A 56,800-nucleotide genomic window follows, 5' to 3' on the forward strand; every position below is an offset into this window, starting at 1 on the left:
AACATGTATCCTATTACACACAGAGTACATGTATCCTATTACACACAGAGAACATGTATCCTATTACACACAGAGTACATGTATCCTATTACACACAGAGTAAATGTACATCAGTACACAGAGTAGTTAGTAGTTTGGAACCTCCTCATTCAATGCTTTTTATTTATTTGTGTTATTTTCTACATTGTAGATTAATACTGAATATTAACACTTGTTTGTTTACAACATAGTTCCATATGTGTTCATTTATAGTTTGGATGTCTTCAGTGTTAATCTTCAAGGTCCAAACTGTTGACTGCTATGATGAGGAGGAGTTGGATGGTGATGATGAAGAGCAGCAGAGAGATGTTTCAGAAGATCACAGTGTTGTTCCTGAGGAGGATGAAGCAGGAGAAGCTGGCTGACTGTCTGCAGAGAAGTAAGAGGATTTGTGGAAAGACTGAAGCTGCTGATCAACAGAACATTTACTAAAGTCTCAGAATATCTTCACACAATTAGTCTTTAGGGGACAAACTGTCACCTTCACTTTATTGCTGCTTTGGTGCTTTAATATCCAGGTTACTTCTACTTCACTCTTTCTTTCTTGTGTTTTCATTCAGAACTTCCTGCTGGAGTTTGTGGACGTGAACTTAAATGTGGTCTGAAGAAGAAGTTCCAGAGAGTGTTTGAGGGCATCACTAAAGCAGGACAGCAGACCCTCCTGAATGAGATCTACACAGAGCTGTACATCACAGAGGGAGGGACTGCAGAGGTCAATGATGAACATGAGGTCAGACAGATTGAAGCAGCATCCAGGAAAGCAGACAGAGCAGAAACAACCATCAGAGCAGAAGACATCCTGAAAGGCTCACCTGGAAGAGATGGACCAATCAGAACAGTGATGACAAAGGGAGTGGCTGGCATCGGGAAAACAGTGTTAACACAGAAGTTGACTCTGGACTGGGCTGAAGACAAAAGCAACCAGGACATCCACTTCATGTTTCCATTGACTTTCAGAGAGCTGAATGTGCTGAAAGAGAGAAAGTTCAGCTTGATGGAACTTGTTCATCACTTCTTCAGTGAAACCAAAGCAGCAGGAATCTGCAGCTTTGAAGACTTCCAGGTTGTGTTGATCTTTGATGGTCTGGATGAGTGTCGCCTTCCTCTGGACTTTGACAACAATGAGCTCCTGACTGATGTTAGAGAGTCCACCAACAATCTCTGACCTGATGACTTCAGTGCACGAGTTGGTGCATGAGGAAGAATAAGGTCAGAGATGTATGAGGGAGCTTGATTATGGAGAGCTCTAAAAGTAAGGACCAAAATTGTAAAATTAATTCTAAAATGAATGGGTAACCAGTGGAGGGATGACAAGACTGGGGTGATGTGCGCTCTGTTGTGAGTGTGAGTTAAAAGCCGAGCAGCAGCATTCTGTACAGATTGAAGACACCCAAGTTCCTTTTTATTTAAACAGGTAAAAAGGCTGTTGCAAAAATCCAACCTAGAAGAAATAAAAAGAAATTCAGAAAATCATTGCAGTCAGTCTGAGAGAAAACAGGGATCCGAAGGGCAGTTGGGGACACTATGGAGCTAATGGTGTCAAACAAAATTTTGGGGTTTTTCTTATTCTGAGATACTAGCTGAGAAAAGAATTGCGTTCTGGCATTTCTCAGCATTTCGTTTAAGGATGCCCTTAATTCCTTAAGATGCAACCTGTGAACCTCAAGTTTAGTTAACTTCCATAGACGTTTTGTCTTCTGACAGATTCTCTGAAAACTCTTGATGGATTCATCAATCCAGGCACAAGGTTTTTTTTTGGAGAGATATGACTTGACTTCACAGGTGCCACTTTGTCTAGAATGTCCAAACAGTGACTACTGAAAGCACCAATTAAGACATCTGCATCACTATGACCCCCCAGCGAGCATGGGTCAAACAATGCAGAGAACCTCTCAACAGCATCCTCATTTATAAACTGCCTTTCAGCCCTCAAATTCTTAGGTAGACCATCCAGAGGAAAGGAAAGGTCAAAGAAAACACAGCTGTGATCACTAACAAGCACATCCTCAACATCAACATTTCCAATGTTTAATCCAAGGGAAAAAACAAGGTCCAAGATGTGTCGCTTTATATGAGTAGGTTCAGAGACATGCTGAGTAAAGTTAAAAGAGTCAGTGATGGACAGGAGTTCAGCAGCTATGTTACATGAGACATCATCGATGTGAAGGTTGAAATCCCCTTTTATTTAAACCTTCTCCAGCCTAATGATCGATGATAAAAAGTCTGTAAAATCAGCAAGGAAACCACCTGCTGGACCAGGAGGGTGGTAGATTAATACACAATAAAACACATCGGACACGCTGATCTTTATCATCTACCTTTAGTTTCACCAGATACAGTACAACAATGGCTACATGCACTGAGTAGTGACTGAGAAAATGTATTCTTCTTTGGGGGGAAATGAGCCTGTTTAGGTGGTTCAGGCATCTCATTGGGCTCTCCATATACAGGTCACATCCACTGGGAGAAAGACCTTGGGGCAAAGCTGGAAGGAGTACAGCGTATATATCCCATCTGGCCTGTGAATGCCTCAGGATTCATTAGGAGCAGCTGGACAAATTAGGCAGATGTACATCTGTTATGGTGGATTCAGCTTTGTTTGCTGCCACTGTGAGCACAAAAAATGGTATGGATGCACAACCTGGTAATATTTTGATTACAGACCTCTCACATGCAAGGGAGTTTGAGTAAAAGACTAACTATTTCTGTTACTACTGACATTAAGTGGGGAAATAAACAGCTGTTTGAGCAAAACAACTGTTTTCAGCCAATGAACTTGTTACAGGGGGAGTTGCAGAACTCAGGCGCAGACACAGGGAGACTGGCAGACAGGTGAATTAAGGGAAGAATTTTATTCAACCAGAAAACTAAAACAATACATAAATGGAGAACTGCACTGGGAGGAAACAAAACTAAACCGAACTACTACTAACAAACACTATGAATTCAAAAACGGAAGATCACAAAACTAAACTGAAATAACAAAACTAAGCTAAGGAGGGGCACTTACAAAATGGGGGGAACTGACAAAAGAAGGGGCAAGGAAGCAGGAAGTCTGGGGCAAACGGAGACGAGACCAGAGCTACTGGCTGGAGACAAAAGCAGGGCTAGTGAGAATCCAGAAGAAGAACTGAGTCCAAGTGAGGAAATCCAGTGGAAGGGAAAACAGAGTCCATGAAGGCATGTGGGTAAATGATCCAGCAGGGAGTGAATGACAGCACAGAGCTTAAATAGCTGGAGGTGAGGTGGAGAACAGGTGAGCTGATTGTTACAGCTGACTTTCATCCCAGCAATCAGCAGTTCAGGCAGTGAGAGAAAGACAGAGAGAGAGAGACAGATACAGAGGAAGAGAGACAGGTCAAAATAGACGCAGAAAAACAAGGAGGAAGAAAGAAAGAGGGAGAAAGAGGGAGAAGGAACAGGAGCAGAATCATAACAGAACTTTGGACAACCTAACATGTAATTCCATATTAAATAATAACCCTAAGTTGTTTCTTCCCATGCAACCGTCAGAGCAGATAGTTCTGTAATTGAGTGGTACACAAACAAACTTCCATCATGATTGCTGCTGGAGAGAACACCAGGCTCCCCTCTCCACCACCACCACCACCAGGAAACCTACAGGGAAATGATCAGCCTCCTTCATGAGGTGTACCCCATTAAGTGGGGCTTTCCTTCAATAACAAGTGCCCAGAAACAGCATGGAGCCTGAAGGACCCCACACTGAAAACTGGTATTCCACCAGGACACATGCAGAGAGGAAGACCCACACAAACATACACACTGAAGCAATGAAAAGCACATGGTGGGAAATCTGCAACAGAGATCTGATTCCAGTGTTTTTTGATTTGTTTTGTTTTGTGGGGAAGATGCCACAGATGCAGGCAATATCAGAGATGTCTTTGGGCTAAAACAAATCCTGTCTTAATTATTTCTTATTTCTAATTGCTGAGATCTTGGAACATCACGACATTGCACTCTCAGATGTTCAGACAGATTGTAAACAAACCACCCAGTTATTTAAATTACTTCATTTCAAGGTACAACTTATGTTTTCTTATTTCAGGGCTCTCAATCACAGAAACTTTGTTGCCTTTTTGGAAGAGGTGAATGCCACCTATGGAGATTTACAGATGCACACTGACATCGGATGGATGAGCCGCGGAAAGTGTTTGGAGAGATTTTTTGTGCTGCGCATTGAACACCCTGTGTTTTTAGAGGAGCGTCTTCGCTGTGATATGAGTGCATACTGCCGCAAACTCCGGGATATGGCTTTTCGGTGCGACATGGCCTTTCTTACCAATATCACTTCACATTTAAAGCACCTTAACGTACAGCTGCTGGGGAGATGCCAAACTATGTCTGATCTGTACGCACACATGAACACCTTTCGGCGCAAACTGGAACTTTTTCGAGACAGTTTCTCATCTGTGTCTCCAAATTTGGCACACTTTCTCTCCTGAGAAGAGATGCACCGAGATGTCCCTGCATGTGAAAAAATATTCCCAAAGCCGACATAGAAACTCTGCTACAGCGGTTCAATGATCACTTCCAAGACTTCCACGCCATGCAGCCACGAGTTGCGCTGTTCATGGCACCGCTCTCTGCTGCGGTCAGTGATCAACCCGCGGAGCTGCAGCTGGAACTGTACGAACTAAACTCCGACCCCTTCTTTCAGTCTCAGACAAGTGAGAAGAGGATTTCATATGTGTAACTGTGTTCATATTATTTGATTTATTTCGGAATACAAAGCCATGTTTCCTGATGAAACCTTTGGGAGTACTGCGGGGAAACAGGGTACCAATTATTGCTAAGACCCCATCTTGTACTTGTACATCCAAAATAAGAACTGTATTCTAATTCAAAATCAAACATGTTCCAGTCGTTTAGTTTGGAACCCTCAAAGTTGCACCACTGGTTTTTGCAGATTTCATGGTTCTTTTGGCTTTATCAGACTGCAACCTTCAGCATGAACAGCAGAGTATCAAGTGGCAGGAAGAGAGTAAGCACTTCCAAATTTCAGGTCAAGCTCTCTGATGGAAACTGGGGGATTGCTGCCTTTGTGGCTGAGGTGAGTTAGTGCCCCAAGCAAAAGAGTTCAATTATCTTGGGACCATCTTCATGAGTGATGGGTAAGTGGAGCGTGAGATGGATTAGTGCAGCATCAACAGTAATGTTGATGTGAGTGAATGTGAGTGTTGTATCGGATCGTCATGGTTTAGCCAGAAGGCAAAACTCTCAATTTACCAGTCCAACGACCCTCACTTATCATCATCAAAGTTTCCTCCGTAGGACAGCTGGGCTCAGCCTCAGAGACATCCAGAGGAAGGTCGCATCAAAAGAAACCAGCTGAGGTGGTTTGGGCATCTGATCAAGATGCCCACTGGCTACCATCTTTTGGAGGTTTTAAGGGAATAACCAACTTGAAGGAGATTTTGAGGTACATCCAGAGAGGGATTTCATATCTTTTCTGGCTGGAACATCTTGGAACATTTGGAACTTCCTGCTTGACCTGATGCTGTCATTCCTACCCAACATTAAATGGAAGCAAATAGATGGATGGAGGAATATGTAGATGCTGAGCTCTCCTTGTTTTTACTTTTAGGCAAGTTTCTCCATGTCTCATTACTGAATAAGAGCTGTATTCACGTCCTTTATTCACTGTAATACAGAGCTGGGATCACTGTTAAGTTAAAATTTCCCTTCAACCTGCTTCATATTATCTTTGCTACTAACAATCCCCTCTAGCATCCAAAACTTGTAGGAGAAAACACAAGGAGAACTTCCAGCCTTTTTCTGAAAAATGTTTACATTGTCCTACTTGTTTTGTCTGTCTCTGCTGTCATTGCCTTCTAGGTCATTATGCAGCTCTGCGCTCCCACATTCATCACTGCCACCAATGTCAAGGTCCTGTGAATGGGTCCCAAATTAACATTTCAGTTCAGAAGGCCTTATCCCCATAGATCTGCCAAGGCAACAGCATCACAAGCGAAACCTTCATCATATAAAGTTTCTGCATTCATGCTAAATCTTGTTGTCTTTCCTAAATGAACTGTACTTGACATTTTGCAATTTGGCCCCAGCAAACTGGCATGCACAGCAGCGCACACAATGAGTCCATTACACCGTCATAGTGCATTATTTTTATTTGTGAAACAGTAAGTCAAACTCTCAGCAGGAATCTCAGAGGGATTTTCTCCTTCCTGTTGTGGGTGGACCACCAGAGCATCAGTTCCCTGCCAATCTGGAGACACACACTTCATTAACACCCAGTTTCAGGAGTATCCCTCACAAGATGCAGTGCAAAACAGAAAACACCTCAGAGATTTGCTTGTGGGTTTCATGACAATTTCTCTAGTGGGCATGCTGAGAAGAATTCAGTCAGTTGGTTGTAACACGTGAAATTCTGCTGGCTACCTGGAACATCTCATTGCCTTAAGGACGTATTAGATGCCCATGTAGAGGTGTAACGAACCTGCTCTGTATCTGAATCAGAGAGGTAAAAATTCTCAGCTGCAAAGGCTCATTAGGCCAAAGACAGTTCTATAAAACCGAAGAGAGAGCACTGAAGTATGTGTGTGTGTTTGGAAATGTAATGTGGCTGGGAAAAATAGGCTCCTCATTAACACTGCAGGATGCTCCAGCAGTGCAAGTGGGGCCCCTTATGCCAGGCATTAGAGAACCGACAACCCGAGGAGGATCTCTTCAGAGTTTCCGAAACGTCATGCTTTCTCCTTTCCTTGGGCAAGGAAACCAGCAGTGCCCTGCCTGCTTATGAGAGATATACTTGTGGTTACTTTATTAGCGCCGTCTATAAAAATGCTGTTGTTTTGCAGCTACCACTGCATGTTACAGCTGGGATTCCCTATAAAATACATGGTCTGCAACCCCCTGAAATTGGCTACATCATGGTGAAAGCACTCTCGCACTCTTGGAAAGAAGTTCCACCTGTGTGTAAAATCAGAGATTCACCGACATAAATGCTTCCTCTGCTTGAACAGAACAGCCAGAGGTGTGAGAAGGTTTTCCCCTGTGCTACTACATCTGGTCTTTGTGCAGAATACACTCCTGGAAAGATGCCATGCAGTGAATTGTAACAACACAAGGATTTTACTTTTGGATTTGTGATTGTGAACACATATCCTGTTTTAGGCACAGTGTCACTTGATATTTTAGTTTGAATGTAGTGTTACAATGTCAGAGAAACACAGAAATACAGTCAGAAGGTGTCATTAACATTATGAAGTTTACACACTGGTTTCAGGCATGTATAAGCAAATTATACTGAAACATTTAATTACTCATGACGATCGGTGTACGTTTGTCCGTCTGTTTTTCTGTCTATCTGCAACATTACTCAAAAACATATTTGGATGAAATTTTCAGGGAAGGTCAAAAATGAAACAAAGACCAAGTGATTAGATTTTGGCAGTGATGCAACTTATAGTCTGGATCCACAGATGTGTTCAAGATTTCTGAATCACTGCGAGATAGCGGCACGGCGTCACTGTAACCATGACAACAAGTGAACACTGCGTCAGCTGCCTGCTGATGATCACATGATTGCAGTCCTACTACAAATTGACCATTGCAGACTTATCGGGACTTATCCGTCAGAAATCACAATTGATTCAATTTGTGTTTCCGAGTCCCATCAATTTGCGCCGCCCCTGCTACATATTTAGGTCACGCAATCCGGTATCCGTACATAATGTACACATGCATAACTCATGCCTGTGCTCAGTGCAAGGTCATTTTTTATTATTTCATCCGTCGGAAATGATACAATGACTGAGCAGTACCGCGCTCTGAGTGCTTTTCTTGTTATATATGAGATACTTTATGTTGCAGCTGCACAGGTTGATTTCTTGTGGTTTTTTTTTAAATGAATAATGCCATAGATAAAGAAGCCATGATGTTAAATATTTCACTGAAATGAAAAGGAGCTTCTTTTGTTTAAAAATAACTTGTTACTTGCACAGCTGCAAATTTGTCTTCTCATTTATTTTGCTGTGAGCGTTGGGTTCTGGAGACGAGGCCTTGTGTTTGTGTTGCAAATAATTCAACGACAAGTGAATGACAGTATAACAGAGCTCAAAAGACAAAACTACGGTCAGTAGAGCATTTTGTGGCCCCCAGTGAAGTCTCCTTAGTTTTTTTGTCTTTCAGTCTCAAACCAAGTCAAATTCATGGATTCAAGTGTCAAGTAAGTTGAGTCCAAGTGAAGTTGCAAGTCTGATTCCTTCAGCTCTGATGCTAAATGGTTGCCACATAGCTTGGCAATGCTTAACTCAAGGACACTTGAGCTCCTGAAATGATCCTGAAGTGATCCAACTCCAGTTAGGTTCAGAAAACTCATTGAAAATTGGTGTTTCGGTCACTATGCTGAGCTCTTGAAAATAGGTGTATAGTTGTCAAATGTGCACTGTTGAACACAATTTCAACCCTATTTTGAATTACACTACTTTGAATACTAAACTGCATTCTCAATTAAAAGTTAATGTGTTTTCTTCTGGATTACATTTGTTTGGATCCTATCACAAATACATTTTATGGAAAAAAATATTGTCATTTTAAAAAATTGCTTTACTGTTGCTGCTTTCAGATGCCAACCAATCATTTGGTAAGTCGGACTTTTAATCATGGTGAACCAAAACATGGAGAAGAAGCTTTAGATGTACAGAAAAGGTTATATTTGAACCCAAGCCGTGACTTTTTTCCTCACCTAATCAAGTGATTTCTGTGCCTAAACTTATCCAAGCTTACAGCATGTAGTTATCTTGTTGAAAATGTCATCCAAACTGTGATATTTTCCTAAACCTAGCCAAACAACGACAATAAGTGAAAGTAAGCCTTGTTCAAGTTGTAAAGGTTCTCCTTGTCTATTACAGGATTAGAATGCTAGTCACCTGGGTGAAGTTGCCGGTTAATGCCTCCATCCTCCCCTCTATACAACATTAGACCGACTTCGGTGCTGTTCCAGATTGGACGCTTTTCCTACATTTTTTCCTCCAGGAAATAATGTTTTTGCCGATGTCTTTCCTACAGTTCTAAATGTAGACATCACTTTTGTCACTGCTTGTATTGAAACACTCGCCAGGTGAGATTTTCAGATTTTTGTGCCCAGATGCAAAGAGAAAAGGGACTTTAAAAGAAAGGTCAGTATTGGGGAACGAACGGCAGGTGCTTCAGTCACAAAGACCACCTACTAGGCCTGCTCACTACTTTTATACATTTTATGGAGTACAATGTAGTGTGTCCGTGTGGAAGCATCTGTATTCTGTATGTCCCGCCGCTCATTTTTCCTCGAATTTGCCACCCCATGTGTAGAAGAATCTGCTACAAAGGTGAATTTAGAGCTATTCAGGAAGTGCTTATTAACCACGTCATTGTTGCTTCCTACAACCTAGTATTTTTGTGTTCCATATTGTGAAGTGTTAGTTTTATTATGCCTGCACTTGAAAGATTGTGAAACTGAGCCTATGTCATTGTAAATCACAGCTCTACTTTCTCAGATTTTAATTTCAATACACTGGAACTGTCAATAAATCACATTTAACTCAGGCTGTGCTCAGACAGCTCAGCCGACAGGGACTAAAGCTCTCAGCATCCTGACCCTTAACTGTGCACTAGATCTTATAGCTCCTCCCTTGGCTATATATTTTCTAGTTTAGCCAGGCTTCCATCAGATTACTCCCCACAGCATCCTCTTGCTTCACAGCCCCTCTCCTGGACGCGGGGAAGAGAAAGATGCTACCCACAAGCTGCGATGCCAAGACGAGTCTGTCTCTGTGGATTATTTTCCTCCGCGTGTCCGCCATGTGCGCCAGGAAGCAGCACGCTGATGCGAATGATGCTGACGAGTCGTGGCCTGAGAGTATTTCGAGGGCGAGATGTGCGTCGCGGTGTCTTAGTTTGCACAGCGTCGCTGCGCTCTCCACACCTCTGCAGGTAAGCGCATCGATGGCACCGGAGCGCGCAGGCTTCCAACTCCCGCGCTTTTAATAAAGCCACCACTTGCAATAAAGTCACATAGTCATAGTGAAGTTTTAGACGTGCTTTTCACCTTTCTGACAGGAAAAGGTGACCTGAAGCTTGCTTGAGTTTGGAAATCACTGTCACAAAGATTGGAATATGCGCCATTGCTGTTGAGTTTAGTTACATTACAGTTAAATTTCATGATTTAAAGCGATGTTATCAACCCTGTTACCAAGTCTTTCCATACTGTAATGAAATAGGTGGATGAAAATGATTGGCATTAATGCAAAGTCCACTCTAAACGTGAAAAAAATAAAACACTGGAAGAATTATTAGATTTGTTTTTATTGCAGACTGCAATTTCGTGTAAAAATGAACAAGTGTGTAACTCCCGTAATTCACTGCTGTAGAGCCACTGACTCAAACAGATGTGAATATCAGAGTGAAAACAATGTCATTGGTGTTAAATATTGCTAATAATAACTTCAGTCACAAAACTCTTCCTAAAACTTTCTGACAGACTGGTGCCACAGCAGACAATACGACTTGTTACACTGATTATATTGTTCATACAGATCCCTCATGTGTCAGTATCTATCTCTGCACTCACACACATAACCAGCCCCTCTTTGCCTCTTTGCTCCAGGCTTTAGAGCAGTTGGGGAAGCATTCTTGTACACTTACTTATACCAATGAGAACTGCACAGAATGACGATCCAGTCCACAAAAGAAGAGGAAATCAGACTCAATCATCCATGCTGTGCTGCTGTCGTTGCCATTGCTTGCTTTTATCTAGACTAAACTAACAACTAGACAACTGTAAGTAGCTCCAAGTGTTCAGAACTGCAGCTCAGACGTTCAGCATCTGATGTATAAGTCAGTATCCAGCATCCTGGAGGACTGAGCCAGTGACAGTTTGTGCAGCGCTGTCAGCTAATTGACTACTGAAGTGTGAAACACACTCACATTGACTTTATGGATGTGGGATGGATTGGGGGGGAACGTCCAAGTCAGACTGTGACTGGAATTCTGCCTCCAACTCTGCATGTGACTGATGAGACACAGTGTCAATGTCCAGTTGTTCCTGCTACAAAATAAGTCATCAGGACAGTTTATCTATGAAGGTAACATTTTGTCTACATATATGTATGTTGGACTTTCAGATGCTGCTAGAAGAAAATGATGACTGCACTGTGTTTAGGTATTTCATTATATTTTTACTATTCCCGTTTGGATTTTCAGGGCTGATTCCTATCACAAATTGTCATTGGATGTTTACTGATTTCTTCCTTTTCTCAAACTCTCGAGTTTTTGTGAAGAGACCCAGTTAAAGCCACTGTTTCCATCACTGACTGGAGTAGTTTACACTTTATCAGGTGCAATACAACAGGTCTGCCATGCATTCTATTTTTCCAAAGCTTTTCAATGTTTTCCACTCAGAAAGGACAACAATTCTGCTGCCCGTTTTTTTTGTTTAACTTCTACTGCAGTATTTGTCCTTGCAACAAATTCTAACAAGAGTTGTATGATAATGCAGACAATTTTCATAATTCCATAAATTGTTAAATGCTCTACAAAAAAAAATTTGATTCTTTGGTTGTCAGGTTTGAACTGTTCAGCTATTTCAAAAATGTTGAAGCTGTTTTTCTAGCATTTTTACGAATTTTGACTTTTCAGCGTTAGTGTCATTTCTCTTTTTTGGAACACTTTCCATGATGTAATGAAGCTACTTAATAATTATGCACACTTAATATAAGGTGTTAATCACTTGAAGTCACACCTTGTCTCATCACACAAATACATGTCACAGGGCAACGATTTGTTGAAGTGTGGCTCAGTTAGTCTTATGAAAGTTCAGCGAGAAGAACAACCTTCACTTCAATAATCCGCAACCCCGGAGGAGACAATTTAACTCAGCTCTCCATCAATCACGCTCTATTTACTTATTGGCAGAGCAAATGTCAGTGTTTGAAAGGCCACACGCTCTGGACTCTGTCAGAAAACCACTGACACAAATAACAGCGTGTAATCCCATGATCCTGCACTTCCATGTTGATTTGTAATATTGCTTCTTTCATTATTTCCACTCGATGTAAAATAAAAAATGTACGCAAAACACTGAAGCAATGCTCAGTCCTGTACATCACAAACACAAGAGTAAACAAAGAACCAAACATGAAGTGATTGACACAGCTTTTATGTTCCACATTCAATCTTTTTAGGACAAACTTTAAAAAGCGAACTAAGAAAACTGTAGATTTAATCAGCACAGTGACCCTCTGATGTTAATATTACATGAATAGTTGCATATTTTTCTCTTTAAGGATAGGGATCACAGTATTGCATTTTGTCCTTATGTTCAACAAATCGAACACAGCTAAATTACAGGATTAAAGTCTGATGTGCGACAGAATACGATGGACAATGTGAACACAATTAGATGACCTCGACTTCCCAGACAACCTGGTTTGACTGTGGTTCTCTGCAGTTCCCTTGTCAGTGGCCTCTACACCAAGGAAGGGTGTTAGGGCATAAGAAGAAAGGCTGATGTAGAGTCTGACTTCATAATTTATGTATAGTGCGTCACAGATGTGCAATTAATGTTTTAACTATGGTCGTTCTCTGACCTGTTAGTGAAACTATAATCTGTGGTTTTTACAGTCAAAATGATGCAAATGATGGGGGGTGTGGGTTTTAGCTCACTTAAGGCAAAGGCAGGGGACAAACTGGACAGGTCACCAGTCTATTACAGGGCTACACATAAAGACAAACAATCACACTCACATTCACACCTATGGGCAGTTTAGAGTTACCAATTAACCTCAGCATGTTTTTCAACTGTGGGAAGAAGCTGGACAACCTGTAAAAAACCCACAAATGCACAGGGATAACATGCAAACTCCATACAGAAAGGTCCCGGGAAGGCCGGGACGCGAACCATCGATCTTCTAGCTGCAAGGTGAAAGTGCTAACCACCAATCCACTGTGCAGCCATGTGTGTTGATGTAAAACTGACAAATCTGGAGAAGTGATGGAATGCACTCATGTCAGTGAGGTCACAGATCAAAATGTAAACAGGGCTACAAGCATATAAAGGTGCAAGAGTGCTTGCATAAATACCATAAAGTAATATGTTGCTTTAATATACACACTGTAGGTGGTATATGTGCAATATATGCATGTGTACATGTCAGGGTTTCCTCTACATTCCCAGCCTCCGTTCCTTCAAATTTCTTTTTTTTTTTTTTTAATTTTTTTTTAGTCGGCGCAAGATAACTCATAATATATTTTACAAGTTAAACAGACATTTGCAAAATGTTGATGGCCAGCTAACGTTACGTAGCCTAACATATCGGTAGCTTCAGGTAATTGGCCCCGGTGCCAACTCAGTGTCGCTAATGTGAGTAAACTATTGCTAGCATTAAGCTAATATCTACACACCATGTATGAATAACTGCTCACTGCATTTTCAGATGATCTTGTTCAAATTTTTTTTTTTTTTTTAAATTTTAACATTCAGCCTTTAAAAAGCCATTTTCAACTGGCCATTCAATAAATAGGTTGCACAAGGAAAATCTGCAGTCAAGTGTCATTTGTTTACGTTGCCACGGCTCCCGGACAGTCTGCTGCTGACAAAAATCCTAGAGGAAACACTGTCATGTTTATGCACGGTATATTCAGCCAAGCTAGAACTATATTTGAAGATAATATAGTCACACATGTTGCAGGGTTACTACACAGGAACAAGAGACAACTGATAAGTAAGGAGTGTACTCTGTTAATCTGTTTGGTATCTGAGGCTAACCAGGCAGTGCTGAACGTACTAAGAACCAATGTTATGCCAAACTGGATCAGCAGCTCCTGATTCTCTTTGAAATATCCGACTCCTTGTCCCACTAAGTGAACTGCAAAGGGTCCATCTTTAGGGCCTAAGTTGTCCTTCGGTTGGGTCAGCACCAGCCAAAGACATCATGGCAACAAGCCTGCTGTTAGCACATTTCCTCAGCTTGTTGGATAGAGAGCAAAAGGTCTTTGCAAAGTTTTCTAGGGGTGTGAATGTTGGTATACAGGTTGTGCAGCCAAGTGTTGGATACCCAACAAACAAAAGTGGTGAAACGTAACTGGAAAAGGTAATCGAAAACCAACCATAGAGACAAAAACAGAGGAACTGAAGAGTGAGAGCTGCACAAGACTTAAAAAAACAAGAACTCCAGTTGCTTTTTACTGAAACTTTTAGGAACAAACAGGAAAGCAGTTGTCTGGTCTCCTCAATACAAATGGTTTCTCCAGCTGAGGTGTCATTTCTTATAAGCTTTAGTAGTCCTAAAAACATACTGTTGAAAGAATTTCCCAACATTATTGTCAAGTGAAGAAGAGTCGCCTCTGTCGTTGATCTAATTGATTTTGGGCCTTTTCATTGGATTCATTTCATATTCTGGAGTAATACCAGTCTTTTCATTCAGAATGAGTGACCATATATGTGGGTGAAGAAAGAAAACCTGTTCAAAGTATATAAGCCTGGAATAAACCCGTAGATCAAACTGAGTCTGATGTATCCATTGAGCTAATTTAGAGGACTGCATGTTTTTTAAGACACGCAACAGAAAGGCTGTTCAGCCTGGAAATATGCTGCTGTGTGTTTACTTGACACTTTAACAACCTAGAAGATGAAACATCAGCTTGTTTCACAAGTCACACTGAAAAATGAATCTACTGTACCACTGTCTCACGGCTTGACCAGTGATCTTGGATCTGCACTCATTATTTTGTAGCAAATGGCTTTGGGCTCTCTGCAGGGAGCTGCAAGGACAGTCCCGCAGACTGGAGAGAGAAAAACTGTAATTTCTCTTCATACAGAAAAATATCAATTGAGCTATACAAAGTGTGAACTCTGCAGCTGTGTAATGTTCTTCTGACACTGTAATTATGTTGTTTGCCTCTGAGCTGTGACAGCACTAGCCTATAATTAGGACATTAATATGTGTTGCTCTGCACTTAATTGAATTAGACCAGCTTTTTCATTTGTGCTTGTCTCTTTATCTCCCTCTTCTTTATTCCCCTTCACAGAATAATGGATCGCTGGGCTGGTGCCATAATCATAAACAGTGCGCAAAGGTAGGTCACCTGTGGTTCTCAGTTTTGTTTAAAAGGCTGCAGCTCTTTGTGCCAATTTTACTTTCAACAGTCTGTAGTTCATTTACCTTTCTTTGGTTTGCGGAAGTATTCACAGACTTTTCCAAGAACAGTGACAGCATCAATAAATGCCATTCAAAGCATTTGTTCAAGTTCTAGCCCAATCTAGCAGCCATTGACGTTATCACAAGTCTTTAAGCCCCCTATGGTCTCTAAGGGCCAATTCATCGATGATTGATGTGGACTTTGAAAGCAGACACACACACAGACACACACAGTTGTATTCATACATCTGTTGTATTCAAACATCTGCTCCATATTTGATGTACTTCTCTCTAAACTCCAACTGCAATGTCAAAAGTGCCAAATTTAACAGAATTTGTGTTGCAGAATGGTTTGAGAATGGTTGTTTGTGGCTCTGCAGGAGAATAAACAATTTACTCATGCAGGAATGTTTGTTTAAGGGAGAGAATTTATGTAGCTTTAGGGTAAATCCTTTGTCAGAGTTGGTTTGGGTCTAGCTATAGATCTTCTCCACTTGCACTACTGTTCAAAAATTTGGGGTCACCCAAGATGAAAACTTACACTTTTATTCATGTGCTAACATAATTACACAAGGATTTTGTAATGATCAGTTAGCCTTTCCACACAATTAGCTAACACAATGTAGCATTAGAACACAGGAGTGATTGTTGCTGGAAATGTTCCTCTGTACCTCTATGGAGATATTCCATTAAAAATCAGCTGTTTACAGCCAGAATAGTCATTTACCACATTAACAAGGTCTAGATGTTACAGTTCAAGAGGCTCAGGAGCAGGAAATGAGACGTCAGACAGGAATAAAGTGAATAAAGAATTTATTTTACAGAGTTTAACAATCAGGACTACAAAAATAAACCGGACGACTACAACTGGAAACACAAAATGTAAACAGGAACTACAACTCAGATTGACTCAGGAAGACTCCTAGCGGGAGGGTGGACTAATCAAACTAAAGACTAACTCATGTAGGGTAAAACCCAGGTAAGAAAGATGCAGAGAAATATTCTAGGAATAAACAAGTGAAGTACGAATTCAATAAAGAAGCTGGCGTAAGCTTACAACAACTACCCAAAACGGCGGAGTTATTAAAACTCTCGAACAACAGGATATTAATACTAACCTGACAGGAGAACAATTAATTCGAAAACTAGATACGGAATACTAACCTGACAAAGAACTCAAGACCAAAATACTAATACTACCTGACAGAGAAAACAATAACTCTAAAACTAGAAAGGGTTTTCACACTAATGCTACGAGATGCTTAAACTGGGACTTAGCTGGGCTACTGAGAACAATAGGACTCCTTGGTAATGGTACAGGGAATGGGTTTGGACATGGCGTGTGGCCGAGGGTTGGAATTCCAAGGTATGGGTAGTTGCGGCGGCAGGCTGGGGGTGGAAGGACGCTAGTGGTGGAGAACGGCACAGGTGAGTGGATCTAACTCGGTTGTCAGCACAGGAGGAGGGGGGAAAACGACGACTGGACTGTGGGGGCCAGGGAACCGAAGGAACCAGGGTGAACGGAGCAGGAGCAGATGGGTCCGGACTAGCAGAAAACAAAGACAACAGGATTACCAAGGGTCCAAGAGAGCTTTCAGAGGCTAGAGTGAAACGTGCAGAGAACTGACTACTATTGAATCACAGTCTGGCGCTGTATGGTGAGTGGCGTCTGGTTTTATTGCGGCAGAGATGGCTCTTGATTGGATGAAGTCCACCTGCTTCTGCCTTGGCTGATGTTGATTGCGGATTGCAGACACCTGCCGCCACAGCCTCTCCACCAAGCACACCTAAAAGAAACAGAAGGGTCGGGGGAAGGATAGAGCACTATCTGGGCCCAGAAGCAGCAGGCCTGACACTAGACTGGATTTCTGATTCATTTAATGCTATCTTCATTGAAAAAATAAAAGCTTTTCTTTCAAAAACAAGGACACGTCTAAATGTCCCCAAACTTTTGAACAGTAGTGTATGTAATATTGTTGAATAGAGATGGGTTAAATTAATACCAGGAGAGGAACTTCTAACCATGAAGCCTTTATATTTTCTGTTTTGTACTGGAAGTGGATGTTGGTTTTCATTAGCCATGACTAACATTCTGCCAAATCTTTCTATCATTTGTTTTGTCATTCCTGATCTCTGATTGCTGAAAAGAAATGTTGCAAATAATGCCACTAAGACAAAGAACAAAATAATCATCAGGCTTGGCTGCTGCAATTTTTAACAGTGTTCTTAGCAATTTTGATGTTCATTTACAAAAATGCATTTCATCCAGAAACAATAACTTAAAGAAAAGGAAATTAATGTCGCTGCGACGTTGACAACAGAATTATCACCACACACTCCACTTCATATATATTGAAGTATAGATTGCATATGTGCTGGACAGTTTGCATATTGATATCAAGCACAGAAGCCAAGTAAACTACTTATTTTAGCTGGTCAGTCTAAAGATAGGGTGTCATGAGGGACCGCTGGTGTTTTCCAGAGTAATAAATCACTCTACCAATGCATAATGCGTATGTGTGTGTGTGTATATGAGAGTTCATGCCTGCCTGGATGCATGTTTGCAGGAATATAGATAGCTTTGTGTGTGTATTTGTGCTTCTCGAGGCAATAAATCAGCCCACATGTAAACCAGTGACAGTGTGCTGTGTGTGTGTGTGTACAACTGTATGTGTTGCTGCATGCTGGCGTACTATACTAGTTATTGCTTATTTCTCAGCTCTGCCATCCATCACTGAACTCGCCTCTTTATTCTCTGACACTCTATACATCATAGCGGTTTCCCAGCTGATACATCAACATTCATGATAGAGGCAGACTGTAATGATGGACTGCATCCTTGGCAAGCTCTCCCTATATTTGTATATTGAGTCCACATCAAAAATTCCCCATGATAATTTTCATCAACTGATGAAAGATGAGTTTATTTCTAATTCAACGACTCAATCCTGGTGTTTTTGAATCTTTAGCAGCGTCCACGAGGGATATTGTCTTGTTGTTGATTAATGGAGATATTAACACACTTTAGCAGCCTCTCACTGTGGTAACCATGCCATCCCAGAGAATGGTAATTGTGATGACATGCTGGGACCTCAGACATCTCCCCAGCTGCATTATTAAGAGCTGCTGAAGTGAGATTTCCAGGCCCTTTAATGAACGATCACAGGGAGGAAAGTTTTTAATGCCGGCATGAATTAGTTGATGGTAGCAAGAGCTGTCTCATCTAGTTGTGTGTTAAACACAGCGGTGCTTTTTATTAGCGCATGTTTTTTGATTGACAGAGAATCATACATTAAATGTTATTGATGTTGCAACCTGCAGTCTTAACCATCCTTCTCTGACGTTCTACCATCTGCACTGCTTTTTGTGATAAATTTCAATATTGGACTGCTTATCTGCTTTATTGAACCAGTGTGTTGTCATTGTTTCTCAGCGTATTATATTTGTTGTAATTCGTCTTTAAATGTTGTACAAAGGTTCATGGATTTGATCACTATAACTGGTCAAAACATGTTTTTTGGCTATATCTCATGAATTCATACAGTAATTCTGACAAAATCAGATGAAGATGTCAAATGGGATACAACTATGATGTTCTACATAAAAAAGGCCAGAGGACAACCTTGCTGTGACACCATATAATGTGTAAAAATACTTTTCTGGCATTTAAGTGTGACCGTATTTCACAGACAGAATTGGTGACAGGGTGTTCACTTGAAAATGTGGTGATTATCTGGATCTTCTGTGCTGCCAGGTTGAAGATGTGTTATGAAGCATCCACATTTTACACTTTGCAGTTTATTAGCAGGCACATTCATAGTCTCGAAGTAAGCTCAGCATGGATCTCACTGGCAATTATTCACTGGAATCATATCTCAATACACTGATCAGTCACCACAGTAAAACTATTGATAGCTGAAGTGTACATTGCAACGTTTTGCTAGGAAACCTTGGGCCCTGGCATTCATATCGATGTCATTTTGACATGTACCACCTACCTAAACATTGCTCCAGACCAAAAACAGTCCCCTGGCAGATCAATGTGCCCCAGTACATCTCAAAATCAGCTCGAGGAACACAACCAAGAGCTCAAGGCACTAATCCAGACTCCAAACTCTCTAAATTCCAATCCAGTGGGTCATTAATGGGACACTTTGGAACAAGTCCAATCCCAAAGTTCCATTTAGTGAACTGGTGCAGCATTGGGTTTGTCATGTTTTTACAATTAAGGTGTGAATGTGTGATATCAGAAAGTGTTAAAATACTTTTGTTGACTCATCTTGCACAAATTTCTGTTTCTTAAATAGAGTATAATTTGGAGTGACCTCATCTCAGAAAAATGTCACTACCTTTACAACCAAGCAGCATTCTCATTGTCGTTTTGAAAAGTATTTTCTCACTGAAAGGCAAGACGTTATGTAGCAAAAAAAGGTTTTTGTTTCAAAGAGACAGAAAATCTGCTGTAAGCAAGCTGTTTTCAAGTTTGCTGGAATTGAAATTACAGGTATCAGCTGGGTCATTGTGACTAGTCAGACTCTGGTGGTGAATGAAATTGTTAGAAATAGCAGTGAAACAGGACGAACCTGTCAGCAAGGAATTTAGGTTGGGTTTTGGAAAATACCCAGCACATTTAATGCATGAGTGAACTGGTTGACTGAAAAGAAATGACAGCAAAGCAATAAAATAAATGGCAGAGATATAAACTGATAGAATTTAGAACATTTTTGTGATACGTCACTTCGCTCAAAACATGAAAATGTAGTTGAGTTGTATAGGAACGTAATTCTTGGGAGACAGGGCTATTTGGAGAGATCCACAAACTTTTCATCCATCATATAAAAATGTATTACAGCACAGTAAGTTGTCTGCCAATTTTCCCAGGAGCCAACAATGGTAAGAAATCTTCTGGGACCAAAACCATTTTCTTTAAAAAAGGACGTCTGTAAGGACGCCTCTAGCTGTAAACAAAATTACAGTTTCTTGATCCATGGTGTTTTTTAAAAACTCGATGGCAGCCTAGACATGCTATTCTATGTGATTGTAAGTGGGTCATATACAAGTGGGGCCAAGGGTGAAACTCTACTGAGCATGTGCAATAGGTTCCACAACATGAAAGCAAATTGGACAAGAGGAAACCTTTTGAGCTTATGCACCTAATGAGCATTTTCCCATCAAATGAATGGACATCATCTTTGCGATTGGAATGCTACAGTCCCCTAATACACCCACGACTAGAGTAGCTAGCTGAACAATATTATGAGTCAAACCTTTGTAATTAAATATCAGTTCAGATAATGTTGTTTACAGTTACATTAGAGACAGACTGAAGTGTAATTATTCAAGTTTTTTCTTGCCCTGTGGCTCCTGATAACAACGTGGGTGAGGCGAGTTTGGGTGAACAGTCAGTACAGCTGTGTCTTGGGTGGCTCACTCCAAATCTCTGTGGCTTTTATTAAGGAGGGTAAAAACATCACATAACACGGCAAGGTCACCAAGAAGCATAGACACCGCTCTGCTGCCTGTGGACAAATCAAACGTGCTGCCAATCCAAATGCAGTTTACTGCTGTTGTAGCTCTTTAGGTTTGTATCCTTGAAGTCACTGAGTCAACAGTTAAAATCTCTGAATGATTCGATTTGACGCTTGTCTTCATATTCTGTTTTACTCGAAAATTTCATGTGTGTGTCAAGGAGTGTGGGTAGATAACAACTTCTAGTGAAATAGTATAGATGGAGTAAAGTCTAAGTATTTGCTGTAGGCATAAACAACAAGTAGAATTGATCTTGTTCAGAATTAATAGAAAAAGGAGTGGAGAGTGCAATGGACAGATGGATTGATAAAACATAACCACTAATGCTGGAGTTGTACCAGCTCAGCTCTCAATTTACCACTCTCCCTATGTTCCAACCCTCACCTATGGTTATGAGTTCTGGGTAATGACCAAAAGAAATTGGGGGCGAGGAGTTTCTACATCTGGAGGGAGTTTGGAGCTCGAAGGGAGTCAGTTGTTCTGGCATCTGCTTGGAAAAGGGTTTTGGACGACTTTCTTTGGAGGTTTTGCGGGTTCACCAAACTGAAGGAAACCCTGGGGTAGACCTAGAACTTGCTGGAAGGATTACATATCTCATCTGGCCTTGGAGCCCCCAGAAGGAGCTGAAGATAACATTGCTGGGAAGCATGATGTCTGGAGGGCCTGCTACCACTGTAACCTGACCTTGGATAAGCAGAAGAAAATAGATGAATTGAGAGTTATTCTTTCTTGTAAAAGTATGTAATATCGTAAGACTCACTCATGCACTACCATTCAAAAGTTTGGGGACACTCAGAAATGTCCTTATTTTTGAAAGAAAAGCATTTTCAATGAAGATAACATTAAATTAATCAGAAATACAGCTGAGACATTGTTAATGTGGTAAATGACTATTCTAGCTGGAAACGGCAGATTTTTAATGGAATATCTACATAGAGGTACAGAGGAACATTTCCAGCAACCATCACTCCTGTGTTCTAATGCTACATTGTGTTAGCTAATGGTGTTGAAAGGCTAATTGATGATTAGAAAACCCTTGTGCCATTATGTTAGCACATGAATAAAACTGTCAGTTTCATGGAAAACATGAAATTTTCTGGGTGACCCCAAACCTTTGAATGGTAGTGTATATATTAATTATTAATAATTACTACATTTCTGGAGTTCGAAACAAACACTTAATATTTTAGCCATTACCAAGAGATTAACATCATCCAAATGGTAAAATAAAACTAAATTTAGGACACTAACACAGTTTGTTTTTGGAAATTTTCCACGTCTTGCTCAGCGTTTGAAGGATTTGCTCATTTCCAAGTATTGATGCATCCCTGTTCAGCTTTTAAGCTCAGAGAGGCCTGATGAGGAGCTTGTTGATGCTTGTTGCTGTGAGAAAGCCCATCACTTTGGTTTGTGATCATTTGGCCCCATGTCGTCCTTGTGGACCTTGGTGGTAATGAGTGCTTGTTAATCCTTCTGTCACTATTTCCTCCAGGCAGATAGCCATTTGCAAATGCCAGAGTTGATTAGGAAGACACTTCCACACTGTCCGAGTTGATTCAGCTCTGAAGAAAAGGGCTTAAGATGGCACTGTAGCATTGGACCCGTGGAGGGACATCATGTGTATTCACTGACGCTGACGTCCTAGCTCACAACTTAGACAACTGGCATCGAGTGTGGTGTACCGACATTCTCTCAGTAGCACTTGGCAGTCATTAGTGGACATCAGTACTCCCTACAGCCTTGTTGTGATGTTTGACTGAGCGCCAGACATCCTTTTCTTTCACCCTTCCTCACCTCAAACCCACATTTTCACGTGGATAAAAGTACTTGTGGGATAATTTGCTTGCAGTTTGTTTCTCAGGAAAAAGCCGAGGTTTGTCTGTGGATGTTTAAAGGTCTGGAACGCTTTCAAAGACAATGCAAATTGTTGAAACAGGAATCCAGAGAAAAACACGGGGCCTGTTTCCTCTCCGAGGGGTTTGTCTGGGCAGTGAATCAAACAGCATCGAGCACCAAAAGAACAGCGTTTTGCACGGTCAGCAGAGAAGTTGTCTCCTCTATTATCTCTTTTCTCTGGTTGGTCATGGAGGAGTGAGGCGCATCCACCACCAAAACACACACACACACGCATGCATGCACGCACGCATGCACGCCTTCCACCAGCATCACTTCAGAGGACGTTACATTGATTCATTTCCTGGAGACTTAGCCCAAACCGAACTTCAGCGACTACTTGCTTAACCACAACCCTGACCTTTGAGTTTCACCTTAAACTGTAGTAATTCACTTTCTGGGAAGGAATGCAGGTCCCCACAACTTCAGCAGTACAAATACACGCTCACACTGTAGCAAAACACATAGAAGTCACAATGTGCAACCTGAACAGCTTTGAATCTGAATGACTTCCAATTAAGCATGAAATTCTGCAGCCCAGACATATGTATGTATATATATGTGTGTGTATATATATATATATATATATATATATATATATATATATATATACACACACACCCACACACACACCCACACACTATATTGCCAAAAGTATTCGCTCACCCATCCAAATAATGAGAATCAGGTGTTCCAATCACTTCCATGGCCACAGGTGTATAAAATCAAGCATCTAGGCTGCAGACTGCTTTTACAAACATTTGTGAAAGAATGAGTCGCTCTCAGGAGCTCAGTGAATTCCAGCATGGAACTGTGATAGGTGTAAAGCAGCCACCACTGGACTCTAGAGCAGTGGAGACGCCTTCTCTGGAGTGACCAATCACACTTCTCCATCTGGCAATCTGATGGACCAGTCTGGGTTTGGTGGTTGCCAGGAGAACCATACTTGTGGGACTGCATTGTGCCAAGTGTAAAGTTTGGTGGAGGGGGGATTATGGTGTGGGCTTGTTTTTCAGGAGCTGGGCTTGGACCCTTAGTTCCAGTGAAAGGAACTCTGAATGCTTCAGCAGACCAAGACATTTTGGACAATTCCATGCTCCCAACTTAGTGGGAACAGTTTGGAGCTGGTCCTTCCTCTTCCAACATGACTGTGCACCAGTGCACAAAGCAAGGTCCATAAAGACATGGATGACAGAGTCTGGTGTGGATGAACTTGACTGGCCTGCACAGAGTCCTGACCTCAACCCCATAGAACACCTTTGGGATGAATTAGAGTGGAGACTGAGAGCCAGACCTTCTGGTCCAACATCAGTGTGTGACCTCACAAATGTGCTTCTGGAAGAATGGTCAAAAATTCCCATAAACACACTCCTAAACCTTGTGGACAGCCTTCCCAGAAGAGTTGAAGCTGTTCTAGCTGCAAAGGGTGGACCCACGTCATATTGAACCATATGGATTAGGAATGGGATGTCACTTACGTTCATATGCGAGTCAAGGCAGGTGAGCGAATAATTTTGGCAATATAGTGTATATATATATATATATATGTTGTCTTGGCTACCAGTCGGGTCTTAAGCGCTTTCTCAAATCTCTGTCTACCACATCACAAAGTTCCCCCCAGTCAGCTTTATTCGATCAAGTGGAATGCTTGATTTAAACTTGAAATGGGGCAGAAAACTAATGACGCTGAGGTACAAAGGGAATGGCACGAGAGTGGGAATGTCAGTCTGGATTCGCGGAATAGTCCTCTGGTGGAGACCCGGGAGTTGAGATATGAGATGGCAGGCCTGCAACAGGGCTATCAGTCATGCTTCAAAACATTCTTCATCGCAGAGCAGGAAGACTTGTACTCCATGTGCACTTGGTAGCCCGTTTGGCAGCAACTTTTTCTTCTCTCTCTCCTCGTCTTACCACGAGGTGGTACACATCACTGGCTCCAAGGCAATTGTCAGCTCTCCAAAAGCCTCTGTAACATGGTGACAGAGTGACATTGAAGTGGTAATACCAGTATAATCATGCATTAATGTGGAAACTGATCAAAGATATCTCGCATCAAAAAAATGCACTCACATTGATACAGAAGAGAAAAACCCACATTGTTCCTTGGACAAATAAAAATCTGGATTCATATGGGAAAATGGGATATTGATGTCACAGTTCCATTTTGCTGTTGGCTATCCAAATCATTTTGTTCATTCAGAGGCCAAACTGAGAGAGACTGGACTTGAAATGTTGCAAATAAACCCTCATTACACCCGGAAATTGCAGTACGTACAGTGGGTCAGAGTTGAAAGAGGAAGTGTTTGCCCTAACTTTCAAATTTGATCTTGCAGGGTTGTTTACACACTGTCTGATCTGCTTGTATTTCTTGTTTTGTAGTGTATTTTGCCATTTTCATTTTTAGCAGTATTGCTGCATTCTGAGATGTCAGTCATTCAGCCTTGAGAAAGCACAGTTATATTGTCATCTGTTTGTCTGTTAGCAACATTACTCAAAAATGGACCAACGCATTTGGATGAAATTTTCAGGGAAGGTCAGAAATGACACAGGGACCAACTGATTAGATTTTGACAGTCTGGATCCACAGATTTGTTAAAAATTCCAGTGTCGTTGCGAGATAGCAGCACGGCGTCACTGTAACTATGACAACAAGTGAACACTACGTCAGCTGCCTGTTGACGATCACATGATTGCGATCCTACTACAGATCAAACCTGTGGACTTATCCGTCAGAAATGATACATGGAACAATTGATTAAACTTTGGGGGTGTTTCCGAGCCCCATCAGTTTCCGCTGCACGCTACATATTTAGGTCACGTGATTCGGTATCCGTACATAACGTACACATGTATATCACATGCCTGTGCTCAGCACAAGTTCATTTTGTTTGTGGGTACATCTATATTAAATGGCCACATTCTATGGTGCTGTGATTTCTGATCATCAAACGAATAAACTGTCATGGTCCCTCCCTCCTCGGTGCTACACCCCCGGCCAGCGGACAATCCCGGCCGATTGGACACAGCTGCAGAGAGAGTGCAGCTTGATTTGACAGTCAACAGTTAGCATCCTTCAGTATTTATAGTTATTGAAATTGTATTGCTGCTGTGGTGGCATTGTCACATGTGCATATTTCTTTGCCGGATTTTGCACTAAATCTGTCACTTTATCTCACGGTCGTGTTTACATTTCACTCAGTTCTGCTTTTCTTAGTTCTTAGTTGTTGCTCGGCTCTAGTTTTGCTTCCTTTGTTCTTTTTTGCCCTTTAATATCCTATTTTCTAAGAGTTTATTTAATGCCTACTGTTGCACGAAAAGAAAGTAATGTAATTTGGATTCTTGGTATGCCATGAACATATGGAAGAATTGACAATAAAGCTGACTTTGACTTTTGACTTTGACATAGTCATAATAACAGCAGAAATGATACATGTTGACATAATTCAAGCAAGTTGATGTGAGTTGATTCTCATGCTGTGGTGAAGTGAATGAAAAATAATTGCTGCGTGGAAGGTTTGGAAGAATGTATAAAAAGCATAGTTTTGACAGACCCTCCAGGCAGATAGTTATGTTTTGTAAAATGCACAGCGGGGAAACCCACGTTATATTCATGTTATCAGAGCTGGGTGAGAGTGGTTTGATCTCAGTGGGCAACTAAAGAGAGCAAACTTTTACCCAACAATTGATTTTTACTGTGTGAATGAATGTAAAGTAACAATCCAGGTTTAACATAAAAGTAGGATTTGCCATATGAATGTTCTGGACCCGTGCATATGTGAGGCATTAATGCAGCAGCCTGGAGTCAACTCAGTAGGATCTTCTGTGTGTAAACTGATTAACATCAGCTGTATATAACAGAGGGCCTCTTTCCTACGAAGTCCTTTATAGTTTCCAACAACTATTATCCCCTCCAGTACGCACTCACAGTCTTCAACAGCTGTTAAGAAGGAGCTTGCTCACCTCATTCACTGGGAGACAACATGCTCTGGGATGATGAAAAAACACATTGCTTGTCAGATCTTTTAAAACGCCACCACTCCCTCAGCTTAAAACAAGTTTTGTTTTCACTCTAATTGCTAAAAACCTACCTCATAAGTTAAAGCATATTATTGATAGTAACTAACATCTGAAAGTGAACCAGGCTTCAATAATGAACACAGGATTCAATTAACTACACCCTTGCAAAGACTTCATGTGGTTTCTGATGTTTCTACTGTACTTTACAACCCGTTAAATTTGAGAATGTACGCCAGTAAAAGTCGATACGCCAATAAAATGGATCAACCTCATCATCTTTATGTGCTGTTTAGTAGGCAAGCGAGGCAAGCAGTTGTGAGAGTGACAACAGAAAATAAATACGGGCATCCGAATTCCTGAGGCATATTCTCCACAGCCCTCAGCAAGTTTGCTAAGTGTTCACGGCGCTTCGCTAACTTTCAAATGACTTGCAGTGCCCTTGCGAGGCTGTTGTACATTGCTCTCCTCCCTACTGTTTCTCACTACAGCATGAAATTACAATCAGTGTAGACTTGCTCCCCTGGGCTGCCTCTGCTTACTGGTGCAGGATTCAGCTTTATGGTATAGAGAGCCACACTTTTAATTCCAGACATGCCCCAGAAACAGCCTGGGAATGCAGGGCAGCATTCATTAGCTTTCAATGACTTTTTAGTGTGAGCTTATATATGGCAGAGCACCAACCCTGTCAGATTACAATTAAATGTATTTTGACAGGATTGGTGCTCCACTATTTGTAAGCACACAGTACTTGCTGATTTAAATTAGACCGTAAAAACTTAATGCGATATTCTGTCATAAATTGAATTCATAAAAAAGAGCAAGTGTCCAATCAAAAACAAGAAAAGCACTCACGCTCAAAATGACGCGCTGAGCATAGGCGTGTGTTAGGCATGTGTACGTTATGTATGGATACCGAATCATGTGACTTAAATATGTAGCGGGCGGCGGGAATTGATGGGACTCGGAAACACCCAAACAATTTAATCAATTGTTCCTTGTATCATTTCCAACGGATAAATCTCGATAAGGCCACAGTGGTTGATTTGTAGTAGGATCGCAATCACATGATCATTAGCAGACTGCTGACATAACGTTCAGTTGTAGTCATAGTTACAGTGCTGCTATCTCGCAATGATACAGAGATCTTGAACAAATCCATGGATCCAAACTATAAGCCACATCACTGCCAAAATCTAATCAGTTGGTCTATGTGTCATTTCTGACCTTCCCTGTAAATTTCATACAAATCCGTTGGTCGGTTTTTGAGTAATGTTGCTAACAGACAAACAGATGGACAAACAGACAAATGTACACTGAGTATTTCGTCTTCCTGTGAGCTGTTCTATAACTTCTTAAATCAGTGATGTTTAAGAAAGAAAACAAATTTTTGTTTGCAATAGAGTTGTTTTTTTGTCATTTCTTCCAGCAGCAAGATGACAGACCAATTAATCTAAATCCTGATCTTACATCAGTCTTGCTTCGATAAGAGTCCAGTCAGTGCTGCATGCTTTAATGATAACAGACACCTTATTCATCACATCGAAGGGGTTATTTTTACCAGCAACAGAAACTGAAATGATCTGACACTCTTGTTACGCTTCAGTAAGAGAGCGCTCTTCATCAGTCTAAAGAAGCAGATTCCCCTTAAAATTTCTTCATTCATATACAAGCTAAAAGCTGTGTCATTGCTCACACTTGCTGCTTTCACTTCCACAGTGCCTGGAGCCCTGCAAAGATTCCTGGGAGATGAAGAGGAAAAGCAACTGCAGAGAGCTGTGTGAGGTACACTTTAACACAGTCAGTCACACTGTACGATTTTTGTGTTCCAGAATCAAGAGTTCTTACAAGGTCACAGACAGCCGGAGGTTTTAATGTGAAACCATTGATTTGACGCAAAGTTAGAAAATCTGTTAAACTTGAGCTTGTGAAGCTATAACAGAAGGAGGTCCTCAGCAAACACAGCAACATCAATGGATCACAATGAAGGGAGTCTTAGATTGTGTCACGGAACAGAGGGTGATCAAGTGAGATCACCAAGAGGAGTCGGTAGACAGATCAGATCAAACAGACTATTTTAACAATAATGATAATATCTGAACTAAGACCAGCACTGACTAACTGGGAAACTGGGGGAGGTGGGGGGGAGGTGGGTGTGGGGGGGCTCATCATTGGCCGTGACAGATTGTTTTACAGGTTGGATGTTACATTATCCTTTAAATGTCCAAAATTCTTGTTGCATGCTCATATTTCTTTAAGGAAAATCACACTGCTGGCACAGCCTAAGCAAACATCATCACCAAGTTAGAATCTTGCAAGGTTGCTGGAAATGTTCCTCTGTACCCCTATGTAGATATTCCATTAAAAATCAGCTGTTTCCAGCTAGAATAGTCATTTACCACATTAACAATGTCTACACTGTATTTCTGATTGGTTTAATGTTATATTTTTTGAAAAAAAAAGCTTTTCTTTCAAAAATAAGGACATATCTAAGTGTGCCCAAACTTTTGAATGGTAGTGTGCATTGTAAACATCTCAACTCATTATCTAAAATAAATGAAATCCAGCTGTAGATGTCACCTTTTAACATTACAAGTTGTATGTATTATTTCTATTTTTCTCAACCTAAAAATGAGATATACGACAACATATTTTAATGTAAATCACTTGTCTATAGATCTGTTTATTTCTAATTACTCTTACATATCAATTACAACCATTAACAACCATTAACACAAGTAGCTGAAGAAAGTTTCCAGCAACAAACTTCCCAAATGGAACACTATCCCAAAAATAAATGTACATAAAGGCAATATAAATCACTACGTACTCACAATGCTGCAAAAGGCACAAAATGTGTATGTAGATGTTGCTGGATTTGCCCAAATGCAACCAGAACAGCTGTTTTCAATTACATATTGATTCACTTCCTGATAATGACAACTTCCTGTCACTCTTAAAGTACCTTCAGTGAAATACAAAAACATGCGATTAGAAAAACATAGAAGTTTACAATATGTTACATTAACTGTAACAGAACAATGTTAGAGTTTTGCACATTTATATCCAGTAACCATGACAAGAAATCCTTAGTTATGTCAAAAAATGTGAAATAATTATTCAGTGCTTCTCCCTCTCATTAAATATAGATGAGTACATATTATTAGAAACCCTGCAAGCAAAAACAGGCCACATTACCATTAGAAATAGCTCAAAGCCCAACAGTTCAAAGTGAAACGAGCTCTCCTGCTTGTGATGCTAACTGCCTTTCCTCCGACTTCTACAGCAGGTGTTTCCTAAAAAGCACTGGGAGTGTGTGACCAGCTGTGAGTTCCTTCATTCGGTGCTGGAGGTGAAGCAGGGCGTCTGTCCACCTCCAGACAGAGCCAGCGGCTTCGCAGCTGCCTGCGTGGAGAGCTGCGATCAGGACAGAGAATGTTCTGGTCAGAAGAAGTGCTGCTCAAATGGCTGTGGCTACACCTGCCAGTCTCCCAAAGATCTCTATAAGGGTGAGTCGAGCCAGAAGACTTCAATAAAGAGAATCGTGTTGTTGAAGTTAAATCAAAGGCATAGTATTGTACATGACCAAAACAGCTCAGTGCCTGGATACAGGACCTCTGAATAGTTGTAGGGTATGTCAATGTAACACATTAATGGTTATTCAGCTCCACGAAGCATAAACAACAAACTGAATAGGTGTCTGGTATGTTAACGTAAGATATTAACAGTTATTCATATACACTATAGCATAAAGAACATAAGAGGTAGGATGAATAGGAGGAATAAAAATAACAAAGTCGTGAGTCCAAAAAGTAAGATACCGTTAATATAGGATCACGTTACTTTTAAACCAAAAACTCATTAATAAAAGTAATGCTATCTTATAATAAGAAAGGACAAAATGAACATAATCCAAAGCTACTGTTAAGCAAATTTAGCAAACTCTCGATTTCACTCCAAATCTTTAAATCTATTGAATTCTTCATCCTTTGTGTCACTTCTGAACAACTCCGCCAACTTAGCATCAGTTCCAGATTCAATTAATCCGGCCTTTCTGAATCTCGACAGAATGGTAGAGGAAACAGGGGAAACATCAACGCTCTACAAGTTGGTGTTCATCAAACAGAACATCAGTATTGACGTTTCCATGGAACTTGAGTCACATGATTAAAGCCACGTGGGCAACAGTAATTGGTACACTCTCTCTATGTTGCTTTAAAACTTACATTTTTATGCATTTTGTACTTATTTTAATGCAGATGCATACTGAAATGAGTAAAACTGTCACAGGCCTAGCCTAGTCCCGCCCCCTTCCGGCGACCCGTTCCCCTGCCGGTGTGTCGCCGGTCTGTGAGGCTCTCTGCAGCTGCTGATCAGTGGGTTAGGTGCAGCTGCGAGAGCCTCACACCTGCAGCTCATTCCATCTGCCGCTATAAAGACCAGCTTCACATGGCAGGGGACGTGGGATCGAACTGCCTCAGCGGTGGACAGACCGAGACGTATGAGTTCCTCAAAGCCCTGCAGCCTCCGAAGCAGCCTGTGTTTTTCCCTCCTTGCCGTCCTTAAGGTGAAGGACATGGACCCCTGTCACCCTAGTTGAGAGAGGGCGTGGACCTTTCCCCCCACATGGACTGCCCGGTCGACCGACGTGTGCTTCCTGTACTGCCGCCCCTTGAGCCTGACTCTGTTCCAGCGAGTGAGGGCTGGCCATCGTTTAGTATCGGTATTATTTCTGTACAATAAATTCTATTTTGATCTGCTTTCCGACTCCTTTGTGTGTTCTCACTGGGGTTCCCAAAACTGACTTGTACCGTGACAAAAACGCCATAAATTAGATTGCATTTTCTACTCTGCCCCCAAAACCGTCTGCTTCTATCATAGGGCGTCTGAGCAGATCACAGGGTTAAGTGCAGTTGCAATATTATTACACTGAAGCCTATTTTAAAGCTGCATTAGTCAGAAAAATACGGTGTTATTATTGTTTTTAAGCATTACTTACTGTGACTGTCATAAACTTCTTGTCAAATGAAAAAAAACATGTCATATCAGCCTCCCTTGGGCCTTCACTCAGATAAATGAGGTAATTCCAGGTGGAAAATCTCTCTTAAACAGTGTTTGTGCTGCCTGCGCTGCTGCGAGTTGGAGTCAAGTGGAGTTTGCCCTATTTAGGTCTCCGTTGTCAGAGAAAGGATCAAAGAAAGCTGAGAAAAAACATCCTGTTTGCCGCTTTCAGCAGTGAGTTTGGGCCGTGCTGACGGTAGCACACATGATGAGAGAGGAATGATGTGGGGAAACTCATTTTGCCTTTTCACACCGTGGCACTAAGTAAAGCTGTAAATCCCTGCATCCCTGGGGGAAGCTGACTAAGCTGACTGAGAGCTCCATGTCCTCTCTGCTGGGACATAGGTGATATGTGCTGAGAATTACAGTAGATGGCTAACTCCAGGAGGGATATCGGAGAAGAATAAATCACTTTTTAGAAAACATCTACAACCCTTTCACCTGTGAACTACAACCACATCTAATTTAAGTCATTTTTAGCATAGATTGAGTAGCAAAAGCTTGAAGGCACTGCTTGCTCACAAGCATCTCCTCAGTTTTATACTTTAGTGATTGTATGTTCTACATATTATCCGTCCAGGTGCTCCTCTGAAGCCGAAGAAGGAGCTGGGCTTTGAGGAACTCTCCTCCGGCCGATTGGAGGTGCACTGGTCCTCCCGCTTCAACATCTCCGCGGAGCCTGTGGTCTACATCCTGCAGAGGAGGTGGAACTTTGGCATCCAGCCCAGTGAGGACACCGCCACCTCCTGGCAGGTGGTTGCACAGGTTAGTTCAGAGACACCAAGGTGAAGATGGATGATTCTCTTGACACTTGCTCAACTGTTATACAGGAACAGGAACAGTAAAATATGCAAATGAAAACGACTAAACTGTGAAATTATGTGCATCATGAAATGGTATAGGGGTCATTCCAGAATTGGAGGACATATCATTCTGCTTTACAATTTTCTGCTACATATTCATCAATAACAGGTGATACACTATCACAGGCTTGATTGGCTCAGCTCACACATCAATGATATAGTTTCTATTCCGTGTTTTCTTTGCTGTTTGCTAACCCCACTCTAATCACAGTAACAGGGTTGCTAATCCATGCTAATGTTAGCTTTTTCTCAGGAGTAGAAGCTAGATATTTAGCTAGCTGTTACTGCTGACCAAGAGGATAAGCTTATTGATGTAAAAATGTAGAGGAAAAAGAACAAATAATTTGTCTTTTCCTGATCATCTGCATAAAAAGGATATCAATTCCAGCATATCATGTGATTCACTGCTTTCTTCTTCTTCTACCAGCTAAAAATGTTACGCCAACAGGATTGTTGTGGGACACACATTTCATGCATAGTAATTATTATTTATAATATTATAGGACATTATATTATTAAAAAAAATGTTCCCACAACTACAGGAGACATCAATGAAAAAAAAAGGTTTCGTTTTAACTGTTTTATTTGAGATTTAATGTGGTCATCAGGGGGGTTGGACAAGAGAAAAAATGGCATTTTAGGGGGAACTCCAGACTTATTTGGTATTTTAAAAAACATTCTTTTCTCCTAGTGTTTTTTAGATTTGGTCTCAGAACAAGTAAATTTACACAACAACTGCATGTTTTCGTATTTTGTACATGGATTATTTAAAATTTGATGGGTGGGACATAAAATTTCCTCCAATTCTGGAATGACCCATAGATGATTGCGATAAGCTGAAGGAGAATCATCTTTCTTGTAAAAGAGAGAAAAAGAAACATCTTCAGTTTTTTTCAAACATCACCAACTTCATATCTTTTCCCATCTCAGACCACACAGCAGGGAGCAAGGCTGTCTGACATCCGGCCTGGTCGCTGGTACCAGTTCAGGGTGACGGCCGTCAACACCCACGGAACCAGAGGTTTCACCACACCCAGCAGACACATCCACTCCAGCAAAGGTCAGTGTGTGTTTGTTTGTTCTTGTGGATGAAATAAAAGGGTTCTTAAAATTGTACTTTGTGTTGATAGAAAAAAAAAGCAAAATGTCACCTGTCATCTGGTAAAACATAATTCCTGCAGTTGTTGACTTAAATATAGCTCGATGATGATGATTTAAACAGGAACAGGACAACCAGTCACAGGCTGGACTGTAGTTTTCACCCTTTTGTGACTAAAGAAGTTTAAGCAAGATGCATCTAGACTGCAGCAGCTGGTGACATCTTCTTCACAAATCTACTCAAGTAAAAGTAAAAAGTATGTCAGTAAAACTACTCTCAGAAGTAAATGTAACGGAGTAAATGTAACTTGTTACTACCCACCTCTGTCGCGCTCACACACGCACGCACGCACGCACGCACGCACGCACGCACGCACGCACGCACACACACACACACACACACACACACACACCACAACCTGCCTAGGTTAAAGGAGAGCAGGCTTAGCCTGCAACACAGGTAACTAAGACAGTGTTCACTTGTTGTCATGGTTACGGCGATGCCGTCCCGGCCGCTATATCTCGCAATGGAAAACATTAACATGTCCGTGGATCCAGAATATAAGCTGCATCACTGCCAAAATCTAATGAGGTGGTCCTTTTGTCATTTCTGACCTTCCCTGAAAATTTCATCCAAATCCATTTGTCTGTTTTAGAGTAATGTTGCAGACGGACAGACAGATTCACAGACAAACGTATGGTGATCATCACATAACTCCACCGTGTTCCTTGGCAGAGTAATAAACAAATAAACACTGAGAGGAAAGTCGTCCTGCACATGTTGACTATGTTTGGCTCAACATACAGCTGTAAGCCAGCTTCTCAACTATGAATATAATCTAAACTAAATATGGTTCCAGACTCACTAATGAGCTCCAAATGTGTTTGAGAACGATCCTGACACCATTCAGACCATGATTCAAAATACTGGCAGCTCAGTTCTCCCATTAAGCAGCAGGGTATTAGGTATTGTTAAAGATGTATATAAAGTGGTTCAGGTTGTTCAGTCATTATTTTTCACTTTATTTTCAGATGTACAGTTACATTAAAAGTTATTTATTAATAAATGTTGTCAAAATGTTTCTGAACCGTACTGAATTTATTTGATTTGACGGTCAGTTAATGATTACATGCAGACACCAATAAAACTACCAGGTTACATCAACATATATTACACTAATTCAAGTTAGACATTAAGATTTTCTGGACCTTTGCTTTAATCCATTTTCTCTGACTGGACCTCTTTGAATTTTAGTTGAATACCCCCTGCGCTAAACAGCATGTTGGCCCTCTTTTTGAAAAAAAACAAAACCAAAAAACACCAAAGACAGAACAGTCCACCAACTTACAGTAATAGGAACACTCTGCAGGAAAGAGCTTTTTTTTTTCACTGAAGCACAGGTATTTAATAAACATGTTAAGCACATATATATTCCCTTCTTTCTTGACTCAGTTTACTCATGCAAAATGAACACGATTAATATAGATTAAAAATGAATGATATTTTAATCGAGATTAATCCAGATTAATCCACAGCAACCCTTTGATTAATCTGATTAAAACATTTTATCGTTTGACACTAGTGTATTTTAATGATTAACTATTGTTTAACATAATGTCCCTTCCAGAACAGCCACATCATAAATCAGTATATTTTTCCCCAAATAATAAAATTGTGCAATCTTTGACTGTATTTAAATTAACTAAAAAGATCTCCTTTTTATTCAATGTAACCGGTATATGTTGGTTATTTGTGCAGGGTTTTTTTAGCATATTTTTTCTGGTACACAAACACACTCATGTATGTATGTATGTATATTCACATATGTGCAATAACGGTTACAACCTCATCTTCTTGTGTATAATGTTCATTAAAATTTCATCTTGTGTATATTGTGTTCTCTGCAATTTCTGCACTGTGTTTTTAATAAATTCTTATACTGCCATTGTGTGGAGAGTTGCTTTTTTTTTAAATTTGTCATCATCCCATAAATCTCATTGTCAGTGTGCAATAATCTTTTGTGATTGTTTGTAAACATGCAATAACAATATTAAACATGTGACCCTCAGATCCCTCCAACCCTCCAGCTCCCACTGAGCTGAAAGTGGTCAATATGAGCTTCGGCCCCGGCAGGACGGTGTCGGCCAGGATCCAGTGGAACATGCCGGTTGACCTGGACGTCCCCGTCCACCACTATAAGGTCGCATGGAGCTGGACGGCAGTCGGACATTCCTCTGCTTCATCGCTGACCAAGAGGAGGAAGACAGTCAGAGAGGTGAGTTCTGACACAGTAAATGTCCTGAGGTTTCTTACTCACCAGTCAAGTATCCTGCACACCATGTTACACATGGCTGAATGTCCTCCAGCCTAAATTCTGTTACGTAACAAGTGAAGAAGTGCAAGTAAATGTAGTATCCTCAGCCTCTTTTAGCCTGTTTTCCTCTGCCAAAACAAATGCGTTAATGGATCAGATAAAATGCTGTGTCAAATTTTATAAACCCACTGAAAATACTGTCAGAACTGCACATTGTTTTTTTTTTTCCCACCTTAGCAGGACTTTTACTGTTGATGTAAAAGGGCACAGCTGCAGCTGATAACTGCTCTACTGCTGTTTAAGACCTAAACATAAGGGTTTTAAAAGATTTTTGTCATGTTTAACTTGAAATACTGCATGTAGAAGACAATAAACATATTTTGGAGTCCGGAGCACTTTGACAACATTTTGACGGGCAATCATAAAAAAATTTTCATGAACATCATAAAACCTTCAAGAGGGAAGTGGACTACAAATCCCGTGTTGCATTGCAGTAAATATTAGTGTGTTGCTGCACTTCAGTGTTAGAGTGAAGCTGAAATTTGAGTTTTAAGGAACCTAATTTATAAATTTAGTTCATTTAAATTGACTGAATTTGCTACTTTTGTTGGCAAATTTAGAAATTGCGCTGTACGGCAGTAGCAGTAATAGCAAATATAGATACCAAGAAATGCTTTTTGACTGGTTAGAATACCAGACTACCACATCAACAATCATCAGCTCCCTCACCAAGAAGGCTCAGCAGAGAATACACTTCCTGCAGCTACGGTCCACACGGACCGGAACCTCCTGCCACAAAAAAAAAAACCCAGTTTCTTCCCTTCTGCTGTCGGACTTATGAACCATTAAATAACCTCTATTTACCAGTCACTTTTTTCTTTTTGCTTGCACTCATTCTGGTTGCACTATTGTATTTGCACATTCTGTTGGCACTATTCTGTTGTGGGAAAAATGATGACAACCATTTTTGCTTGCTCTTTTCTATTATTACTATTATTATTATTAATATTATTATTATTATTATTATTATTATTATTAATAATAATAATAATAATAACAATAATAGTAATAATAATAATAATAATAATAATAATAATAATAATAATAATAATAAATTAAATTATATTTTAAATTTAAATTTTAAACTTCATGAGGCCTCATCGACCCATTACTTATAAATACTATACTATATATACGCTTCTTCTTAGTAGAAATGTTAATCACTCTGTCAGCTTGCCGAAGTGGCGAAGGCGACCAATGAATGAACCAGGGAATCAGAGAAGACTCAAATTCGTATTTCCTTTTTATTGTTGTTTGTACACCATAATGCCAGACAATATACCAGCATGTACCCCCAACCAAATAAAAGAAAACACGTGGCACGTCGATCCACTGACTAAAATACCGTGTGCCTATTAGGCACATACCACATGAGAGGTAAACCCCCAAACACACCCACATAAATAGATATTAAATAATAAAAACCTGTTACGGACTGCAAATATACACTCAATAAGCATAACCAACATAAACCTCATTTAACCCTCTACCTCTTCTGTCCCTCTCAACCCGCCCGGCCAGCAGCAGATGGTTCCCCCTCATTAGAGCTGGGTTCTGCTCGAGGTTTTCTTCCCTGTTAAAAGGGTGTTTTCCTTGCCACTGTCTCCTTAGGGCTGCTCTGGGGGTTCAGGCATATGGGTTCTGTAAAACGTCTCGAGACAATTTGACTGTAATTGGCCCTATATAAATAAAATTGAAAAAAAAAAATAATAAAAACCCCCCTAAATACTTTAAATAATTATTTATACAACTGGAAGCACAAACTCCCTTCTACCTACTTCCCACATGGCAACTCCCTTCTGGAACTAATAAAAGGCATCAGAACCCCCCGGGGAATGCTTTTGCCCGGACACCCTGGGAGGAAGAGGACAAGCAGAGGTAAGTTTTGCTACCACTACACCAATAAATTAACATTACATTTGCACAGTTTGCTTAACTAGTTCATCCTGCTTCTTTCCACCACACCATCTACTGTCATGAATCACCTGCTACCTTTGTTTACAGGTGAAGGCCCAGATGGAACTTCCTGACATCACAGCTGCAAATCATGTGCTCCAACAAACAAAGAAACAAATCACAACATACGCCTCAATAAATCCTTTTACAAATTAAAGAGTGTGCTGGTTTTATTTCAGTGTACTATTTAAGGGACTCTGGTAACGGCACATCAACAATATATATATTTTTTTTACACAAAGCAGTCATCATTGTAGATATCAACCATTCTTCTTGATAAAATTCTAGATTTCTAAAAATAAATTATCAAAAATTCAATCATTGATTTGTCTTGCAAGAACATCTGGAATGCAAATGTAATTACTGAAAATAATTGTTCTAATAGCAAAAATTATATTTGAAAAAGCATACATTTCCTTTTGTAGGTCATCACATCTGAAGTTGAGATACCACTTGACAAAATGTCATAGATACATTTAGTGGTACATATCAGAAATAAGAATGCTACTTAGGGTGATGAATTAAATTTTAATGAACTTTGAAATGGTTCGCCATAGGAAATACAGTGGTTCATTTCCAAAATGGGAAACTATATTTCAGCCAGTCACCTTTTTGTCATCATGTAGAGATTCAAATTTGTAGTTGCTGTTCTAACCAGTGAAAAAATAGTTCCTTTACCCATGATTATATTATGTTGATGCATTATTTTTTGTTTCTACATGTGTAAATTATATCGTGTGTTATAGCCTAGCTGTCTAGGATGAACTGGGGAGTTAACAAAACAGCAGATGGAGTCTGCTTTGCCAAAGTGAACAGAAGTGGATTTACTGAATGGCAGATATTTTAACAAAACACAAAAGTGAACAACTAAGGGCGAAAGGTGCTACTTAAATAAAATAAATGCAACCAAAAGAGGACTTCTTTTTGAACTCCGAGTGTATCTAAACTACCCAACAACAAAAATCTTTCTCAATCTAACTAATTAAAACACTAACCAAACTGAAAACACATTGGAATTAGCAGCTATAGCTACAAGCAAACAATGGTTCCAACAGACAAACTGTTCCTAATTAAGTCCACCCATCCAGCCATCATCTATACACTGCTTAATCCTCATTAGGATCACAGGGGGGCTGGAGTCTATCCCATCTGACTGAGGGTGAAGGCATGGGACACCCTGGACAGGTCACCAGTCTATCACAGCCCTACATATAGAGACAAACATTCACAGTCACATTCACACCTACAGACAATTTAGAATCACCAATTAACTTTGCATGTTTTTGGACTGTGGGGAGGAAGCCGGAGAAGACCCACGTATGCACAGGGAGAACATGCAAATTCCATGCAGAAAGATCCCAGGCCCAAGCCCAGGCCCACAGGCCGGGGATATGAACTGGGGATCTTCTAGCTGCAAGGTGATAGTGCTACCCACCAAGCCACTGTGCAGTCCCCTAATTAAACCCCTGAACCTTAAAATGAAACATCAAGTGTCTTAACAGAACAATAACTCAAGAGACACGTGGTTGAGCTGAACTCAACACAAAAGCTGCCCCAAATGAGGTTCAGATGGCAAGTCTTTTAAAGACAGGAGTGGGGCTTGATTGGAGGCCAGGAGTCGGGTCTGGTCCAATCAGCTGTCAACTCCGGAAAGGTAGGCAGGACAATGAAGGCAGGAGAGCCAATCGGGGTGCAGAACCTGGCTGCATACAGTAGATTGTTACTGCAGAGGGAGAGAAGGAGTTGCAAAAATATCTCAAATTCAAAGTTTTGTCGTCTTTACATGTAGAAATGTCAGCCGATTTAATAGTAAAAGGCCTTTCCTCATCTGCTGTGTATGACATCAGTTTGTATTGCATATCACTAAATTATTATTCTAATTTTAATATATGTTAAGAGATCTGAGGTAGCAGTAAAATGTGGCCAAGACCCCAGAGGGCAAATTCATTAGTTTACTCAAGTCTAAATCTTTTAATAAAACCTGCTTAATAAAAATGATTATAAACTAACTGTCTAAACATAGGAGCCTCAGGGCCCAAACATCCTTTGCACCAGCAATTAAAAGTCATATTGTTATTCAAGCCCATGGTTTCTTTGAAGAATAACATTAGCATGACATTATTTTTCTGATGCCGCCTGCTGCAGAAACACAACATGATATCCGACATCCAGAAATGGAAGCAGGTACAAGAGACTTGAGCGTTGCTTGAAATCGGCACGTGGCCTTTTGCATTCTCTCACTGGCTGACGTTGTCAGGGTTTAAAAGAAAAGCTGTAAGAAAAACAATGCACAAGAAAAACAAAGTGCAAGATTTTTTTCCTTCTCACTCCTTTGAATGACCAAAATTTCAGAAGAGAACAGGATGCTTTATTTGAAAGCAGACAGCATGACTCATTTTGTGTGTGCTTTCAGAGCCATGTGGAGCTGGACAGCATGCGGTCGAACCGGAGCTACAGCGTGGAGGTCCAGGCTGTGTCCTACTGGGGACAAACTCAGTTTAAAGGACCCCGAGCTGTCCTCTACTTCACCACACAGCGCGGTATGTCTTTACACATGATCAGAAAGGACACACCAACATTTTAAATTCCAGCTTGATAGCCTTGACATGAAGGAAAATGACTCTTCTAAAGATTTGTTGAAACAGCAATATGAAAGGGTTCTTGCTCTAAAACTTCCGTCTTGGTTCTGAAACTGCATTACCAGGCTCTTTAAGTTTTATTTCGAACTTTTATGGTGATATTTTATGAAAGTACCTTTGGGTTTAAATATCTGAGAGACTCCCACTGGGATGTTAAATTTTTGATCGTCTGTATCGCCGAGCTGCACTCCACCCAGATGCTGCCTTAACATTCCACACTTACAATCTTATCAGCACGATGGAGCTTTTAGCTTTCAAATTCGAAATGTCAAGGTGTTTCTTTCAAAGTGACACCTGACATTATGCAGAAAAATGAATAAATGTTCTGAATAATTACAGAAATGAACGTTGGAGTAAATGCAGGATGGAAGTGATTAGTTAGTAGAGAAAGACACATTTGTTGTGCGAGTGTTCAAGATGAAAAAGTTTAAAGGCATTTTCCGTTCATGACATTTTGCCAGGCTGGTGAAATAAAAAGTGTGAATGTTTTCCAACAGTTTTACTTTCTGACCTTTCTTTTTGGAAGTGACTGCCATCTGGAGAAAAAAAAGCCTTTATGTCTGAAAATCATCCAAATTATTGGAAATGATGGAAGTTCACTGTGAATAAATAGTTTCCTGGAAAATTTCCATATCATTTTCCAAAATTTAGCAGGTATTCTCTGTAAATTACAGTAGTGTTTCTCAGAAAAGCCTTCACAATTTTGGTGCCAATAATAGCAGGAAAAGAGTAGCAGCTATTAATTATATTCCATACAGAATAAAAACAGAAAATTATCTATTTGGTAGATGCTTCAATAAAAAGGCAGTTGAACTTTTCTTTTTGGTGCTTTAATATGTTTAATCTCTCATCCAAGAGGCTTCTTCAGTTCTACATGACTGGTGGGGAATCCCAAGTATTTATTCTTGCCGCCAAATCACCCATTAATCCCAAACCACACATGCCCTGAGGTGTGAATGTGTTTGAAACTACCTATTCACAGAGTTAATCGAGAGGAGACTTAAGAAAATTAAAGAGACAGCCATCTCTAAACAGAGAAGGGGGTCAATGACACCACTTACCAGGTACTTATAATGCAGCCGAGATCCCTCACCAGACAGTTTGAAAACAATTCACTCTTCGAGTCATGGGTCACAGTGTTGGGTCTTTTAGAGGCCATGAGCCATGTGATTTGGGGGTTGAGGATGAGGCTTCCTCAGTTCTACATGACTGGTGGGGAATCCCAGGTATTTATTCTCACCCCAAAATCACATCGTTCATTTACGTCCTGAGCCTCACATTCCTCCAAGTACAGAGAAACTGCATGTTGAGGGATGACTCAAGAAGTTAATAAACAAAGGAGTAAACTGACTGATCTTAACTAAACTGGGACAGCCATCTCTGAACAGAGAAGGGGGTCAATGACACCACTTACCAGGTACTTTTAATGCAGTCCTGAGATCCCTCACCAAGCAGTTTCACACTTTTCACACGTGATTTTGGGTAATAAGCATAAATACCTCACCAGACAAAGTTCATGTACAGCGACTAACATACATACACAAGCTGTATCCTGCAAATGATCAAAACCAAAACTTGCATCTAGAAAGACTGATCGGTATTTCAGGGACTTTCTTTCTTTCTCTCTATTTCTGCTAAACACTCAAATTTGTAACATCCATCTTTATTAAACTTTGTTAGCTTCATTCTTTGATTATGCTTTAAAATACCCACCATTGTATAGCATTGCTCCAAGATAGCAATTCTCGGGTATGAAGATTAATTGTTTTTTTTTTTTTTTCTGTTTTGAAGCCATCACAGCTGTTCCAAGGAACCCTACAGGTGACATCCTGGATGTTGGGATGCCGTTCTATCAGGACGGACTGCTCCAGGTTCATGTTTACTGGCAGCGCAGCACAGGTATGGACAGGAAAAATAATAGATTCCTTCAAGAATTGCAATTTTTAACTCTTACAAATAACATCCATTGATAATGTAATGCCACACTGACTCACCCTCAAATTCCCAGGTGGTGTGTTTGAAGCAGTGAATACAGATACATGTGATAAACATTAACATCCCGAAGAAAATTTGCATTTTTTGTCATTTATCCTGCATTTAACATTGCACTGTGTCACTGGGTCTACTGTCAAGCATCTAGCTACATGAATCTAAGTGTCACAGTTCAGAAACACTGATTAAAGGTTCAAACAATACATCTATTGTTAAAGTAAAACAGGTATAAAAAAAATAAAATAAAAAATAAGGGTTCGGTGAGAAGCAATTAGCAACTGCAGACAAGATTTAAAAAATGTAAAGCTACAGCTGGAAAGGTGCAATACACAGTTAGAAAATAAACACTGGGGCTCCAAAAAATACTGTAAAAATATCCTAAAAATGCAGCAATCCTTCACATTTTAAATACATTCTCCAGTCTTAATTTTATGAGACTGTGTGTTTTTTGGGGGGGGTTCTTTTTAATGTTGAACTAGCGATTTACTATACAATTTCATGCGAAGAAATCTTGTAAAAATAATTTTTAAAATTCTGGTAAAACTAGCAATTTGGTATGATTTTTGAGCATATCAAGTGTAATATAAGTTTTTATATCTAACTTCACATAAGAATCTTATTGGATTGACAGGTTTTTGAAATCAAAAAGATAAGATAAGATAAGATAAGATAAAATAAACTTTATTGATCCCACATTGGGGAAAGTTCACCGTTACAGCAGCTCCAAGGAGAAAAAATAGTATAAAGGCAGTACAGAATAAATAGAAACACACACTGCAAAAACACAGAGAACATTATATACACAGAAGATGTTTTTTTTTTTTTTTTTAAGAAGACTATTTACATGAGGTTGGAACAGTTATTGCACATAAGTGGTATGCATATGTGAGGGAGAAACTGCAGCAGTAACAGTTGTAGACCAGTTACAGTGGAGATCGAAAGTTTGGGCACCCCAGGTAAAAATTTGTATTAATGTGCATAAAGAAGCCAAGGAAAGATGGAAAAATCTCCAAAAGGCATCAAATTACAGATGAGACATTCTTATAACATGTCAAAAAAAGTTAGATTTTATTTCCATCATTTACACTTTCAAAATAGCCGAAAACACAATAATGGCGTCTGCAAAAGTTTGGGCACCCTGCAGAGTTAATACCTTGTACTGCCCCCTTTGGAAAGCTGAAACCTGACAGTGTCATGGATTGTTCACAGTCATCGTCTGGAAAGACCAGGTGATGTCAATCTCAAAGGTTTTAAATGCCCAGATTCATCTGACCTTGCCCCAACAATCAGCACCATGGGTTCTTCTAAGCAGTTGTCTAGAACACTGAAACTGAAAATAATTGATGCTCACAAAGCAGGAGTAGTCTATAAGAAGATAGCAAAGCATTTTCAGATGCCAATATCCTCTGTTCAGAATGTAATTAAGAAATGGCAGTCATCAGGAACAGTGGAAGTTAAAGCAAGATCTGGAAGACCAAGAAAAATATCAGACAGAACAGTTCACAGGATTGTGAGAAAAGCAAGTCAAAACCCACGTTTGACTGCATGATCCCTCCAGAAAGATCTGGCAGACACTGGAGTTGTGGTACAATATTCCACTATAAAGAGATACTTGTACAAATATGTTCTTCATGGAAGAGTCATCAGAAGAAAACCTCTTCTACATCCTCACCACAAAAATCAGCGTTTGAAGTTTGCAAATGAACATATAGACAAGCCTAATGTATTTTGTAAACAAGTTCTGTGGACCGATGAGGTTAAAATAGTACTTTTTGGCTGGAATGAGCGAAGGTACGTTTGGAGAAGAAAGGGCACAGAATTTAATGAATAGAATCTCTGTCCAGCTGTTAAGCATGGGGGTGGATCAATCATGCTTTGGGGTTGTATTGCAGCCAGTGGCACAGGGAACATTTCACAAGTAGAAAGAAAAATGGATTCAATAAAATTTCAGCAAATTTTAAAAATAATATTATTTTTTCTCTCTCTTTTTTGTTATCCACCCATTGGCACAATAGAGGATTGTTATCATTGTGTGCTGAGACACACTGGTTGTGCTTAGCCAGAAATACTCTAATAGAGGTTAGATGTGGAAACAATACAGCTGTGAATTGTTTAGAGGGCGTTGCTCTTTTAACCTTCTGAACTCCTAAACCTGCCTGATTTGGAAGACCTTTTTTTTTTTTTTTTAAATCACAAAACTGACATCATCAGAGCCAGAAACTGTAAAAACAGAGAGATTGTCATATTTCCAACTTTGCAACGGTCTTGGAACTAAGCAAGTCGGACATGGGGTTCTGTAAGGAAAATTGACCAAATTTAAGCTTGAAATTGCGATATTTCATCCAAAACATTTTATTCCACTCATCTTACTTCAAAAATCGCCAACAATAGACCATTTGCACCAGAAAAAAAATTCTTCCACGTCAGCACAACTGGAAAACCATGATTGATTCTACTGCAACCAACAGTCAGAATTCAGGGACTCAGTCCATAGTTGACAAATCAGACAGACTGGGAGGAAGACATAACATACTTGATGCATAAAATAAATGTATATCGGCTTAAAAATTATACTCAGAGGAGCAAGTTGTTGGAAGATGGTGTTGAAAGGGTAACTGATGATTAGGAAATTATCTTAGCACATGAATAAAAGTGTGAGTTTTCATGGAAAACATGAAATTGGGTGACTAATGTACATGTCCCAAACAGGGCAGAACAATTTAAATGTATGCAGTCTACTAGTCGACATCTTAGACAGAAGTTACTGTAAACACACACGCAAAAACTGCCCATCGCTGATAATAGTGTTAGAATACCTATATCATCTGGAGCTCAACCAATAATGATGAGAAGGGTAGCAATTAGAATTAGAGGAGCTTATCTTACAGAAAACAGTGTTGAGGTGTGTGGCTTTGTAAACAATGGGACAAATTTAACAAAACTGGAGGGTTAATTAATAGTATCAATTAGGAAAACATCCATTCTAAATCATAAATAAGTAAAAATAATTGTGGTTATCATGGAAAACATGAAATTGTCTGGGTGACCCCAAACTTTTGAACAGAAGTGTATATGTTATATACGTCTCTTGGCCTGGAACAATGAAACTAATATTGAATTTAAATTGTGTCACACTGTCTTTTAACAGAATCTAACAAAATCTTGTTGTTTGTTTAGATCCTACAGTTGAATTCTACAGAATCCAGTGGGGACCAGAGTATTGCAGCTACAACCAGACCAGACCCATGGAGAAGACCACCACCCAGGTAACCTGTAACCCTGACCTTTAATACAACCTTACGACTGAGATGTAAAAGTCTAATAAATTATTAGTTGTTGCTATAAGGACATGCAGCTGCAACATACACAATAATCTGTTTGAATGGAAAAGAGAAAAAAACAACAACTTGGAGACAGCATTGTTGCCTCGTCTGTTGTAATAGTTGACTTAATATGGAATTTTCTGAATCGCCATCCATTCAGCTGTGTTCTTTTCCTGTCTGATTCAGGAAAGCTTTACAAGCCTGCGGGGTTTGCTCTTCTCATGCAAATATAAAGTCCTTCTACAGCCAGTCAGCAAGAAAAGTCGTCCTCTAGCAGAAAGCACCAGTTTCCTCACTCCATCCTGCGCCACCATCCAGGCCAAGAGTCCGAAACCCATCGCCTGTCCTGGAGAAACAGGTGAGACAAGCAGAACCTAGTCTGGCTTGGTACGAAGGTAACAGGATAGGTAAGTTTCTGGTGTTTTCCTAACAACTGGTTCAAAAAAAGAAAAAAAAAATAGTGTCGCACATAGGTTCAGTTCTTCCGAGATTTGTTGGTGATTTTTCCCCTTGTTTCCAGTCTTTGTACTAAACTAAGTTTGTTGAATTCTTAGACATTTCTCATACTGCCATCAAGCTTCTTTTCAGCAAGAGAATAAATGTGAATTTTCTCCAAAATTTTGTCCCACCGTATCTTTTAAGTTTGCTTTAAAATTTGACAGTATGTTTCTGTGGTTCTCTAAGAACATACTTGTATTTAAATTGTGACGAAAGGTAGGTAACAATTTGAAACTTCACATCTATACTTATTGGAGAATGACAGTGAACAATGCAAGATGAATGATGTCAAAATTGAACACACAAATATTCAAAACTAGCTGAGAAGCTATCATCATGTTCTAGCTTGTCTTCTGGGGACTGATTGGCAGTTTGCTTGTGCCTCAGGCATGATGAGTTTGTCCACTATCCCAATAGCTATCATCATTTAAACCGCCAGATGTGCTTCTTTCAGCTGTATCCACTCAGAAGGTCCTGGTGAGGGCAGCCAACCTGACAGCATCCTTTGAGGTTAGAGGTGGCAATGTGACAGCCATCTTTAGCTGGGATTTGTCCATGACTCCGCCCCACCAGCAGCTGACTGGTTACCAGGTGACCTGGGCAGAGGTCATCCCCACCAACCGCCACAGCAACAACAAGCTGCCTCACAGCCTCATCTCCCAGTCCCAGATACTGCCCCCGGTTAGTAAACTGACAACTTTACTGATTTTCTTTTTTAGTGTTTGTCAGCTATTGGAAAAGAACTTGACTCCTTTTAATTAAGACGTGGACAGATTGAAATGTCCAACCCCTTCATAATTCCCGCGAAGCACCGCCATATACAGTCTATGAGCACCACAACACACACTGTGACGTAACGAGGCCTCGCTCTCGGTAGTCACGTGATTGTTGGGAACGCCGAAGCAGGGATTGAAACACTGTCTCGGAACACTTTCGCTTCAAAAGCTCGGCACTGTGTCGAGCAAACTGGCCCGAGCGTAACATCACATTGTTCACACGTTTTCAGTTGACTTTTGATCAGGTTTGGGGAAGAAGCTGTTCTAGTCTCAGGTTGATGTTATATTGTTCTTTCTCTTCAAGCAGAGTGATTTATTGTTCCTTTCATCTGTTGATTTCTTGAATAAGAAGTAAATTTTGCCTTGTCCCTCAGTATTATTTTCAGCTTTAGCTGTCTTTAGCAATCATTTTTTCCATATCTGCTACCTGTGTTCATGGCTATGAGGTGCTGCCTTCATCTTGGCATCACAAAATACAAAATTAAAATAATGTAAAAACCTGAGGGCTTTTTTTTTTTAGTAAACGGAAGCCACTGACAGTTGCATATTCTGAACCAACATCGTTACAAATAAAAGTGAAAACAGCTTAAATTTTAAATCTAAATTCTGAAATTATAGTAGCTTTATAGACTTTTACTGATTCTCCCTTCCACCCCAATAAAGTGAAAGAGGCAGATTTATATTCTTTGGTTAATAGTACATTAAGTGGATTTAACATCCATTGATCAACTTTGAAATAATACAAAGTTTGAAAGGTGATGCAATTTGAAATCATTTGACATTTAAGTAATAGTTGTACTTTTGGTCCATTGACATCTCTATCCAAAAATGGGGATGCAGTGCTATAATACTCACATGGATGGTGACCGCAGAAGAGAAAAGTGTCAATAATATCAAAATCATCGCTGTTCAATATATTTCTATTCACTTGTAATTAATTTACTTTGATTTGTGGGACACTTTATTCAGTTATTATGGCACAAATTTAATCCAACAGATACAACTGATGACCTCAGTATTAAAAAAGTCTCCCTGCATTCCGCTACAGTGACAATGGCATTTTGTTACTGTAATTTAGTATCATTTACTGTTACAACCAAGCTGAACTGGGAAGGTAACAAAAACAGCATATGGATGTTAAGCCAGAGTGAACAGGGGTGGATTTACTGAAAACAGAAAAGGTGAGGAACTACGGGCGAAGGGTGCGACTTAATTTCTTATTGGGTATGTCTAACCTACCCAACAACCAACAATATCTACAAAACCAAACCCTAACGACACTAACCAAACTAAAAATACATGGGGAGTAGCACCACTAGCAATGACTTGCTACCCAATGGTTTTCACAGTCAAATTGTCCCAAAATAAGCCCTTGAACAGAACAAGCACATCAACTAGATCCTTAACAGAACTCAAGAGACACATGGACACCACACAAAAGCTGTGACAGAATGTCAAGATGACAGTTCTTTCAAAGCCAGAAATGGGGCTTGATTGGTGAAGTCAGTTCTGGACCAATCAGCCATCAGCTCCGGTGAAGTAGGCGGGACATCAAAGGTGAGAACCAATCGGGCTGAAGGAACTGGTGTACAAGGCTGTATACAATATGTCATTATTGTCATGAAAGGGGAGAATCAGTGCAGCAGCCACAACAGCTGTAAAATATATCTCAGAAAATAAAAATGAAAATGGCAAATATGTTTAAATGGCGCTATTGCCACAGATAACCGGGGTAAAAAATTTATGTCAAAAAGGAAAAAGTGATAGTTCAGTGGAAATGCAATGTTTGAAAATGGGATGCACCTGAAATGGGAAATGGAAAATCTTGATTGAAAATGTCAGAAAAACCCAAATAAGCCTATAACTAAACTGTTCACAAACTTTATTCCTTTGGATGGTGTCTGTGCTTTCTTGTCCCAGCTTTTTTATTTTAGGTTTTTCACTTTCCTCCTTCCTCTTTTTGTTGTAACTGCCATTTCATGGTACCCATTTGTCATTTTGGTGTCAGACTTACCCTTTTTGACTTCTTTGCTCTTTAGTATATCAGTATTTTCAGGACAGAGGAGTAAAATAAACCAATTTCTCTCTTCTTTCTGGGTGAAGTTGCCCTTTGAGCAGTATTTCCAGAGTTTTAATGCAGATTCAAATTTGTATTTCCCCTGCAGACATACACTATATTGCCAAAAGTATTTGCTCACCCATTCAAATAATCAGAATCAGGTGTTCCAATCACTTCCATGGCCACAGGTGTATAAAATCAAGCCGGTCCACAATCAAAGGGTGGACCGACGTCATATTGAACCCTATGGATTAGGAATGGGATGTCACTTAGGTTCATATGCGAGTCAAGGCAGGTGAGCGAATACTTTTGGCAATATAGTGTATCTCAGGAGCCACTGGGCTGACAAACCCAGTTTAGTCTGCAGCTTCCCTACAATTTCACATACCTTGAGCATTGTATACTTCTTTCCTGTGCTTCTTTCTTCTTACACTTTCTCATTGTTTTTCAGGATGGGAAAGTTCTGGTGGTGTCAGGGCTGCATCCTGCAAGTCTGTACCGGTTGGAGGTCCAGGTCATCACAGCAGAGGGTGAAGGTCCTGCAACCAGCAGAACCTTCCAGACTCCTGGATACCACAGTGCCCCGAAGCACAGTAAGAAATTCACACCAAAACAAGGAAATGTGGTTGTTCTTGTCTTCTGCTTGTTCACGTTTGTGTACCGTGCTCAACTCACACAGCTTTATTGTACTTGTTACCGATAGACAACTTCAATCGTTAATTGTTAGTGGAATCCATAATATCAATAATAAAAAATGTATTTATAAAGTGCATTGAGTCAAAGTGCTGTACATACAGATAAAAACAATAAAAACAGACAAAAATAGTAAAAACAGATAAAAACAATACAAACAAAACAATAAAAAAGACATCAGTAAAACAAACAATTTAAGATTCACATATAGCAGTAAACCAGTGGGTCTTCAGCTTTGTTTTAAATACATCAATGGAAGATCCCTGCCTGATTTCAACAGGTAGACTGTTTCACAATGTTGGTGCACGGAAAGGAAAAGCCCGTTCCCCAACCGACATACGGGTTCACCTTATTTGACAGGTACAATGGGGCTATTCTATTTACAATTTTGTATGTTAGCAGCAGCACTTTAAAGTCTGCTCTAACCTGAACAGGTAGCCAGTGCAGAGAGGCCAGCACTGGAGTGATATGTTCATAACTAGAGGTGGCATCCCTAGAACAGAGACATTTCTAACTTTAGTCTGAAGTCTAATCAGGCAGAATAATGGAATACAAGTGTGGGTGTGCTGGAGACAAGGGTTCTTTTCCATTGTGACCTTTCCACCCTCCCACTCCATTACATGGTGTTTAACTCTCAGTGGAGGCAAACTCGGTCTTTTTTTTTTTTTACATGTTCAGAAAAGCCATTTATTACTGAAATAACTGCACATTTTGTAGGCGTCACAAAACGTATGGTTTCTGAAGATAAACCCATACCAAATGAACTTTTGTCTCCCATCATTCAGGATCCAGGCTGAGGAAGCGTCACTACAAACAGTCAGTATCTGAGAGGCACTAGCTCCCAGACAGCCCATCAGCCCGCATGAAGGCTCCCAAACTCAGGATAGTACAGAACCCACAGATCAGCCTCACCAGCTTCATGATCAACATGAAACAACCAGCAACTATTTTAATCTTTCCCCGCATCTTCCAAATGACCGGCCGATCAATTACTGGCAGGGCCGGCAGATTTCTATGCTTTGAGTTTTACGTTGTGAGCCAACAGGTCAGATTTGGTACAATAACCACTGGACTGCTTCATGGGACGAAACCAGAGGAGGTTATTTTAATACTTTTCTTGCTAAACAAGCCATACTAAATGCTTAAATATCGTGAGAATTTGTACATAGTATGCTACAGGAGAGTGCAACCCTTAGAAATGTCACTTAAATGTCAAAACTATAGCACCTTACAGTGATTGCATTACGTCTGAGTCGAGTATTTGCTCTAAAGTCACATTAAAAACTTCAATACAAGAAAATACAATACATAAATGTCATAGTTATTGTGGCATTCAGACACAATAACCACATAGAAAACCTGACATTCTATTGTTAGAGCCAATGCCAGAGTTTATCCATTGCAATGAAATTTTATGCAGTAAAAGAAGTTGTACTTCCTGTTTACTCCAGGGCTAGGAAATGAATCTCAGCATGTTTGTGATAAGTAGGTGGACTTCATGTGGACTGCATGTAGATACAGTAACTATACCAGTGACATTACTGTAGGGCTGGAAATGCTTAGATGATTTTAAAAATTGTGCAAACATATTTCCCAAATTTCCACTTTGCCCAGTGAGTAAAACAACACAGAAGACAGACAAGTAATGTCTCAGGAGGGTTTGAACACAGCAAATAGGTCCAGTACCTTCCTCACCCTTTATGCTAACCTTCAGCTGAATCGAACTTTTCCCAGTTAGGGAAAACTGATACAACTTTTAATAGTTTCAGACATCATTTGGGGTTTGTGACTGTATTTATTGGTATTATTTACTTTCAATGAGCATAAAAATGCAGCTACACTACCATTCAAAAGTTTGGGGTCACATAGAAATGTCCTTATTTTTGAAAGAAAAGCATTTTTTTTTTCAGTGAAGATAACATTAAAAGCATCAGAAATACAGTCTAGACATTGTTAATGTGGTAAATGACTATTGTAGCTGGAAATGGCTGATTTTTAATGGAATATCTCCATAGAGGTACAGAGGAACATTTCCAGCAACCATCACTCCTGTGTTCTAATGCTACATTGTGTTAGCTAATGGTGTTGAAAGGCTCATTGATGATTAGAAAACCCTTGTGCAGTTATATTAGCACATGGATAAAAGTGTGAGTTTTCATGGAAAACATGGCAGAAAAATTTAAATGTATGCAGTCTACTTGTCGACATCTTAGACAGAAGTTACTGTAAAAACACAGAAAAACTGCCCATCACTGATAATAGTGTTTAGAATACCTGTATCATCTGGAGCTCAACCAACAATGATGAGAAGGGTAGCAAATAGAATTAGAGGAGCTTATCTTACAGAAACAGAGTTGGGCTTTGTAAACACCGAAGGGACAAATTTAACAAAACTGAAGAGTTAATTAATGGTATAAATTAGGAAAATGTCCATTTTAAATCATAAATAAGTCAAAATAATTGTGGTTATCCACTTACTCTTCCCAGCCCTAGCTTCTCGCTGTACTATTAATGGAATTGCATGCAAACACATAAATGTAGAATAAATTGTGTTGTCAGTGTCGAGTGGTACCTTCAGTATCTTTTAAAAACCCCGAAGAATAATATTCCTGCAACTAATTCACTAATGTTGTTTTGTATATGACATGTAGCTCCCCTGTAAATGCTGTACATACTGTTTGTCTCTATTTATAAGATGTGGTATATTTCCTGTATTGTATGTGTGCTCAGCCTTTTGTAAACCTCTAGAGACCCTGTACAAAGATTTTTTTTTTTTTAATTGAAGATAAATCCCATGTCAATATGTGTACAGCCTACTTTGCGCACCTGGAGTTTTTATTTCTTATTATTTGAGCTTCTTTTCCTCCTGCCGATCCTGTTTTTTTTTAAATTTTCTCAGTATCCAGCCATGACCTTTGCCCAACGAGAGAATTCACAATGATGGTCTAACCAAGACCAGTGGGGAGATGCAAAGCTGTGACAAAACAAAGATCCACACACTAATTCTACCTCCATTATTCTCGAGTTGGTGTGCAAACAAAAAGTTTGAAGGAGTCCTTGGGGAAACAGTATGTGGTAACAAGGATGTGCTCGCATAAAGACAGAGGAGCTCTCAGGGTTCATCACGCCTCATTCTTATGAATAGCCACACATTCTTTTTTTTTTTTAAACATTTTCACAGCTACAGGTAGAGAAATTCCTTCTAAACTTGCTCCACAAACCATTTTCTGTGTTCTTGCCATAAAAAATACAGCAGCTATAACTCAGCTGCATGTATCAGGGTGTCAGGAGCTGCTATATTTGTTCTCTGTATGTTAATGAAGTTCAGCCCTAGTTTGTTTCCATGATGGAGTATCATGTGAAACACTTGCCTTCAGAATGACAGAGGATGGAGGTTGTTGCTGGAGGAGGCTCGGTGCAGGGAGTCCATTTGGATAAGGGATAGCTCAGCCCGGAGCGCATAAAAACCTGTTTACCGAGGATTTATGACCATTTCAAGGTTTTTCCACAACCAGCCTAAATATGTTTACCACAGTGGAGGGGAGGAGGAGGAGTACACAACAGAACAGATACTGTTCATTACAGTAAATGCACTCTGAGGAGAGACTGTAGGTGAAATGCAAAAGAGGCAGCAATGTATTTTTTTTCCTCTATCTTAATGGAACAATTCATTGATTTTACACACTTTAGCCTCTCTGTGTATTCAGCCTTGGAAAACACTTCTATAAGGTTCTCTGTGTTTGTCAAGTCAGCTTGGGTGGAGATTTAAAATTTATGCAGAAATAGTGCAGAGAGGAATATATTCATCCCATTGTATGAATAAATACTGTATGCCAAGAAAGAAATCCACGCATGGACCGAACAATTACCTCTTTTACGCAATTCTTTAAATTCATACAACATACAAACACAAGTTCCCCTAGTTAATTTGTTTTACTAATTAGTTCAAAGTCGTTTTATCGGTTGTTAAAGTATAAAACTGGTCAAGTTAAATTAACTAATCAGTCAGTACAAAGAAAAACTGTGAGGAAAAATGGAAATAAAGGGTTTTAACTGAGGACCTGGGGAAATGGACATAGACACACTAGAGACTCAGATGAGTTAAGTTGTGAATAAGGTTTGCTGACATCGGAAAAAGTGACACCAATGGAGCAGCAGTACATGTGAGCAGTTTTGGGACTCTCTGATCTTTGGGTATATATTGTAGTTGGGAGAAGGTCAGATTTATATTGCAGACAAATATGGAGACCACTAGTCTGCTTAGTCATGTGAGAATAGACAATATCTAATCGCCTGCAGTGTCTGCCTGTCTAAAGGCCATTATGACCTTAAAAAGGGGAAAGAGTCATTTTTCCTTCACAATGTGGGTATATAAGGCCCGCAGTATTAAATGGATGAAAAAAGTAAATAAAATCTTCAGCACAATATTAAGTTGATGCAATTACCAACATTATTTATTTTGTCAACCCGACCAATCGAAATAGGGTCTTCGCACCTTTGGTGCTCGGACCCTAATAAGAAACCCATGCATTCCAATAGGGTATCCAAAGTTGTTTAAATCAATCCAACTGGACTTTAAGAAGGTTCCTTGAAGACGTTTCACCTCTCATCCAAGAGGCTTCTTCAGTTCTGGTGGTGGTTGATGTTGCCTCAGCTTATAACCTCTGTGAGGTGTGGTCAGTGTTATTCACATTCCGACGACCATTGCCAAGGCCCACCTGGCTCCTCAACGATGGTCGTTGGGAGCCAGGGAGTGACACAAAGGGGGTCGTTGAAATGCTAACATGTTAACATGTATTAACACTATAAATTTTACTCTATAACTGTTCCACTGAATCGTTAGTTTTGCAAGCATTTGATCATAATTATGGGTAAATTTAAAATTTTATCCTGCCAATGGTACCAGAGGTGAAAAGGGAGTCATAAAAGTTTCCACAAAAGTATATTCTTATCCAGCCAGTGGCTGTTAAAATATTTCATTCTGGACCACAGTGTTGGACCAACCCACCGGCCAACAATACTGTCACAAGAGACAAAACACATTATTAATTTATAAATACAATATGTCTGAGCACTAAAAACAGAATCTACAAAAGCAAATCGTGCTTCACTTGATTTTCATAGATGAAATATATATCTGTTTTTGGGCTGAGAAGAATAACTGAGCAGGTGCAGTGGAGTGGAAGCATCAGTAAACAGAAAGAAGGGCCAAATCTGGTGCTGATGTATGGGCTGGTGCAGAATCCAGCAGGGGTTTTACAAACTGCCCATGTTTCCACCTGTGAGAGTCAAACAAGGAGTCGGCTGCACGGTGGGTGGAAACTAAACCCTGCCATTAATCTTGTGGCATAACTAGTTGTATTTTATAATTACATATGAAACTGGATTTGCTTATTGACTTGTAAGTAGTGGCCTCTGCAATGGTGAAAAATATTGAAAATGTACCAAAAAACAACCAAAAGAGGCCAGAATGTGTTTTTAGAACTGACTGTTGTCTTTGTTGGTGCTGTCAAACCAAAGTGAAGAATAGTCTATGAAGACCAAAGTATTCCTGACAGATTTTTTATTTTTTTTTCAAAGCTTGCCATGTGTTTTGCATGTAACCTGGTCTGCTTGAAAATAATACATGTGTGGAACACTGAGTGTTGACTGGAGTAGTGAAATTCTTTGATTTAATTACATCCTCTCATAATGTAATGAGTTAAAATAAGTGAAAATATCTTTGTGTTTAATGGAGAAAGTGAATAATCAAGCGCAAGTCCACGTCTGAGTAATTCAAACCCACTGATGCAGATAAAGCGTTAGCCTGCTGTGCAGCCACAACGAGTTGAATCCTGCATCTACACGTGTTGCACTCGCTGGTAAAACAGTTTGCCCTGTCTTTGTTGTGAATGCATCAGATCTGTCAGTAGACAAGAGACAGCTGCCCTCATTTCCCAGGTTCTCCAAAGCAAAAATGCTAATGCCAGCTTCTCCTGTTGATCTGTCAATTACAAAACTGTCCACTTCATTTAGACTCATTGTGGCTGTATTTCTGGGATTAGAGCGTCAGCGCTGGCTCGCTTCATAACCGTACCGATTTCATCAGCTCCTTTTATGGCTAACAACATTTCCATGAAATCTAAAAAGCCAAATATACCAAGCCACGTTATTGTTGTCTCTTAGCCACAGATTAAAAGCCTGCTATCGCTCCTTCACATGCTGCTGATGGAGGATAATCACAAGCTATTAATGCTTCTAAAAGACTGCTAGCACCAAGCTCGATAATGTAGCGTTTTATTGATATACACGATGCCCTCTGTATTTAATGATCGGCTGCAGATACTATTTGCTAAACCTTAATTTATTTCTAGATATGAGCATTAGAATTAAGCAGCATTCACGAATCATCAGGGGCATTTTGAGTGTTTAACAGTTAATCATCACACATGATTTAAGAGTCTATAAGCATGAGGGAGGCTTTGTGAGGCTGATGTCGCAATGCTAAACATAGTCCCAGTCAATTTATACCAAGCTGGTGCAAAATATCAAAATTCCTGGTATGAGTTTATAGCTTTTGAAAATGTGCAAAAATTGGTCCAAAGTCGTCCAAAATATGACATATGATTCAAAATTTCTGACTTCCTGTTGGGTTTTGGATATTGGTGCCCAAACATTTTTTGTGCATCTTGATGGATTACATATGTGTTTTCTAGTATGTTTAGGTTTTCAAATTTGAGTTTCAAAGAACGGGATAAGAAGAAATAATAAGAAGAAACCCATTGGTTTCAATCGGGTCCTTTGCACCAATCACTGCTCAGACCCTAATTAAACCAAAAATCAATCACACAAGCAGGA

The 56,800-nt window shown here is 40.0% G+C and overlaps 2 protein-coding genes across 2 annotated transcripts; both read left to right on the forward strand.

Moving 5' to 3' along the window:
* Positions 1-325: 325 nt before the first annotated feature.
* On the forward strand, positions 326-2,852 carry LOC111580248 (NLR family CARD domain-containing protein 3-like). Its single transcript, XM_023287875.3, has 2 exons — positions 326-418; positions 600-2,852. Exons 1-2 carry the CDS (start codon positions 328-330, stop codon positions 1,202-1,204), a joined length of 696 nt encoding a protein of 231 aa, XP_023143643.2. The 5' UTR covers positions 326-327; the 3' UTR covers positions 1,205-2,852.
* A 6,822-nt stretch (positions 2,853-9,674) lies between these two features.
* anos1a (anosmin 1a) lies at positions 9,675-52,779 on the forward strand. The gene is made up of 14 exons (XM_035956108.2): positions 9,675-9,990; positions 15,085-15,132; positions 28,350-28,415; positions 29,917-30,139; positions 32,272-32,456; positions 33,485-33,614; positions 35,723-35,928; positions 40,397-40,523; positions 42,414-42,521; positions 45,792-45,880; positions 46,124-46,295; positions 46,890-47,116; positions 49,722-49,863; positions 50,749-52,779. Exons 1-14 carry the CDS (start codon positions 9,790-9,792, stop codon positions 50,799-50,801), a joined length of 1,977 nt encoding a protein of 658 aa, XP_035812001.2. The 5' UTR covers positions 9,675-9,789; the 3' UTR covers positions 50,802-52,779.
* Positions 52,780-56,800: the final 4,021 nt, after the last annotated feature.

Source organism: Amphiprion ocellaris, chromosome 24 (assembly GCF_022539595.1).
Source record: "Amphiprion ocellaris isolate individual 3 ecotype Okinawa chromosome 24, ASM2253959v1, whole genome shotgun sequence".
In the NCBI taxonomy this organism is placed as follows: domain Eukaryota; kingdom Metazoa; phylum Chordata; class Actinopteri; family Pomacentridae; genus Amphiprion; species Amphiprion ocellaris.

Excerpts from the sequence above, each read along its gene's own strand:
- LOC111580248 (XM_023287875.3), top strand. The coding sequence starts at position 328 with ATGAAGAGCAGCAGAGAGATGTTTCAGAAGATCACAGTGTTGTTCCTG. Across the intron at positions 419-599 it reads GGCTGACTGTCTGCAGAGAA|AACTTCCTGCTGGAGTTTGT; the intron begins GTAAGAGGATTT and ends GTTTTCATTCAG.
- anos1a (XM_035956108.2), top strand. The coding sequence starts at position 9,790 with ATGCTACCCACAAGCTGCGATGCCAAGACGAGTCTGTCTCTGTGGATT. Across the intron at positions 9,991-15,084 it reads CGCTCTCCACACCTCTGCAG|AATAATGGATCGCTGGGCTG; the intron begins GTAAGCGCATCG and ends TCCCCTTCACAG. Across the intron at positions 30,140-32,271 it reads TCCCAAAGATCTCTATAAGG|GTGCTCCTCTGAAGCCGAAG; the intron begins GTGAGTCGAGCC and ends TTATCCGTCCAG.